This window comes from Rousettus aegyptiacus, unplaced genomic scaffold, assembly GCF_014176215.1.
Source record: "Rousettus aegyptiacus isolate mRouAeg1 unplaced genomic scaffold, mRouAeg1.p scaffold_m13_p_3, whole genome shotgun sequence".
In the NCBI taxonomy this organism is placed as follows: Eukaryota; Metazoa; Chordata; class Mammalia; order Chiroptera; family Pteropodidae; genus Rousettus; species Rousettus aegyptiacus.
The window spans coordinates 73,403,930-73,476,018 of record NW_023416306.1 but is presented as its reverse complement, the minus strand read 5'-3'; the positions used below and the strand labels follow the sequence as shown (position 1 = coordinate 73,476,018).

The window sequence follows — 72,089 nt, the reverse complement described above, 5'->3', positions numbered from 1 at the left end:
TTAAAATTAGAAACCATAAAACTCCTTGAAGAAATAGGCAGTATACTCTGTTATTAGTGATATTTTTTTGCACATGTCCCCTCAAACAAGGGAAACTTTCTGAATGTAATTAAGTTTAAATGTACGCTTAAAATGGCTAAGTAGGAATTTTCACAATTAAAAAAGTTAGCATTGTATTCTACCAAAACCCACTAAATTGTACACTTTAAATGGGTGAACAGTATGCGAACTGTATCTCAACAAAAAATCACAGTGAAAACCTACCACACACCTATTAGAACGGCTAAAATTAAGAATGCCTATTACTAAGTGCTAACAAAGACGTTGAGGAAGTGGAACTCTCACACTGCTGATAAGAAAACGGTCTGGAGCTTTCTTTAAAAGATCTGGCAAATCATATTGAATGTCAACTCTAATTGAAAAATAGAACATTTTTTTTAAAAAAAAAGTTCTAGCAAATGAGGCCCCTGCAGGCCAGAGAGTGTGGTAGAAATCCCTGTTTGTTTGTTTTTCTATTGTTTTTCCCTCTCAGAAGCCTACTGGCCTCACCAAGAAACACTACAGAGGCCAACGCAATGACACAGCCAACTCAACCCTGAGAGAAAACCTGTCTTTCCAGCCAGGGGAAGCAGGAACAAGTAACCCTGCGGTCTGAAGAATGTGGAAGAAATTCATGTTTATTTTTTCTCTGTTTTCTCTCTTTGCCTGAAGGCAGTTCCTTTTGGCAAAATCATGCGGCATGTTGGCATGTAACAGAGAGAAACCCCATCTTTTTAGCTGGAGCACCAAGAAAAGGAACCCCTGGGAGCCAGAGAGTCTAGAGGGCATCCTGGAAAAGAGACACCTGGAAAGGGGCCTTTCCAATTATGTGTATGAGCGGACACATTTCTGTGCTCAGCCCAGACCTGTATAGCACTTTGAAAATGAACTAACATTGGAACTTCAACCAACAGAGAACAGGACAGGATTTGTGGTCTGAGGCTAACCATGGTGATTGCCTCCTAAAAGAGGAAAGTCAAAATCCTCCAGAGAACTTTTTTGGACATTTTTGCACATAGTCTCCCAACATAAAACAGTGATTGCTTTGCACAGCAGTATGGAACCATAAAAAAATGGCCATGCAAGCTAAAAATGTGCTGTGCTATCTTGGTAATCAATGGGTAAAAATATGATTTTGAGTGACTATTAGAAATTGTTATCAAACATTAAAAACTCATGTTGTCTGTTGTAAATGCATATAGAAATGAACCAGATAGTAAAACTAATATTAAATTTTGTACATGGTAATTAAAAACATTAGCAACACTGAGAATTAAAATGATTTTTTCGTCTTTATAAAAACATTTATCAATAGTCGTTCGAATAGTGCTTACCTTCTTAGGTTGTATAACTTATTTGATAACATCTGTCATATTTCTTACCAAGTTTGGATCAGCTTCCAACATTCTCTCCTTCATGTTTTTAATGCTGTGAAAGACCTCCAAGTTCCTTTAATGTGAGGTTTTTTTGCTGGTGTCTCTTACTCTGGGACATCTTCATCCTTTTCATCACAAGCAATTTCCTCATGTATTTGATAACTTCACCTTTGCTAAGTCCCTATGCCTTAATGTCTGAGTGTCTGGAATGGCAGCGAAGTTGACATCCCCACAGTCCGCTATTTGATGATGCCATTTATGTTTAACTTGAATTTCACTTTCACTGTTCTCAGAGTTTATTTCTTTGTTGCACTTTTATCTTTGTTGGCCAATTCCCTTCTTTAATTATCCAGTTTTGTAAACTGTCATGTGGGTTTATCACTGGAAGAAAAGGGGCGACACAACAACATGCTTTGCTGTCTGTGTGTTTACTAAGAGATGCTTGTGGCCATTCACCAACAGACTGCAAGAAGGAACATCACTGACCACTGAGCCTGATGCCATCTGTTATTTATGTAGAGATTGGTGGATTGAGGAGCTAGCAGTAAGTTTGCACTTCATGCAATTACTCACAGTTAACTGAAATTTGAACCATGGTGTTAGGGTACTGGTGTCAACTAAACTGTGGTAACTGAAATCTCAGAATGACCAAAGTCACTACCATACTCTATTTATTGGATGTTAATCACTAATTCTGGCTTACTTCCAAAGGGACAGAAATTAGGCTCCAACTTTTGAACAGAGGATTGCCAACAGATTTGTGGACATATTTTAGAATTACCACATTCCTAAAAAATAGTTTCACATAATATAGAATCCTGGGTTGATGGTCCTTTTCTATTAATACTTTAAAAACACAGTTTTACCACATTCTGGCTGACATGATTCTTGATTAGATATCTGTGGATATCCACAATTCAAATTGTTGTTTCCTGAATCAAAAATGTTTTTCTCTGGCTGTTTTCAAGATTTTTTTTTTTAACTTTGTTTTACAACACTTTGATTTTGACATACTAGGCAACTATTTAGATTTTGCTGAGTTTCTTGATCTGATGTACTTATATCGTACATGAAATTGAGGAAGTTTTGAGCTTTTATTTCTTCAAAACTCCTTTTTCTTTTTTGAGCTATTTTTTCCCCTTGCTTTCTGGGATTTTAATGCCAAAAATATTAGGCCTTTTGATATTGTCTCACAGATCCCTGACTTTGTTCATTTTGTTTTATCCTTTTTCTTAATGTTCCTCAAAATGGTTAATTTCTATTGATCTTACTTCAATTTCCGGACTCTGTCTTCTGTTATTTCCATTCTTTTGAGAAGCCTATCCATTACATTTCTTAAAAATTTCAGAAATGATATTTTTTAGTTCTGAAGTTCCCATTTGGAATTTTTATAGCTTCTTATGTGTCTGTCAAGAACTTCGGAGGCATACCTCAGAGATATGGCGGGGTTCAGTTTCAGACCACCGTAATAAAACAAATATCACAATAAAACAAGTTGTAATCTTTTTGCTTGTAGAGGGTATTGCCTTCCATTTGTAAACACCACAACATCTGTGAAGCACAATAAAGTGAAATACAAAAAATGAGAGATGCTTGTATTTGTTTTAAGAAAGTGGTTACAATAACTGTTTTCAAGATTTTGTCTGATGGTCCAATATTTGGGTCATTTTTGGCTGGACACGTGTTGATTATCTTATCCCTCATGGATATATTCCTGGTTCCTTGTGTGTCTAGTAATTTTGTATTGTATTTTGAATATGTTGTGAAATTGCAACCTCTTAAAATGCTCTGGAGAATATCAATTTTAAGCAGGCAATAAACCCAGTTAGTTGGAGACTGCAAATTCTCTCTCTCCTTCTGTGGGTGGTGATTCCAATAGCAGCTCGAGTTTCAAAACTTTTGTTCACTTCTTTGGGTCTGCCCATGCACGTGCAGCTAGGCCTGAGCCCAGGATTTACACCATTTTTATGAGTCAGGGGTATACTTCTTAAGCCCTCTCTTCTCTAGGATTCCCCAAACACACACTGTTTGGCTCACAGGAACTTCTTGTTGCCCATTCTGCCTTTTCATCATACAAGGACTGGGGTCTCCTTCAAAAAGAGCTGAGAAAGAAAAAGAAGCAAGGTATATCTATATCTATGTCCATATCTACACCTATATCTATCATCTGTATATCTTTTTAAAGAGAGAGAGAGAGAGAGAGAGAGAGACAGAGAGACAGAGAGAGAGACAGATACAGAGACAGAGACAGAGAATAAAGAGGGATTTCCTTCTGCAATCTGTCTGGCTCCCAGAGACTCCATATTCTGGTCCTCTGGCCAGAAAGAAATGGCTTTTCTGGGAGATTTTGTTGCATGTGCCAACTAAGAAGTTCTGTGATGGGCCACTTTCATTTCAAAGCTGGAAGAGTTAAGAGAACAAAAACCCAAAAAACTCATTTCTGTACATATACTTCTTCAGTTTTTGACACCCCCACCCGACCAATGTGCCTGCCATTATTTACTTTTCAGAGTCCCCAGGGAGCTGATAGATAATTTTGTCCAGAATTTTTAATTGCAGTAAGTGGGAGAGATAGGCTGTAGTGTGCTGACTCTATCTTGGCCAACACAAGGAGTCCGAAAATCCTCAAAATCTCAAACACTGTAAGCTTGATTTTATTTTATTTTTTTTAAGGTAATCAAGTGTTTTTTTTTTTTTTTTTTTTTCCCCAAGTGGCTTCAGCATTCTTTTTTTGTCTCCTCTGTTAGCAACAGGAAATTTAGAACAGTTTGTTTGGCAGGTGCAAAATCTAATACATTATGTCTTTTTTTTTTTTTTACCAAATGAGAAACTTTCAAGTTGTACCTTTGCTTTGCTTGTTCTTTATTTTAACAGAACTTAACTTTAGCACTTCTTACAGATGTTTTTAAAAGGTTTTTCATTTCTCGAAGTATTATAGTACTGCATTTTTGAATCCCAAATTGGCTTCTCCTGTGTATTTAAATTTGATGTAAGATATATGGAGATTAATTTGTCACTACCCTGTTCAAAACACTATTTATATGAAGCAAACCTTAGTAAGAAAAAAATATTTTGGAGAAATTTTTATAATTAGCTTAAAATCATGACTATTTTCTTTGATTTACATGTAGGAAAAGGTTTAGCTTATTTCAATTATAAAGAATCTTCACAATCAAAAGGATTGCTTTAAAATCACATCAAATAAGTATGTAAATTTTAATAAGAAATGTTTGATTTTAAAACATACGCTCTCTGTCTTGCTGCGGTTTTAAGACAAACCAAATTATACAGTCTACCAGTAATACAGCATCAGAAACTGTATCTGCAGTAATTAGCTGAGTAAGAGTGTGTGGAGGTTCTGATCAGCTCTTTTGCAATAGGCCATAGAAAAGAAGAGCCAGTTAACCTGTTGCTAAGCAACAATGCCTCATAGACCAGAACTTCTGGAAACCAAAGAGAGTGTAGGGGCATGAATTGTCCAGATTCACAAAGGGAAAGACTGGGTGCTGTGTACAAATGAATAGAGATCCGGGAAACTACCTTTTGAAAACTCAGCAAAGGCTATACAAGTGAGTATTTGAGAGGCCCAGTTCTCAAGTTTTTCCATGCACACAACACACACTGAACTCTAAGGAGTTTGCATGTGTCAGGACCAAAAGATTAACCCCCAAATTGCTCAATAAAATCTAAATTAAAAATAGTAATAAGTGAAGTTTTATTAACATGCTTTCGGCACTGTGCTATAAATTCCACCTTTCATAGGTAGTAAAAGAAAATCAACACTAAAATTTTACTAAGAGATTGTTAAGTTTAAAATCCAAAGCACAAAGAATTCTGCAAAATCAAATGAAAAGTTTACTATTTTTACAGATTTAAGCATTTGACATTAAATTGCTAATATTACAGAGAGAAGATGTTTAAAGAGATGGAAATGTTCATCTCTCTTCAGAAAATCTTAAATTCGTAAATATTGGTTGTTTTCAGATAGAACTTCTGATTAGTTCTTGGCTAACAGGCTTTCTAAATCTGGAGAAAATATTAAATCAAAAAGCAGGAGAATAGTTGGAATAGGAGATACCATTATTTCAAATGTTATGGCTGCCAAAACTTTTCTCTTTTTTTTTTTTTTGTGGTTTTTGTTTAAAATTTTTCTCCCACTTATTAAGGTTAACATTACAGATAGAGTTGTAATGTATTTAAAGTGTACGGCAAGATGATTTTTAAAAATAATATGTTGTGAAAGGATTCCCACAATCTCATCCATCATCTCCAATAGTTACCTTTTTTCAGAGGCTGGGTGAGAATGCTTAAGATCAACTCTCTTAGTAAATTTTGATTATACAATATTATCACCTGTAGTCACCATGAAATACATTAGATCCTCAGAATTTATTCATCTTATAACTGAAAGTTTACACCCTTTTACCTATCTCTCTCCACTTACTTCGCATCTCCTCCCCCATACACACATACTGTGGTAACTGCTATTCTACTTTTTGCTTTTATAAATTTAACTTTTTTTTTTTTTTTTAAGATTTCACATATAAGTGATACCATACATTGTTGGTCTTTCTCTATCTGGCTTTTTCTGCTCAGCTTAATGTCTTTGAGATTTACCCATGTTGTCACAAATGGCAAGATTTCCTTCTTTTATAAGGTAAAGTAATGTAGGTGATGCTAGAGAGCTGGACAGGGTGGGAGTTAAGACCAACCTGGAGTTCCAGTGATCAGGTTCTTGTCTTATGCCACGAGAAAGAATTCAAAGACACGACAAACAGCAAGCAGGAAAGGGCGAGTTTTATTAAAGCTTAAGAACACACTTAAGATAAAAGTGAAAGGAGCTCAGCGAGAGAGTCTACCCTAAGCTATCTGAATTATGGGCTTTTGTTATCTTGGAGGTGGGGAGTGCCCCAAGGTTAACCAGCCTGATCCCGGTCTTGGCTTGTTTCTTATGCCACCTGGAAGGGAGGAGGCCCAAGGCCATCTACCTCGTTTCTTCACTTTGACTTGTTTCTCTTGCTGGAGCCTCAGGATTGAAGTCACAAATGGGAGAGGGTTGAGTAAGGGACAAGGGAGAAAGTCCAGAGCTGCAGGAAACAGGCTGAATAAGGAACTAAAAAAAATTCCAAAGCTTTATCCTGGAGCGGTTGGGGGAACTTCTGTAGGCTAACTCTTTTGCCTCATAGGAAGTAAACGGTATTCCTGAGTTCTGTGAGCTCTCTTAGTAAATTAAGTAAACCCCAGAAAGGGGTTGTAAGAACATTCGATTTATGGCCCAATAGTCAGAAGCACAGATAACAACATGATATTGTGATTGCATTTGAAGTGAGAGAGGGGCAATTGTGGGGTCTGATGTTATCTTCAGGTAGACTTGAGCTAAATTATGTGACACCAAGCTGTTGTCACAGAATTGCTTAGAATGTGGAAAATACACACATCTGTGTTCTGAAGTGAGTGATATTGTAGTGAAATACTGAGAGTAGAGGCAACAAGCTAAAGTGAGTTTTACCTCTAGATCCTATATATACAGCAGCCTTTAAATGTCTTCAGTTCGTAATAGTCTGTCCTCTGTTTCTCCTAAGGGTCTCAGCTGCTCTATTACATTCTTCAATAAGTAGTGTCTTTCCCAGATCTATACACCCTCCAGGCTTTCACAAACTAAGCCCTCTGCTTCCTGCAGACTGCCCTAACCTGGGATCCATGTGGTGTTGCTTTTGGCCTTCTGTACTCTGAGTTCAAATTCAGTCTCCAATAAGTCAGATTGTTTCAAATTCACTCTGGTCTGTTCTCTCTGAGGTGAGTTTGCCTGACTGGAAGGTGTATTTCATTACCTAATTTATTTTTTGTGTATTCTCTACTATTTACTATTAACACTTCCTAGAGGTACAGATATTTTCAGAAGCCCTTATAGGAATTCAATTATACCTTAGAAAATAAAGTAACTAACTGAAAATAGCTGTCATATAGGTCCACGTGCAGATTTAGATGAAGTCACAGATTTATTACAGTAAAATACAACAGAGTTTCTTTGTCATCATGTAGTTATTGTGTGCCTACTGTATAACAGATGTTGGAGATAAAACAATTAAAAAGTGGAAAAACAATCCCAGTTCTTAGGAAGCTTGCAGTGAGGAAGGGGAGACAATATACAAACAAGGATGTGACTTAGCATGTCAAATGATAATTAGAACTGTAAAGAGAAATAGGACGTGAAGGTAGTAGAGGAAGTGACATGTGGGGAAGTCATTACTGTTCCTACTGGGTGATTATAGGAAGGATCTGGGAAGCCCACATTGCAGGGAGACGTTTGAGCAGAGACTTAAAAAAAAAGGAGAGAGATCACTGTGTGGTGTCATGGACAGAGATTCAAGGTGAAGAAACAGACAATGTCAGGTTCTAGGGCAGGAGCATCTTGGCGCACTTGAGAACTGGCATGCAAGCCTGTGAGGCTCCAGCATGAGGAATAAGTCAAAGGGAGGAGACAAAGTAGACGGCCTTGGGCCTTCTCCTCCCCTCCAGGTGGCATAGGAAACAAGCCAAGACCAGGGGCAGACTTGTTAACCTTGCGACACTCCCCCACCCCAAGAAAACAAAAGACCATAATTCGGAACCCACAGGTAAGGTCATGTAATACTCATAGGAGATGCACACATTTTAGCTTGAACTCTGATGAATAGAATGCTATTGGGAGTTTGAGCCAAGGAGAGATCCGATTGGATTATCTGGTGCAGGGTGGAGAGCACAGTGCAGGGGTGAAGGCAGGAGAAGGGCATGGCTAGGAGAAGTCAGAGTCATCCTGTCTAGAGGTGATGACAATTCTGAACAGATACAATAAAAGGAAGCAAAGAAAGGGTCAAAGAGAGCATATTCTGAAGCTGGATATAGAAGTTTTGGTGGTAGGGAAGAGTTGAGGTGGAGAGAGGGGAGGAGTCAAGAAAGACCACAAAGCTGGAGCCTGAAGTTGCTGTCTTGGAAAAGGAGGAGACCAAGGAAAGGCAGGTTCAGGGGGAAGTTTAGTTTGTTTGGGCACGTTAGAGGTCCACATGGAGATGTTATGTTGGCAACTGGGTGTGAATCTAGAGTATAGACTGTATGATATGGTTCAGAATGGATAAATAATTGTGGAAGTCATTTAAACCACAAGACTGAGTGAGGTCAGCAAGGAGATGAGTTGCTGAAGAAGCAAAATGGTCCAAGAACTAAGTCTTAGGTCAAAGCAGATTGGAGAGAAATAGAAATCAGAAACGAAGGCAGACATGGAAATCCAGTGAGGTTAGAAAACAAACACAATATGCACATACACACATACACACACAAAAAAAATTCTGTAGAATATACTGAGCTGGAAATTAAGTGATGGAAGCATTTTAAGAAGAGAAGGATGGACTGTGCCAAATGCAGCTAATAAAGTCTGAGAGATCCTTTCAGGTTGATAGAAATGTTCTAAAATTGGATTGTGACAACAGATGCACAACTTTATATATTTACAAAGAAATCAAGAAATTAAATTTTAAGTGGGTGAGTTTTATGATGTGTAAATTATATGAACATTTAACAGCTTAGTAATCCTGTTTCAAATAAATACACTTAGCATACAGCAACCTAGCATTTCTTCTTTCAAAGAAAGTGAAAACACATTTGTGTAATAAGAGCATGTGCATGAGTGTCCATAATATCTTTATTCATAATACCCCACACAAAGGTATTGAGCAACACAAAGCTCTATGAATTTGTGACAAAGTCAAACAATTTCAAATCACTCAGACCTAAACAGAGTGGACCGCTTATCTATGCAAAAAAAACATGGGTGGAATAAAAAAAAATCTCATTTTGAGCAAAAGAAACAGATATTAAAGTGCACATTGTGATTTTTTCCAATTTTACACTGTTTAGGAACTGTCCAAGCTGATGGATATTAATAGAAACCCAATCGGAGACTTCAAGTGGTGGGCGTGGAGGTGGGTATTGATTGACAAGTTTCACGGTGGTATTTCTTGTATTAATATACAAGTTCCATGTACAGACATACCTCCTTTTACTGAAGTTTGTTTTATTGTGCTTCACAGATGTAGAGGTTTTTGTTTTGTTTTGTTTTGTTTTGTTTACCTATTGAAAGCAAGACCATTCACAGGCAAAAAGATTACAACTTGCTTTATTGCCATAGTGGCTTTATTGCTGTTATCTAGAACAGAACCCACAATACCTCTGAGGTATGCCTGCATAGAGAGGGTTGTTGGATACCACAGGGAGGAGGTACAAGGTATTAAAAATTTATCAAGTCATACACTTAAGGTTGCTATTTTAACTATATTTTTATTTATACAGTTATAAAAACATACAGAGACGAAAGAGAATGATCAATAGATATTAACAGAGGTGAGCACGTTTTATTTACAAATTTCCCTCCACTCTCATCATGTCACTGAGGACCAGTCCTGGTCGCCTGCTGCTAGTCAGTTTCTAGGTGGAATGTTGGGGTGTCCCCAGTGTTGTTGTGGCCTGGAGACTCCAAGACGATGGGGCAGTCCTTGTGTGGATGGTTCATGGAGGCGCTGGGTCCTCTGAGGAGTTGGGCTTTGGGCGGATCCTTGGGGAGCTGGGCGTGGTGGAGGTAGAAGTGCTGTCCCCTGGCCTTCATCCGCACTTCACTGTCCATGTGGGCGACCCTGGCTTGTCCACCTGCCATTAGCTTCTTGGTGGATCTCTTATTTATAGTCAAACTTGTTCGGTCTGTTTGCAATCAACTCTACAGAAGACTTGAAGCGCAGTAGCAAACACAGTGGCTGCACAGATTGAGAAGTGCAAAACTCAATGACAAGTTTAGCGCAGCAAAAGAGGAGTGTGCTGGGATTCAGCCATCCTTAGAAGTTGCAAGGCGAGAGAAAGAGTCGTTAGACATACCCAGCCTCACCAATGCTTAGAGAAAGATGAACTCGACCTATTTATTGCTGAGGCAAGAAATTACTTTCCTGGTTCCAGAACTGGAGGAAGAGAGATACAAATGCTCATGGCAAGAGGAGGAGATGGTGAAGATGCTAAAAATACTCAAGTCCCTGGAAGAAGTTGTGAAAATCATTACTTAACAAGGAGCTTTTCCAAACCCATTGAGAGGCCAAGTGCAAAGCCCTGATGATTCCCAGGAGAGTGCCTGGGTCTTAAAGTAAAGCAGTGCTCTTCCCTCCTCTCCACTGAGGCTTCCCCAGCTGTGAAGCTGCCTTAACAGTCCCTGAGACCAGTGGATGCAGGGGAGCCCCCTCTCTGGGCTGGAGCTCCTCCTCTTCCACATGCTGCATGCACACAGCGGTCAGCTTCTGCATGGATGATCCCCCTAAATGTAAAGAACGTGGAGACTTCCTGGATCACACCAAGAACTGGGGGCTTCTTTATAGTCACAGAATGTTTGGGTTGTCTTTCAGTAGCAATGAATGAATTGCCGTACTTAAGAGATGTATCTTTTCCTCAAATGGAATCTTCATCAAAGTACATTACTCAGTGTTTTATAGGCATTATTTATATATTAAACCTCTAAGTGAACATTTATTTTGTATTCCCTCCTTAAGTATTGTATCTTAATTTGAAAATATATGCAGCTTTGCAATAATGACTTTTAATAGCCAACAGCAATATTCTTTTCATGATATTGCATTCCCAATATTCACCACTCCTATATAATAGCACCTGTTTTTGTGTAAGTATTCTTTTTTAGAAAAGGGAATAGATGTCTTTTGGGATGTAGCTAAATGGAATGCTTAAAGAGGAATTTATATTATTTAATATTTATAAATTAATATAATAATCTCTAAATACTAAAGTGCTAAACATTGAATTATTGCATGATAGTTTTCTTCCCCTACAAAAATTTTTCAGTGAGAGATTTTTGACCAAGAAGAAATCCTTTTTGACATTTTGGTGAGCTCTGTATTGCTGCCCCTCGTCGCTCTCTCTCACCAGCTGATACTCCTCAGAGGAAAGCTGAGGGATCTCTCAGGAGTTTTCTCCCATAATTAATCTGAAGTCTGTACTTTTAATAGCTTTTGTCACAAATGATGTTCCCTATCAGGCTATGAGTACAAACTGGCAGCTGCCATGCTGGAAGGAAAACAAAAAGAGAAGGTTTGATAACTGGGGGTGGGGAGTCACAGGAGATGAATGACAGAGAGAATCACAAGGAGGTAAATAATTTCTCTGAAAAAAATTTTAAAGGAAACTCTGCTTTGGCTTATAGACAGAACAATGAAGACTTGAAAGAAAGCCCATGTCCTCATGGAGCTGACAGCTTACGGAAGAAAAGCAGATTTTAAAAACAGAAATTAAATAGAAGAGATAGCCTGTGACATGATAATGCAGTATCTGGAGTAGAATAAACTTGGGGGAGGGGGCAGCAAAGAATGATAAGAGTAGACTGTAGGCTCTATTAACAGACTGGTCAGGGAAAGCCTCTCTGAGGAGGGAACACCTGAGCAGTGAGGACATCTGGGCAAGGAACAGAACAGGTGACAGCCCTGAGTGGGCATGTGTGTACTGGATGTGAGAAGCAGCCAGAGGCCAGATCTAGAGCTCAGAAAAGCAGTCACAACTATGACTTAAATGTGAAGGGTCATTGGGGAGAAGGATTATGAAAGAAGAGAATACACCCAAGGACTGGGCAGATTCCGTGGGTGAATACAACAGGCCCGTTTATGGCCACAGCCCACATTAGGTTTCTCATTGTCAACAATGTCACAAAAGCCTCAACAGTGACCAACCTGAGTCTGTCCCCACATGTCGAGGTTTGAGTTGTACAAAATCCCATCTAGGCCCCTCTTCCCAACAAGAGTAAGAACACCTCAGGTAGTCACAGAGCCCTGAAGAGAGCTGAGGAATGTGGTCTGTATCATCCTACAGAGTCACGGTAGATGGCAGAAATACAGCTCTTGTTCTCAGCTCTGAGAAATGATGCCAACCAGAGTTTGACCTGGAGACTTCGTCTGTGATTGAATTTTTAACTCCAGAATCTGTCACCAGCTCCCCTGTGGTCCTCACTATCAAATGACCTTCAGATGGGAAGGTATCCATCCAAATTTTCTTGTTTCTCAAGTTATTTCAGCCCTAATATCTTATGGAGCATTGAATCAATCTCCTCCCATTTCGCAAGACTGGATTTTTTATTCCATGTGAGCAGCATGAATCCTTCAAGCCTGCCTAGAAATTTGGCAAAGGTATTGGGGTGGTGGTGCGGTACAGCTTCAGCCACATATCTATACATGCACACATCCTTTATTTATTTATTTATTTACTTACTTACTTACTTATTTATTTTGATTTTTTTTTTTTTGCGACGTTGGTCAAAGAAATCCAGTAAGTTTCAGGTGTACAATTTAACAGTAAGGCATAATCATATCTGTATTATATGTGTTTGTATATATATATATATGTGTACATGCACATACACTTAAAAAATGCTTATACATACACGTATACAGATACATATACATATACCTATAATGTACATTCATACATATGTGTATAGATTGATAGTCCTTAATAGATACAATTTCTCTAATCACATTTAAGTTATTAGTAGATGTATATCTGATGATTTTCTATGCCTATGAATTTTTTTTTTTTGGTCACTTGTTCTCATGTGTCTGTTTTTTCCTCTTTCCTGCTAGCAGATGTCCTCAGATATCGAGAGGTCTTTGGCTGCCAAATTCCATGTGTGTGGTAGAGAGGAAACAAATGTGTGGGAGCTCTGTGTGCCTGGGTGTGACCTGTGACTTTCAGTGCTTTTCTCTGGGTTAATTAAGTGAGGATGTACATGGACCTGGAGGTATTCGATGTGGGTAGCTCCATATCTCCCACATGAGTATACTGAGGTCTCCTGCCTGGTTGCAGTGAGTGACTGCCAGGATTCCGGATGTTGAACAAAGAATAAGGGAAAGGGAAGTTCAATTTACAACCTGTCATGATTTCTGTTCCTCAGTACAGCTTACTCTTCTACTTCACCTGTGCCTTCAACATAGTTTTTATAAGATTTATAAAAATTGCCTGTGTTTATAAAATTGTCTTTCCATTTTAATCTTTAGTAATTTATTGTATATTAAATCCTTATTAAAGCACTAAATTTTTTCCAATAATATTATACCATTATAGCCTCCCATTATTAATGCTTAACTGCTGTATTTGCTCCATATTATTGCCTATACTTTTTCCTCTTAGCCATTCTATGTGTTCTTATCATTGTAATTCAGCATAAATTTTCATATTTAACTAGGTTTTCACTTGTCTTTTCCTAAAGGAGAGTGTTTTTGAAAACTTTTTTCATAAGTTGTTGTTCAAGTGTCTATCAAGTTTTTTATCCATTTTTTTATTTGGCTGTGTTTCTTTTTATTACTGAGTAGTAAAACATTTCTCTCTTCTGGATAGCAGTTCTTTGTCAGTTACACGTGTGAATATTTTCTCCCAGTCTGTGACTCTCTTGTTCATGTTGACGGTGTTTTCTAAAATAGTGTTGTCTCATTTATTATTATTATTTTTATTATTAGAACTTTCTCTGGCCAGATAGCTTTGCCAACTCAAGGTCAAGAAGAGAGTCTCCATGTTTCTTTCAGGAACTTCATAAAATTTAACCTTTATAGTAAGATCCATCATCTATCTGAAATTGTACTTATATGTTGTAAGGTTTTGGCCACCTTTGGGCTATTAGGGTGGTAACTAGTTGTCAAGCACCTGGCCCTAGATGATTAAGTGCCAGTAAATCTTAACTCTCCTTTTGTGTACAGTCTAGAGAGAGGTTTATCTCTGGATTATTTAGTTTGCATATCAAAGGCATGCTCCTGGATGAGGGAGGGCCAGTTTTCCCAGGCCAGAAAGATTTTTAAGATGTCAAACATGGAAGCGATGTCAGTATCCTAGCAGTGTTAAGTCATTCCGCCTTTCTCACTCTTTTATTTAACAAATAATTAGACATCTACAGGTGAATAAAAGTTCTTCCACACTGCATGCCAAAGGACAAGGGAAAACTTGCCCACTATATGTTTGAAAATCAGCAATAAGAACTTGTTAAGAGCTGTAGGTCAAAAGAAGAAGCAAACCTGCCTCACTCACTATAGTTGGGTTATGGGGAGAATAACTCGACAGTGCCTTCCTGGGCAGATACTCATTCATGAGAGAGAATTTGTGGAAGTCCAATTGCCTGAGAGGAGATTCCAGCATGCCACTGGAGTGGGATAGAGAAATTTGGATACAGAGAAAAAGTAGGAATTCTCCTAGAGCTTCTCTCCTTTCCAGGGTGGTACTGCATCGGGTTAAGCAGTCCTGCAGTGACCGTGGTTACCTCTCTCACAGAGGAGGTGGATGGTAACCTCGTCAATGGAGGAGATAGCAAGTGGTGAGTGACTGCCAGCCTATCCCAGTTGTGTGGGTCATGGCCAGAGAAACCCATCTCTCTTTAGCAGTACCCTGATTTCTGAAGCCAGTCCTTCATGGCTGGGGGGAAAGGAGGAGAAAAAAGGAAGGAAGCAGATTAGAATATCAAAGGGCATTATGAAACATGGTTCCTGCTGTTAACTTCAGGACATCAGCAGGAAGTTCACCCTCAAGCCTCTGAGTCTACCCAACTCAAGGACTTCCCCACCTGTCTCCAGGTCTCTCAATGCCCCAAGTGCTAAACCCACACCTCCCCCCACACCGCACCTGAATTCTTATGTGCACTTTTGAGTGAGGTAGTGAAAACAGGTCAGGTGATTAAAATGCTCAGGAAAAAAAAAAAAAAGAACCAAGGTCTGCGAGCTAGGTAGAAACCTCAAGTTGGAGGTATGGTGCCATCTTCTGGAAAACAAAAGAGGGTTTTTCTGCATCCAGCTTGGTGAGTTATAAGAATAAAATACATGGTTAGGAATTCTGCCATGTAGAGCAAGAAGAGTGAAACAGTCCTGTTTATACTAAGCCTAGAAAATCCCAGAGAAGCCACAGCAAAGAATAGTGACACATCTGAAGATAACTGGTAAATACACTTTAACTGTAAAGCAGTGATACAAAAATAAGAGAAGCTTTAAAAATCAGGGACATACATTACTACTAAAGATATCAATAATTCTCCAACAACTAAACCCAAAGACACAGAGTACTGTAATGTAGCTGATAAAGAATTGAACGTGGCCGTATTAAAGTAACTCAACATGCTATAAGAAAACTCAGAAGGACGGTTCAGTTTCACTAGGAAAAAGTAAGATGACTAAATGAGTTCTTTACGAAAGAGACAGAAATCATTAAAAAAGGACCAAACAGAAATTCTGGAGCTTAAGAATTTAATAAATGGGGTGAAGAGTATAATAGAGAGCATGTGAAGTACAGTAGAGCAGATGGAGGATGGAATAAATGACTTAGAGGACAGGAATTGTGGAAAAACACAGTTACAAGAGAACAAAGAGAAAAGAATAAAAATGAGCAAAAAGCCATTTGATTAATAAGATTCAACCAAAAAGGCAGACTATGGAATAATCAAAATTCCAGAAGGGGAAAAGTGGGAGGAGGGGGCAGATATTTACCGAACAGCTAATAGCTAAAAACTTCCTCAAACTAGGGAATACTCAGACTTCCAAGTTCAATTACCTACTAGATCACTCTTTTATCTTAATGTCAAAAGATCATCTCCAAAATAAATATAATAAATGTATCAAAAATTAATAATAAATATAAAATACTAAAGGCCACTGGAAAACAAAAGAGCATAATTTACAAAGAAACTTCCATTTGTCTATAAGTGAAATTCTCAGCATAAATCCTACAGGCAGGGGTGATGTCAGAAACATGGCAGACTGAGAGATGACCCTAGATTTCTCTCCTTGAAGCAATTATAACCTGAACAGCTAAAACTCAACAAAAAACACCCAAACTACACACCGGCACATCTGAGCGTGGGATCTGCGCATAAGAGCTATCATAGGTCAGAACCCTGGATGTTGGGCAGTACGGGGAGAAACAAAGAAGCTGCCTCTGGCAGCCAGAGCTCCCTGAAGGAGGAAGGGGAGAGGTGAAGGTGCAGCTGAATAGCCCTGCATGAGAAAGCTGTGAGCTCCACACAGCCAGTAGCAATTTCCCAGGGATCAGGGCAGAAAGCAGAGAAGTGGGGATGGTAGAGAAGTGGGGATGACAGACAAACAACAGTTGATTTTTATCAGTTGCTGTTGCAAAACCGAGGCTAAACTACATCTCCTATCCCCCAACCCATATCCTTTGAGACAAAACACCGCGGAGCCCCAGGGGAATCTGAACAAATGCTACCAAAATTGTCACTAACACTGACAGTGACTGAGACTGAGGATAGCGAGTGTGATTAAACATGTATAAGAAAAAAAATAGGCATTATTAAGGCTTTATATAAAGCAGGAAACTAAGAGGTTTAGATGCCACCTACTGGACACCAAAAACAAAACAATACAAAACAAACAAACAAAAAAATGCCTTCTTTGCAACAGTTTAGAGGGACTTTTATTATAATAAATCTTTTTTCTGGAAAAAAAGCAGAATATACTTTCATTAATGCCTAGGCAGAGAAATAGTCCATTAAACACCATGAACAACTAAGGTGACAAGGCAACTTAAAAAGAAAGAGAAAAGTCTCCAGAAAATAATCTTACAGACATAGAAATATACGACTTAAATGACAGACAATTCAGAATGGCACTTCTGAAAAAATCAATGAGGTCTTAAACAAGTCATAGAAACTGAAAAAAAAAAAAAACTAGATTAGCAGAATGAATTTTTTAGGAAAGAGATTGAAACTCAAAAAAAAAAAAAACCAAATAGAACTTCTAGAGTAAACAAACACACTGCAAGAGCTGAAAAATAAAATATAAGCTTGGGAAAGCTTATATTTGGGAAGTTGACAAAATAGAGGAAAGCATAAGTAATATCGAGGACAGAAATCTAGCAATAAATCAGAAGGAAGAAGAGAGAAACCGAAGAAGAAACATAATGAAAGACAAATACAAGAATTAGCTGATACCATCAGAAGAGGAAACATAAGATAATGGGCATTCTCAAAAGAGAGGAAAAGGAGCAAGGATTAGAAAGCATTTTTGGACAAATAATTGATGAGAACTTACCAAATCTAAGGAATGAGCTGGGGTTTGGAATTTAAGAATTCAACAGAACACCCAATTATCTCAATCCCAAAAGGTCTTCACCAAGACACATTGTATTAAAATTATTAAAAATCAACGACAGGAGAAAAAAATGGTATAGATAATAGAGGTTCTGTTCATCCCTCTGGCGACCAAATCTAAGTTGTGACAATAAGAAGAAGCAGCAGCAAGGAAAGATAGCCTGGGATCTGGATGAACAAGCCATACAACTAGGGAGAAGTCCAGGAAATCATCCTGCAATGGCAAAAGTTAGGATAGGGCGAGGGCACGGGGCTGCCCAGTCTCCAGTGGTTGAGTGAGATGAGAGCTGCAGCAGTGGCAGTGGCAGAAGCCTCTTAAAGGGGTCGCATCTGTGAGCAGATTTTCGCAATGACGGACCAGCACTCTCTGAGCACCAGTGCTCATTCTGCTGCGCGAGGGGACGCCAGAGACTTATAGGAAGACATTGATAAAGTGAGATCTGGGGAGACTCTCTCTGTACAGAAGTGCCTGTGGTATCCATTGTTCACTGTTGAGCTCTCCACCTTCCCAGTGTGTAGACACAGTACCGCCATAACCGCGACGTCATCAAATTTGATAACAGAGGTTGCTCCACCCAGACGATTCTCTAAAACCCCTCCTCCACCAACTCATGGTCCACTTCCAGTTGTATCCTCAGTGAGTCAGGTGCTCCTTGCTGGGCAGTGCCTAGACTCACACTGGAGACACCTAGCCTTGTTTTCTGGTGTGGTCTTTTGAGGCAACTATAAATACAGCATCTGGGGATTGCTTGCTGAATCTTAACAGGTGGCTCCAGAGGGGTAAAGGCTTGGGCTAAGTCTGGCCTGCAGCTGAACCCCTCTCAGGATTGTCCACTGGACACCTACTTAACAAATCCACACTGATAAGACCAGGAAACTTAGGAGCTTTGCTCAGTACATATAAACAGACATGGAAAGGCAGACAAAATGGGAGGACAAAGAAACAGAAACCATATGAGAGAACAGAACAGAGATCCAGATATAATGGAGCTAAGTAATCTACCAGATGCAGAGTTCAAAATACTGATTATGAAGATGCCCAATGAATCAAGGCTCCAAATATTCATCTGATTGGCATAACTGAAGAAAATCAAGATGTTAAACAGCTGTTTGAAGAAATAATGATGGAAAACTTCCCTAACCTGGTGAAGAAAATGGACATAAAACCTGAGGAAGCTCAGAGAATTTCAAAAATCAGGGATACAAAGAGGCCCAAACCGAGACACATCATAATTAAAATGCCAAAGGTAAAAACACAAAGAAGGAATATTAAAAGCAGCAAGAGAAAAGCAGTTAGTTATCTGCAAGGAAGCAAACATAAGATTGGCAGCTGGTTTCTTAAAAGACACTATGCAGGACAGAGGGCTTGGCACAAAGTATTTGACAGGATGAAGACCCAGGATCTACAACCAAGAATACTTTATCCAGTAAAGCTATCATTTAGAATCGAAGGTCAAAAAAGAGCTTCCCAGACAAAAAAAAAAAAAAAAAAAAAAAAAAAAGCTAAAGGAACATGCACCACCAAGCCAATATTATAGGAAATGTTGGAGAAACTTCTTTGAGAAGAAAAAACATATCAAAAACAGGAATAAAGAATGGTAACAACTACATTCCTATCTATAAGTACCTTAAATGGAAAAGAATTAAGTGCTCCAACCAAAAGATAGAGTGGCTGAAAGGATAAGAAAACAAGATCCCTACATATGAAAAGAACGGGATGGAAATAGATATTGCTTTGATGGACCAAGAAGGTGTTTTAGTCAGACAGAGAAAGATAAACACTATATGATTTCACTTATATGAAGAATCTAAGGAATAAAAAGAACAAACTAATCAAAAATAGACTCACAAATATAGTGGACAATTTGGTATCGGAGAGAGGGGAGGGGGTTTAGGGGCTGGTAGAATGGGCAGAAGGGCTAAAGAAGTACAAATTAGTTGCTGATGAATGGTTACGGGAATGGGGAGCACAGCATAAGGAATACAGTTAGGGTTAATACATTGGCTAGGTGGAGGGCCTGGGGAGGGAGGGAGCAATTAGGGGGATCATTTTATGAACTATATAGCTGTCTAACCAATGTACTGTATAATTGAAACTAAAAAAAAAATAAAACCTTAGACACTTAAAAAGAAAATCAATGACAAAGACAGAATTCTCAGGGCAGCCAGGAAAAAGAAGACAGTAATCTATAAAGAAAAACCTATTAGATTATCTTTGGACTTTTCAGCACAAACTTTACAATCTAGAAAGAAGCGGAATCAAATATTCAAACTATTAAATGAAGAAATTACCAGCCAAGAATAATGTATCCATCAAAGCTCTTCTTTAGATATGAAGGAGATCAAGACCTTTCCAGACATACAAAAATTGAGGAAATTCTCTGCTGCAAGGCATGTATTACAGGAAATACTGAAAAGAGTCAGCTAACCTAAAAGAAAATGACCAAAAAAAATACATAATTAGAAGTAAGGTGACTAGCAGGCAGATAGAAGCAGAGGAGTGCAACCCTGGCTAAGAACAAGGCATTAAAAGCTTACACGATAAGAAGAGCTTTCCTATAGCAAGATAGTAATACAGTATACATAGGGACAAATTGAGACAACAATGACTGAAAAGTGGGGGATTCAAAGACCCAGATTTGCAAAGGGGAATGGAGATAAGGCACATGCAAAACAAAATGGACAACTGTATATATATGTATGTGTATGTGTATATATATATATGTTTATTTATCATGGTAACCACAAGCCAAAGATTCAGAACTGAGGTTTATTACACAAAACAAGAAGAACCGGAGGGAAAACTCACGAAAGCCAACCAAAATGAAGGAAACAGAAATACAAGGACAAGGAAGCAGTGAAAACTCTGAGCTACCAGAAAGCAAAAGATAAAATGACTATAAGAAAACCTCATATTTCAATAATTACTCTAAATCTAAATGGACTTAACTCACCAATGAAAAGTCACAGAATTACTGATCAGATCAAAAAGCAAAACCTGTCTATTGGCCAGGCTACCCTGAACAAGCCTGATCCCGTCTGATCTCGGAAGCTAAGCAGAGTTGGGCCTGGTTTGTACTTGCATGGGAGACCAGGTGCTGTAGGTATAAAAAATAACAATATAAGGGATTGTAAGCTGACAAGGTCCTTGCAATCTGTGACGTCAACCAAGGATTGCGGCCCTCAGGAGACACATCTCAGTTCCAAAGACAAATATAGACTCAAAGTGAAAGGGTGGAAAATGATATTTCAGGCAAATATCATTCAGAGAAAAGCGGGAGTAGCAGAACTAATATCAGATGAAATAGACTTGAAAATAAAAAAAGATAAGGAAAGATAGTGAGGAACAATTCATAATAATAAAGGGAATCATGCACCAAGAAGACATAAGACTTATTAATATTTATGCTTCCAATCAGGGAGCCCTGGAATATATAAAGCAATTACTAACTGAACTAAAGAGAGAAACAGACCAAAATATTATCATAGTAGGGGACATAAATACCCCTCTGTTGGACATGAACAGATCATCTAAACAGAAAATTAATAAGGAAATCATACTAACCATATTCTCTGATCATAATGCTTTGAAACTAGAGATAAACTGCAAAAAGAAAGTGGGAAGAACCACAAATATATGGAGATTGAACAACATACTACTGAAGAATAACTGGGTCAGAGGTGAAATAAAAGAGAGATCGAGTGAGACATAGAAACAAATGATAATGATAGCACAACATATCTCAACTTTTGGAACATGGCAAAAGCTGTAATTAGAGGAAAGTTCATATTATTACAGGTCTACTTTCAAAAACAAGAATGAGTTCAAATAAACAATCTAATGCTTGATTGCTTCATCTTAAAAAACTAGAAAAGGAAGAACAAATGAAGCCTAAAGTCAGCAGAAGGAAAGAAATAATCAAAATTAGAGCAGAAATAAATGAATTTGAAAGCTAGAAAAATATAAATGCAGCAAAGAGCTGGTTCTTTGAGAAGGTTAACAAAATTGACAAAACCCTGGCTAGACTCACTAAAGAAAAAAAGAAAGGACACAAAGAAACGAAATCAGGAATGAAAGAGGAGAAATTATGACAGACAATGCAAAAACATAAAGGATCATAGAAGAATACTATGAAAAAGTATACAACACCAAATTTAGTAACTTAGCAGAAATGGATCAGTACTTAGAAAAATACAACCTTTTTAGACTGAATCAAGAAGAACTGGAAAATTTAAATAGACCAATCTGCAGTATGGAAATTGAAACAATTATCAAAAACCTACCAAAAAATAAAAGTCCAGGACTAGATGGCTTCACCAGTGAATTCTACTAAACATTCAAAGATTTAATACCCATTCTCCTCAAACTCTTCCAAAAATTTGAAGAGGAGGCAATACTTTCCAAATCACTTTATGAGGCCAATATTATCCTGTTACCAAAACCTGGTAAAGGTACAAAAGAAAAGAAAACTACAGAACAATATCTCTCATGAACACAGATGCAAAAGTCCTAAATAAGATACTAGGGAATCAAATACAGCAACGTATTAAAAAAATTATATACCACAATCAAGTTGGCTTTATCCCACAGGTACAAGGATGGTTCGACATATGCAAATCAATTAATGTGATACACCACATAAACAAATTAAAAAGTAAGAATCATATGATCATATCCATAGATGCAGGAAAAAGCCTTTGACAAGATACAGCGTCCATTTGTGATAAAAACACTTAATACAATCGACATAGAAGGAAAGTACCTTAACATAATAAAGGCATGGCTGTCTACTATTGCCACTGTTATTCAATATAACATTGGAGGTCCTAGCACATGCAATCAGGCAAGAGAAAGATATAAAAGACATCCAAATAGGAGACAAGAAGTCAAATTGTCACTATTTGCGGATGACGTGATTCTCTATATAGAAAACCCTAAGGACTCCACAAGACACTACTAGAAATGATAATCAAAGACAGTAAAGTCTCTGGATGCAAAATCAGTATTCAAAAATTCATAGCATTCCTGTATTCTAATAAGGAAGCGTCAACAAAGGAATTGGGAAAAATAATTCCTTTTGCAATTGCGAAAAAAAAAAAGAAGAACATAATACCTAGGAATAAATCTAACAAAACATGTGAAGAATCTATATAATTAAAACTATATAACCCTATTAAAAGAAATCAAAGAAGATACAAAGAAATGGAAAAATATTCTGTTATTGGGTTGGAAGAATCAACATAGTTAAAATGACCATACTACCTATAGCTGATTTAATGGAATCTTCATCAAAATCCCATTGTTGTTTTTTTAAAGAAATAGAATAGAAAAGCATTAGATTTTTATGGAAGCACAAAAAACCCCAAATTGCCAAAGCCATCTGAGGAAAAAAAAAGGGTCTGGAGACATCACTCTACTGGAGTTTAAATTATACTACAAAGTGACAATAATTAAAGTAGCATGGTATTGGCAGAAAAACAGACACACAGACTGGTGGAACAGAATCAAGGGTCCAGAATAAAACTCATATTTAGATGGTTAAATAATTTTCAACAAATAAAAAACATACAGTGGAGAATGGAAAGACTCTTCAATAAATGGTGCTGGGAAAACTGGAAAGCCACCTGCAAAGAATTAAACTAGACTGTTTTCTATCACTGCACACCAAAATTAACTTGAAATGGATTAAGGACACAAATATAAGACTTGAAACAATAAAATATATAGAAGAAAACATAGGAACTAAACTCAAGAACCTTGGACTTACAGAAGATTTTATGAATTTGACCTCAAGGCAAGGGAAGTAAAAACAAAAGTAAATGAAGGGGACTACATCAAACTATAAAGCTTCTGCACAGCAAAAGAAAGCTTCAACAAGATAAAGAGACAACCATCCCAATGGGAAAATATACTTGCAAGCAGCACCTCCAATAAGGGCCTAATATCCAAAATATACAAAGAACTCATATGACTCAATAACAGCAAAAAAACAAACAATCAAAAAATGGGCAGAGGGTTTGAATAGACATTTCTTCCAAGAAGATATACAAATGGCCAGCACACATACAAAAAAATACTCAACATCGCTAGCATTTAGGGAAATGCAAATCAAAACCACAACGAGATACCATCTCATAACTGTTAGAATAGCTATTATCAACAGGCCAAGTAATAACAAGTGTTAGAGAGGATGCAGAGAAAAAGGAACCCTCATACACTGCTGGTGAGACTGCAAATTGGTAGAGCCACTACAGAAAACAGTATGGAAGTTCCTCAAAAAACTAAGAATTGATCTACCATATGACCCAGCAATCCCTCTGCTGGGCATTTACTTCAAAGACTTAAAATCTTGCATTCAAAAAGATATTTGCATACTGATGTTCATAGCACCATATTCCTGGTGGCCAGGACATGGAAGGAACCGAAGTTTCCTATGATAGACAATTGGATAAAGAAGTGGTGGTACATATATTCAATGGAATATTACTCAGCCTTAAGAAGAGATGTAATACTGACATTTGTGACAACATGGTTAGACCTTGAGATAATCATGCTAAGCAAAATAAGCCAGACAGAAAAAGTTGAAAATCACATGATATCCCAGTTATATGTGAGATATAAACCTAAAAGCAGCAAATGAACAGGACAAACAAACCGAGACTCATGGACATGAACTGGTGGTTACCAGAGGGTAGAGGGGAGGCGGGAGCAGGGAGGTGGACAGTGTAACAGGGGTCAAATATGTGGTGGCAGAAAGAAATCTAACTATGGGAGGTGAACACACAGTAAATGTATGTGCCTTACTGTTAAAATGTTCAGCTGTAACTTATTGGATTTCATTAACCAATGCCACCATAAAACAAACAAACAAACAAACAAACAAACAAATAAATAGAAATCCTACAGGCCAGCAGAATAGAATGACATATTCAAACTACTGAAAGATGAAAACTGCCAGCCATGAATACTCTATCTGTCAATATCCATCAGACTGAGGGAGAAATAAAGACTTTCCCAGACAAACAAAAGCTGAAGTTGACATCCACTAGATCTGTTTTGCAAGGAATTCTTCATTCTGAAACAAAAAGACACTAAGCAGCGAAGAGATCACTTATTAAAGTATACAATACTTTAGTTAGTATGGCTGCTTTACACATAGAAGATCCTGGATTTGTGCCCCAGTGGAGCCACGGACCGTGGTCTATAAACATGCCACCCTGAACAAGCTTGATTTCTGATCTCAGAAGCTAAGCAAGGTCTGGCCTGGTTAGTACTTGGATGGGGGACCACCTAGGAAGACCAGGTGCTGTAGTCATCAAAAAAAAAAAGTATTCACTATACTGGAAAAGATGAGAAATACATGATCATATTCAGAAAAATCCAACTCTATAATTGAACATCATATTAACCACTGAACTATAGTATAAAAGTTAAAGGAAAAGAGTATTAAAATACAGCTACTGTTTACAGCCATGCCACCCTGAACAAGCCCAATGTCTGATGTCAGAAGGTAAGGAGGGTTGGGCCCAGTTAGTACTTGGATAGACCACCTAGGAAGACTGGGTGCTGTATGTGTAAAAATAAAATAAAACAAAATACAGCTACTATGACTTCTTAATGAATGTACAGCATAAAAAGGTAAATTGTGCCATTGAAAATATAAAATGAAAAGAAGAAAAAGGTGGAGCCATTATTGGCAAGTGAAGATAATTTGTTATTAGCATGAAATGGACTATTTTATTTATGAGCTGTTTTATATAAGCCTCATGGTCCACAAGACAAATCTCTAGAAAGATTTACAACACATAAAAACAGGAAACTGAGCATAGCACCATGTGAAACTACCACATTACAAAGATTGGCAGAAACAGAGGGATAAAGAAACATTGAAAATATATATCAACTAGAAAGCAAATGACAAGGTGACAGAAGTATGTTCTTACACATCCATAATCATTCGAAATGTAAACAAATTGAATTCATGAATTTAAAAGCAGAGAGTGGATGGATGGATACAAAAGTAAAAGTCAACTAAATACTGCCTACAAGAGACTAATTTCAGTTCTAAGACACACATATGCTCAAAGTAAAGGAATTAAAGAAATTCCATGCAACTGGAAACAAAAAGAAAGTCACGATAGCCATACTGATAGCAGACAAAGTAGACTTAAAGCCAAAAATGGTGACATATTCAATGAAGGTTATTATTTAATAATAAAAGGGTCAATACATCAAGAAGACATAAGAGTCAAAAATATATAGGCACCCAACATCAGAGCACCTAAATACATTAAGCAAATATATACAGATCTAAAAAAAAAAACAAACAATAGGAGGGGACTTCAGTACCTCACTTTCAACAATGGACAGATCATGTAGATATAAAATCAAGGAAACATTGGAATTGAGTCATATGTTAGATCAAATGGGCTTTGACATATATAGACATTCCATCCCACAGCAGCAGAATATTTTTTCCCCTGAGATTTCCCCAGTGATGAGAAAATTTACTGAGAGCAATCCAAGGCCAACGTGGCCTTGCTGTAATCCTCGTGAAGGCATTGTGCAGAAGGAAAGGTAATGCCATTCAAACAAGGTTGGTCTCAAACTAGTATTGTTGATGCTGAATGAATCTGTAACTAGGGCACTATGCACTCCAGCCTAGTATCTAACTGGTGCCTTTTAAACATTTTAAATACTTGGCAAATATGCCACATTTTTGCCCTCCAGGAATTCTTCTGATTACAGTGTAGCCTCTATGTTGCTATCTTAAGAAGACAGAATGCATGGACCAGAGTGTCATATGTCTAGCTCTGTGGATCATATATGTTTCTTTGTAATAAATTAAATTTCCTTTTTTTCCTGACACTGTAAGCTGGGTGTCAGACTCCCTGGGTTTAAATTCTAGCAATGGTACTTACTAGATGTATGACATTTGGGCAATTTCTTAATCTCTCTGTGCCTTTTTTTCCTTATTTGTAACATAGGATACTATGAGTTTTTAGCTCATAGTAGTATCATGAGGGTTAAATTAGATAAATACATGTTTAGAACTGTGTGTGGCACCCAGAATGGGGCTATCAATATATTTTATTATTATTTTTACATCACTTGATATAGTGTTCTGGTAAATGTACTAACTAGTCTCGAGCTCTGTCAATGAGAAAAAAATGACAAATTGGACTTCATCAAAATTTTAAAATTTTGCCATGCAAAAAGCTTGTTTAAGTGGATAAAAATATAAACTCTCATCTAGGAAATGCATTTGCAAACTACGTTTGACAAAGGATTTGTATCTAGATTATATAAGGAAACTCTCAAAATTCAACTGTAGAAAAACAGTCTAATTAGAAAATAGACAATAAACATGAACATATATTTCACCTAGGAAAATATATAGAAGAAAAATAGATGAACACATAAGAAGTTCCTTAGCAGTAGCCAGTAGAAAAATGAGAATCAAGGGCACAACAAAATATCACTATAGACCTATCAGAACGTCTAAAATAAATAATGACAATACAAATAATGGTGATGAAGCACAGAATCTGAGTCTCTCATACATTTTTTAATGGGAGTGTAAAATGATACAGCCACTCTACAAAATTTACAGTTCCTTATATGACTAAACATACATTTATTATATGACTCAGTACTTGCATTCCCCTAGGATTTATCCTAGAGAAATGAAAATTAAATTGACAAAAACCTGTGCACAACAACTCTATTTGGATTTTTCTTTAACTGGAAAGAACCAAAATATCCTTCAATAGGGGAACGATTGAACAAACTGTTGCATATGCATATCATGGGATACTATTCAGCCATAAACAAGCAAATTTTTGATATGTGCAACAACTTGGATAGATCTTGAATGTGTAATGCTGAGTGCAACGAGCCAGTCTCAAAAGACCACACATTGTTTGAGTCCATGTATACAAAATTCTTGATATGACAAAATTATGGTGATGGAAGACAAGTTAGTGGTTTCCAGAGGTTAGGAGTGGTGGGGAAAGGGAGGGGTAGCATGAGGAAGATCATTGTGGTGATGGAATGGTTCTGTATTTAAATTGCGGTAGCAGTTACAAGAATCTGTGATAAAATAGTAGAGGATTACACAGACATATACTGAACCCAATTTGCTAGCATCGATATTATACTAAAGTTATGTAAAATATAACAATTGGTGCGAAAAGCTGGAAAGAATTTAAAGAAGGAATTTTCTTATTTTTAATGTAAATACATGTATTTCATAAATATTTTATTGTAATAGAGTACAGAAAAAGAGGAGAAACAGAGACAGAGAAGGAGAGACAGAAAGAGAGAGAGGAAGAGTGAGGAAGAGAGGGAAAGGAGAAAGATATGCTGTGTGTATTTTTTGTCTACCATCAAGAGTTTGAAAACAGGTATGCGATAATAAAGACAGGAGATAACCCTTGCCTGTTTGCTCAAGGAGTCTATCCGGAGGGCCTTGATACTCCCTAGCGCCCTCTGCTGTGCTAAGATGAGATCCAGTCTTGCCAGTGGAGGTGAGCCTGCATTGAAATTCCCCCTGGAGGACTTGTACGTTAAGAGCCATAGCTGCTGTCATGACAGACTGAATGATAGGACACAATTTCCATAAAGACTACTCTGTGAATCAAAAGCAATGGACATTTGATTATTTTCAATATTGAATGTTAGTAGATTGTAAATGTTCTCAGCACACAGACAAAAATGGTAGCCGTGGAAGGTCATGGATGTAACTAACTAACCTTATTGTAATAATTTAACTCTCTCTCTCTATATATATATAGATATATATAGATATATATAGATATATATAGATATCTATATATATCTATATATATATAGATATCTATATATATCTATATATATCTATATATATATCTATATCAAATCATCACACTGAACACTTTAGACAAACACAATATTATATGCCAATTATATCTTAACAAAGCTAGAAGAAAGAGTTAAAGTTAAAAAGGAAATTTAAATTTTAAAGATTCTCTTGCATCATTGCTCTCAGGAGGGCAATGATGATATCAAAATTTTAAGCAAGGATGTTACTTTGACCCAAAGCAGAAAATATTAGTTCTAAAATTATACCAGTCAAAACTGAATTTTTCTCCCATTCTTCACTGAACTACAATATAAAATTTAACTGCAGGCTCTTAGAGTTGTATTCTTCAAAATGAACAATATAAAAGACAAAAATATAAAGAAAGGATATATAAAAATTATAAAATGCCTTTGTGTGGAAATAAAAGTATTTGAAGGAAAGAGTGATAGTAACAAAAAATAAAATCACGATATATTCATTTAATCAAATACTAAATTAGAAGGCATTTATTTAAATACAATATGTTCACCTATATGTATTTTAATCATTCATAATTTTGTGTGTGAATTATTTTTCTAATAAATTAATTTCTTTAATTAGTTTCAAGTATACAGCACATTGGTTAGACATCTATATAGTTCATAAAATGATCCCCCAATTGCTCCCTCCCTCCCCTGACCTTCTACTTAGACAATGTATTAATACTAATGGCATTTTCTATGCCATGCTCCCCCTCACCATGACCATCCATTTACTACTAATTTGTACTTCTTTAACACTTCACCCAAATCTCCCAGCCTTGCAACCCCCATCCCCTCTGTCTACCACCAAATTTTCCGCTATATTTGTGAGTCTGTTTTTGATTAGCTTGTCCTTTTTGTTCCTTGGATTCTGCATATGAGTGAAATCATATGATATTTATCTTTCTCTGACTTAAATAGCTTCTAGGTCCCTCATGGCAATATCTTTCTCCATCTCCTGCCTTTTATTCTGTGTGTGTGTGTGTGTGTGTGTGTGTGTGTGTCTTTTAATTTAAAGTGAGTCTCTTGTAGACAGCATATGTAGGGGTGTTGTTTTCTTATCCATTCAGCCACTCTATCTTTGGGTTGGAGCATTTAATTATTTTCCCTTTGAGGTACTTGTTGATAAGAATGTAGTTATTACCATTCTTTATCCCTGGTTTTGATACAGGTTTTTCCTTCTTAAAGAAGTCCCTCCAACATTTCCTGTAACACTGGCTTGGTGTTGGTAAATTCCCTTAGCTTATTTTTGTCTGGGAAGCTCTTTTTCTGTCCTTTGACTCTAAATGATAGCTTTGCTGGATAAGGTATTCTTGGTTGTAGATCCTGGCCTTTCATCATGTTGAATATTTTGTGCCAAGCCCTTCTGTCCTGCATGGTTTCTTTTGAGGAATCAGCTGCCAGTCTTACGGTTGCTCCCTTGTAGATAACTAACTGCTTTTCTCTTGCTGCTTTTAAGATTCTCTCTTTGGATTTAACCTTGAGCGTTTTAATTATGATGTGTCTTGGTGTGGGCCTCTTTGGGTTCATCTTTCTGGGGACTCTCTGAGCTTCCTGGGGTTGAATGTCTATTTCCTTCACCAGGCGAGAGAAGTTTTCCATTATTATTTCTTCAAATAGCACTTCAATGTCTTGTTTTCCTTCAGGTACCCTGAGGATCCAGATATTTTGACCTTTAATGGTGTCCAATAGGCTCCTTAAATTATTATTATAGTCTTGTCTTCTTTTTTCTTGCCATTCTGATTGAGTGTCCTTGGCTTTCCCATCCTCTATATCAGTGGTTCGATCCTCTTCTCCATCCACTCTGTTTCTTCCATCTAATGTGCTCTTCATCTCAGAGAATGTGTTCTTCATTTCTGACTCGTTCCCTTTTATGATTTCCATTTCCATTTTATGTTTTTTATCTCTTTGTTGAAGTTCTCACTGAATTCATCTACACTTCCCCTAAGTTCATTGAGCATCTTTATAACCAGTGTTTTGGACTCTGCATCGGTTAGATTGCTTGACTCCATTATTTCTGGATCTCTGTTCTGTTTTCTCATATGGTTTCTGCTTCTTTGTCTTCCCGTTTTGGCTACTTTTCTGTGTCTGTTTATATATACTAAGCAAAGCTCTTAAGTCTCCTGGTCTTATCAGTGCAGCTTTGAGTGGTAGGTGTCCAGTGGCACAGCCCTGAGAGGGGTTCGGCTGCAGGCCACACTTAGTCCAAGCCTCTACCCCTCCGAGGCCACCTGTTAAGATTCGGCAAGCAATCCACAGATGCTGTGCTTATAGTTGCCTCAAAAAGTCACACCAGAAACCGAGGCTGCCGCCAGTGTGAGTCTAGGCACTGCTCAGCAAGGGGCACCCGACTAAGCAGGGACACACCTGAATGTGGCTTGGATGGGGCCATGAAAAGGGGAAAGCAGAGAGTTTCAAGGATTCTGCAACCTCTATTTCCCAATACGATGACGTCTCAGATACGGTGGTGCTGAGTCTGCACACTGGAGTGAGGAGGGCTCAACAGAAGAACAATGGATACTGATGGTACTTTTGTACAGAGTGAGTCTCCCTTCGGCCTTCACGCCAACAGCTCATTGTTCCCCTGTAAGTCCCTGGTGCCCCCTGTGCAGTTGAACCGGTGCTCATGCTCAGAGCTAGCATGTCTGTCACTGCAAAAGTCTGCTCGGAGACATGCCCCTTTAAGAGGCACCTGCCGCTTCCTCTGTCCCACTTCTCTTAAAGGGGTCGGATCCGCAAGTGGACTTTTGCAGTGATGGACCTGCTCACTCTGAGCACCAGTGCTAGTTCAGCTGCTCAGGGACTCATAGGGGGACACTACATTGTTGAAGTGAGGGCCATGGCAAGGCTCCCCTCACTGCTGGCAGAAGTTCTGGCAGTGCTCACTGTTCCTCTGTTGAGCTTTACCGGCTCCCAGGGCACAGACTCAGCACTGCCATAGTGGAGATATCATCACACTGGAATAAAGAGGTCTCTCTGCCCAGAGGATTTCCCTGAAACTCCATCTCCCCCAACTCATATTTCCCATCCAAGCCATAAATAGGTATATCCTCAGTGAGTCGGGTGCCCCTTGCTGAGCAGTGCCTAGACTCACACTGGCGGCAGCCTCGGTTTCTGGTGTGACTTTTTGAGGCAACTATAAGCACAGCATCTGTGGATTGCTTGCCGAATCTTAACAGGTGGCCTCGGAGGGGTAGAGGCTTGGACTAAGTGTGGCCTGCAGCCGAACCCCTCTCAGGGCTGTGCCACTGGACACCTACCACTCAAAGCTGCACTGATAAGACCAGGAGACTTAAGAGCTTTGCTTAGTATATATAAACAGACACAGAAAAGTAGCCAAAACGGGAAGACAAAGAAGCAGAAACCATATGAGAAAACAGAACAGAGATCCAAAAATAATGGAGTCAAGCAATCTAACCGATGCAGAGTCCAAAACACTGGTTATAAAGATGCTCAATGAACTTAGGGGAAGTGTAGATGAATTCAGTGAGAACTTCAACAAAGAGATAAAAAACATAAAATGGAAATGGAAATCATAAAAGGGAACGAGTCAGAAATGAAGAACACATTCTCTGAGATGAAGAGCACATTAGATGGAAGAAACAGAGTGGATGGAGAAGAGGATCGAACCACTGATATAGAGGATGGGAAAGCCAAGGACACTCAATCAGAATGGCAAGAAAAAAGAAGACAAGACTATAATAATAATTTAAGGAGCCTATTGGACACCATTAAAGGTCAAAATATCTGGATCCTCAGGGTACCTGAAGGAAAACAAGACATTGAAGTGCTATTTGAAGAAATAATAATGGAAAACTTCTCTCGCCTGGTGAAGGAAATAGACATTCAACCCCAGGAAGCTCAGAGAGTCCCCAGAAAGATGAACCCAAAGAGGCCCACACCAAGACACATCATAATTAAAACGCTCAAGGTTAAATCCAAAGAGAGAATCTTAAAAGCAGCAAGAGAAAAGCAGTTAGTTATCTACAAGGGAGCAACCGTAAGACTGGCAGCTGATTCCTCAAAAGAAACCATGCAGGACAGAAGGGCTTGGCACAAAATATTCAACATGATGAAAGGCCAGGATCTACAACCAAGAATACCTTATCCAGCAAAGCTATCATTTAGAGTCAAAGGACAGAAAAAGAGCTTCCCAGACAAAAATAAGCTAAGGGAATTTACCAACACCAAGCCAGTGTTACAGGAAATGTTGGAGGGACTTCTTTAAGAAGGAAAAACCTGTATCAAAACCAGGGATAAAGAATGGTAATAACTACATTCTTATCAACAAGTACCTCAAAGGGAAAATAATTAAATGCTCCAACCCAAAGATAGAGTGGCTGAATGGATAAGAAAACAACACCCCTACATATGCTGTCTACGAGAGACTCACTTTAAATTAAAAGACACACACACACACACACACACACACACACACACACACACACACAGAGAATAAAAGGCAGGGGATGGAGAAAGATATTGCCGTGAGGGACCTAGAGGGTATTGTGTTGAATGAAATGGGTTAAATAGAGAAGACAAATATCACATGATTTCACAAACTAAAGAATAAAATCAACAACAATAATCAACAACAGCAGAAATAAAAGTGGAAATAAACCTATAGATATAGAGAATATTTTGAAGTTTGCTAGATAGGAGGGAGGATGGGAGGGGGAGCAAAAAAAGGCAAAGGGATTAAGAGACACAAATGGATAATTGCAGAATGTATATGGAGATGTAGAGTGTAGTATGGGGAAGATGGTTAATATTGTAATAAATATGTAAGGAGCAAGAGAGATACTAGATTTAGTGAAGTGGTCACTGCAAATTATGTGAATGTCTGATCACTATGCTATACAACTGAAATTGGTATATTATTGTATACTAACTATAATTGAAAAAAACTCATTGAATTGTACAATGTAAATACAAGCAACTAATTGTCTATTATATTTCAATGAAGACAGAAATAAAATCTCATAATTCTGTGAAAGTATATATATATTACTACGATATCTCATGTGCATCTCTTCCATGCTAAGGTAATATTTTAACCATCATGAAGAAAATAACTCTCCTTTTATGAAGTGGCTTCTGTGTTATAAAAGTGGGAAAAAATTATGTTATTTCAGTGTTTTTTATTTATTCACACTGTCATTTATCCCAAAATTCTTACTCATACACTCTTGTCATAACAAGATGTTACACAACTTAACATCTTGTAACTGTAATTTTTCAAATCTTCATATAAGAAATTTCAGTTTCTTATAAATTATAACCATAACCACAGTCAATTAGCATTAATTCACAAAATGCCCTATCGAACCCAAAACAGTAGACCATACAACTATGACTTTTTACTTCATACTTTATGGATTTCCTTCTATTTTAATTCTGTTTTACTAATTTTCTTGTGCCTGTTTACTTAGTAATTAATTTATTCAATTCCTTCAAAGATTTTATTATTCAATTTCAGTTATCCTCTTATTCATTAATTCATTCCATACATATTAATGTTATTCTTACAGGGTTCTCAGTTATGTCAATAATCAGACACTTTATTTTCACACACAATCCTTGTAATATAATAAGGTAGATAGATACTGACTCAAAACATAGCACATTATTATGTGATCACAGATTGCTATTAGTAACACAAGTTTTAAATGTGTTCTTTTAGACGGATAATTAAACTGGCTAGAAATATATGTAAAAACAAGCCAAAATTCTCCAGATGAAGTGAAGGGAGGCATACCTATAACACATTACATTTCAGATGGTTCGATGGTGACAGATCCTATCATTGCACAGATAGTTGACGATTAAATTATTCTCCATCTCATTTTGTAAACATGAGATTGTCAAATATGTATAGCACCAGTGTATTCATGGTTTGTGGTTATTTCCATTATGAAACAGTGGCTTACAGGAAAACAACATAATTTTGAAAATTAGAATCTCTCAGGAAACACGTATATGACCTACTCTTCCATGATTGTTAAACATGATGCCCTTTATCTGTAAAGTTTCTTCTTCTCCCACTATAGACATAGCTCTGGCTTACCCTTCTATAGATTTCAGGGGAAAATAAGCCCTAAATCTTGTATGCCCAGCAATGGGAAATCCCTATCGATTTCTCGAAAATGAAAAAAATACAAATGCTTCAAGCAGGATTATTTCCTTGCTCATTTGTAAGCTACATAGCATGTCTTAAGCTATTTCTCAGATGACGTGTATTTGCCACTGATCAGGGTGAATATTTTTGCTGAAAAGAAAAATGGAATTTCAGTAAAGGTTAGGATAATAGCTATGCCTGGATACTGGCTTGAAAATCGAAGAACCAAGATTAAACTGGCTGAAATAATAGACTGTCAGACTTTAAATACCAACCAGACCAGTTCCTTCACTGACCAAACATGGAAAATGAGGCCCAGATAATTTAAATAACTTTCCCACATTCACTGAGACAGGCTAGAACTTCAACCCTTGTCTCTGTTGCACTCAGATGTCTTCCTTCAAGCGATATTTAATTTTGTCAGTAAAAATATTGTGTTCACATTGAGGGAATTATTTTATTTATTGTCCTATGTGGTAAGATGAAATGCAAAGATAAATATGTTTATTTATACATTAATAATATTTAATGATGGGAACTATGCTAAATCCCTTGGATATATTATCTAAAGAGGATACAATTAATTTGCAACAGGATTACATCTTTGTTTAATAATAAATTACCAAATTTATGAAGAATACATGCAAAAATATTTTAATATGACATATTAAGTGAAGAGTGTGTGGCGATTTTGGATATTTTATTATAATTCTAATGGTAATAGAAATATATGGGAAGGAGAACTCATGAAATAATTGTAATATAATTGCAAAATAGACAGCATTTATATTCTGCTGAGAAATGAGAGTATTCGATGAGAGTTTAAGGCAGTTGCTTGAGTTAAAAAGATTTGAGCAAAGAAAAATAAACATAGAAACAGACCTTACACAGTCACAAAAAAAAAACAAAACTCAAAATAGACCACAAGAAACTTAGAAATAAAATGGAAAAGTATAAAATTTCTAGAAGATGACATAGAAGAAGACCTAGGTAGCCTTGAGCTTGACAATGTTTTACATAATATCAAAAGTGTAATCCATGAATGAATAAACTGATCAGTTTCACTTTACCAGAATTAAAAACTTCTGCTCTGTGGAAGAATGTCAAGAAAATAAAGATAATCACAGACCGAGAGAAAATATTTGCAGCAGACATATCTGGTAAAAGAATTTTATACAAAACATACAGATAACTCTTAACATTCAACATAAGGAAATGAGGAATTCGATAAAAATTGGGTAAAAGAGTTGAACAGATACTTTGCAAAAGCAGATATACTTATGGCAAATAGGCCTATGAAAAGAAGTCCAACATCGGAGAATTGCAAATTAGGAGATACCAATCTGCACCTATTAGAATGGCCAAAGTCCAAAACACTTGGCAACACTTAATGCTGGCAAGGCTATAGAGCAGGAGACCTCTCTTTCATTACTGGTGAGAATGCAAAATGATACATTCACTTTTGGAAGAAAGTGTGGCACTTTCTTATAAAGCTAAACTTAGTCTCTGCTACACAATCTAGCAATTGCACTCCTTGGTAATTATTCAATTGTTCTGAAACTTACGCAAAAATATCGATAGTTTTATTCACAATTGGAAACACTTGGCAGCAATCAAGATGTCCTTCAATAGATGAGCAAATAAACAGACTGTGTACATCCATACAATGATATATGTTCCATAGAATAAAAAAAGAACCACAAAAAGACATGAAGAAAACTTAAATGCATTTTCTAAGTGAAAGAAGCCACTCTTAAAAGGCTACTTAGTATATGATTTTAAGTACATGACATTCTCCAAAAGGTAAAATTGTTGAAGCAGTAAAAATGTGAGTGGCTACCAGGAGTTCAGGATGGGAAAGCAAGAGGGGAGAGAGAGGTTGAAGAAAGAGCACAGGAGATTTGTAGGCAGTGAAACTATTCCGTGTGATAATGTAACACTGGATATTATACCAGATGACATTATGCATTTGATAAAACTCATAAAACTGTACAACAGAGTGATTGCTAATGTAAACTATGGGCTTTAGCTAGCAATAGTATATCATCTATTACTTTTTCCAAATATACCACACTAATGTAAACGTTAACGGGAGAAACTGTGTGGGTGATGAGACAGGGGTAGAGAGAACTCTGTGCTTTCTGCTCAATTATTCCATAAGCTTAAAACTTCTCAAAAAGTCTGCTAGAAAGCATAATTATGTTATTGTCTATATGTCTCTAATTTGATGTGTGCACACATTGTTTCAAGGAACGTTTACCTATGGAAATGCAAAATTGATTCAATAATATTTTTCTTATTTGCTATTATACATATTTTCATCTATGACTTGTATAATTTGAACCAAAGTAGATTATTGCCTCCCCCACCCTGCTGGTCACAGATGTTCCTCTTTTACTGTTAAAGCTGGCTCCGCATTGTGGTATGTGTTCTATTTCATAGCTATGAAAGAGACACTTGTGTGCACCTTTAAACTTCTTTTGGCAACTTGATTTTAAAAGGTACACTTCTGGAGCGGCATTAAACTCCCTAACCTCCTTACGCCCTTCCCCATCCAGCCAGGTCTTTTATTATGGATTAAAAATAAATTCAAACACTCTGAATAGCAGACATAGTAAATGAGCATCATACACACATAATACACAGATTTAATGATTAAGCCCTATTTGCTTTCTCTTATTCTCTTGGTTAATTTTTAAAAATAAATTACAAATACATGATTTCATAATTTTAACTATCTCATTGGATATCATAAAAAAATAATGTCCTATACCTCCAAATATTATCTCACTAACCAAAATGATGGTAATTTTCTTTAATATTCCTAATAACTAGTTTATCATCATATTTCCCAATTGTCTCTTGCAGCTGTTGTTTTTCTAACCAGGATCCGATCCATAACCACGTTTTGAAACGTGTTTTTAGGCTCTAATGTTGAGTTTTAAACCCAAATCTTTGGTATTCAAGAGTTACCAGGAGTCAGGCCCAATTTTCACGTCTCCCAACTGGCTAACGAAGCAAAAACGCTTCAAAAATTACGTCCCACACTCCCAAAGCTTCATGGGAAATGTAGTCTCGAAGGTGTGGGGCTACCGCGGATCCCTCTGGGAACAGATTTTTCGGCTCTCACTCTGCGCATGTGCACACCAGTGCTGGGTTCTTCGGTCCGATCCGAACAGATTGGCTTGAGAGGGGCGCGGTCACAGCATCGCTGAGTGTGTGCGGTAGCCGAGACTTGGCGCCCCTGCCCAGGATGAGAACACTGAGCCCATGAAGGTCATATAGGCGTCCTGGGTCTTGGGTGCAGGAGCAGGAAATCCGGTGGACGGTCAGGTAGGCCTTCCCTTCCCCTAGTCCTGGGCTTCCGGGCCCACCCCTCCAGATCCCGTGGCGCCGGTGGGGTTGAGTCCTGGTCAGGAGAGGGTGCTCTTTGAGGCTTGATGCCGGAAGTGCAGGTGGCGGGAGGAGAATGCATCTTTATGACGTTCACGGTGAACGTGAGGCTACTTACTAATGGTGATTCGTGCAGTTCTTCTGAGAATTAAGGTATCATCTGCAAAACATTTTGTCAAATGCTTGTAATCACTGTGTAAGCGGCTATCAGAAGACACTTTGTTCCCTTCATTTATGTCATTTAACCCTCACAAAAGCCTGCTTGTCCGCATAAACGTGCCGTTCCTCAGGTGAAAGGACCTTCATGGGGCGGAATGTTATATCCCAGGACACAAGCTGGTGGGTTGCCGAGGTAGGACACAAATATAGATTTTACTATCTCTTGCTCTTCCTAACATCCTCCCTGACTCAAATCTAGAATTGCAATCTTTGGAGCAGTTAACCGAATAGTCTGCCCTCAAATTCTCAGAGATATGATTGCGACACGAATGCGGACAGAATCTGATCACGTGGTAAGTATATCCTGGGATTTGTGGGTTTTCTCCTTAGCTTCTGGGTCATACTGAGCTTCTTGCACCTTCCTGCGCTGTCCAGGCTATCTCCATCCTCAAAGGCCCGGTCTGATATTCTTACGCAGTTTTGGGCCAACAGAAAGATAATGCAAATATAATACAAAAAATATAATTAAAAACTTTTCAGTAGCAACAGTAAAAATAAAAGGAGGTAAAGTTAATTTTACTGATGTATTAAATTCAGTACATTCAAAATATTATTTTGACTATAGTGTGGCACTGGCTACACTTCAGGTTTAATAGTTGCATGCGGCTAATGGCTATAGTACTGGATAGTACATTTCTGGTGAATTCCGAAAAGGTCAGGTTTAGAGTTCGGATGACAGTTTCAAATAAAGTGAATTTGTTTTCTCAGGCTCAGATCCCACCCTCTGTGGTGCATGCAGAGTAACTCTTTTAAGTCAGAAATAGAAGCCCTAGGAACTGCCACTTGGAAGAACAACCCTTCATCCCTGCTGGAAAGGAGCAGGTCCTGGTTTGCAATACCATAAGCAGGTTTTGATCCCTGAGTAGCATGAGTAAAACCTGGTGATGCCTCCATGTCCAGAAGCCACCACAGACTGTGTGACAGTGGAATCTGTGGACCAGCTTGGGATTGAGAGGGATGAGTGATTGTCAGGCTGCAGAGAAAAGCATTTCACTGGATGGCTAGTGAGGATGATGTCCAGGGAAGGACATCAACCAGCAGAGCTGATGAAATCCTAAATACCACCATGTTTTCTTTCTGTCCCCACTCTTCCAGATTCTGAGCTGCTCTCGTACCATGTCCATCACCACATGTAGCATTTAGAGTTATGCTGATGCTCCCTCTTTCCTGAACATGGAGATGACAGCGTGATAGTAGAAGAAAAGTATCCTATATTGGACACCTTTGGGAGCTCAAAAATATTGGGCTAAAAATGAATGATTTTGGGGTAGAACCAAACAGCAACGCAATGCTGTTTACTCACATAGGTAAGTACTATAAACATTGAGAGATTTTTTTAATGAACTGCAACCAGCTTGGAACAAAAAGTTAAAAAATATATTTCTTGCATAAAGCATCCCATCTTAATTTCAGAGTTTTCTGTGAAAATGCTTAAGGTATAAAGACGATAAGAACTTGATGAACAATCCAGCCTGAGAAGTTTTTTGACATTAGTTTTAATGAAGTTAGAGGGTTTCACCTCTGTGGTACCTGAATTTTTTTTTAACCCTTTATTTTAGTTACATATTAAAAATTTTTTGTTTGTTTTAATTGGTCATAAGAGGGCATATATTGTTATATCATTGACAAAAAGCAGTTTACCTTACTCTGAAAATGTAAGGTTAAGCCCACATCATCATATCAGACATGCACATGTTCAGATGGTGCTGCCTCTGTGTGGTTCTTCCTGTTCCTTCTCAAGGGGACATTATAACGCAGGGAAGCCTTTTCTCCTGCTAGTATTGATATTCAAGGCCATGAATATAGGAGTTGTAAGGCAGACCAGGTTTCTCATGACCCCATTTCTTTTTCTTCCTCCCTAGTGGAACCTTTATAGTTTTTAACCTTCTTCCAGGAGGAGCAGAAAATGAACATAGCTCAGGTGAGTTCAGTTTAATAACTCGTTTATTTTACAATGGATTTTATAAAGATTTAAATGTCTCTTTGTTAGCATGGAAAAGTAGAAATAGAAATGGATCAGATGCATTCAGCGAAAATGTAGAAATATGGACGCATAGCAGGGCAAGGGTGGTGGTATGTGAATCTTTGCAGATTCCTTGGTATTATAGGAAAGAATTCAGTGAGGAATTACCAAATTGGAGCTCCAGATTTATCTCTGTAGTTTATAATATCCACGTCAGTGTCAGACCATATTTCTTTAAAGGCTGACGTTAGTGAGAAGATAAAGCAAAGTGTCTTCATAGAATATAAAGAGATTAATGACAAAAAATATTTGTTGTTTTCAAGTAGGTGTTCTAGTTAACTTTCTAGTAATAATCCAAAAATAATATAGAATGTTGCCTCTACTTGTTCTGCAATAAAAGCAGAAGACTTAATGCTAAATGTGAACTTGGTCAATACTATTTTTCAGAAACTCAGACATGGGTTGGAATTAAGACATTTTCTGAAGAGTAAATTGAATATCCTTAAAATTACATAAATATTTTGAATACCTATGATATTCAGCTCGCTCAGCAATTTAAAGTGCTATTCTCTTTCAAATATTTCAACACTTTACATTCACACTTCAAACTTCTGCATGAAGCCCAATTGCCTATGTCCTCGTGACCACAAACTTGATTATAATGAAATTCACTGGGTCTCTTCTCATCCTTTCTTTACTTGACTTTATTGTGTCTCTTGCCTCTACTTCTCACTCTGTCCTTCTGGAAAGTTTCTATTTTAGTGTCTGTGGCACTTCCACTGGCTCTGTCTTTCCCTTGCTGCCATCTTCATAGAGTCCTTCTTTCCTTTATCCGCATTTTCATCCTTGGCCCTTAAATCTTTTCTAATGTTTCGTAATGATTTCACCCTCTTTCATTTTTTATTTTAAAACAGCTTTATTGCAATTGAAATCATATGTCATGCTAGTCACCCATTTAAAGTGTAAAATACAATGATTTTTTAAGGTGTATTTGCAAATATGGACAAATATCACTATAGTCAAAATAGGTCCTTTTCATTACCTTAAAAAAAAGTATGTAGGTTTTATCCTGTCCCATTATCTCATTCCTTCCCCCCGCCCCAACCCCCCAAGCCTCAAGCAACTACTAATCTGCTTTTAGTCTGCAAAGATTTGCTGAACCACCCCCTGTATTATTTCTGGCAGGGCAGTTTTGCTTTTGGCACATTCTGTTTTTGTTTATCTCAAAGTTTTAATTTTTGCATTTTTGTTGGGTATTGAATTCTTGGTTGACAACCTTTTTCTTTCAGCACTTTTAATATGACATTCCACTGCCTCCTCCATGGTTTCTGATTAGTAACCAGCTGTTACTGCTATTGTATGTGATGAGTCACTTCTTCTTTCTATTTTCAAGAACATCTTTGTCTTTTTGACAATTTGATTATCATGTGTCCAGGTAGGATAAACTCCATGTTTCATTCTTTCTTTCACTTACTCAGATCTGTTGTTGAACTCCTCTAGTGAAGTTTTATTTCAGTTGTACTTCTCAACTCTTGAATTTCTGTTTAGTTTCTTTTATTGATACATTTTGATACATTTTACTTAGTGAAATATTGTTCTAACACTTTCCTTTAGTCTTTAGATGTTCTTTCCTTGAATTCTTGACTATTTTAAAATAGCTGATTTAAAGTGGTTACGTAGTGAGTCCAACATCTGCTTTCTCAGAGCAATTTCTGTTGAGTACACTTTTTCCTGCTTATGGATCTTGCTTTCTTGTTTTTTGTTTTGTTTTGTTTGTTCATTAGTTTTCTTCACAGAGTTTTTTGTTGTTGCTGATAAGTGGACATTTTAAATGAAATAGTGTGGCAACTCTAGGAATCAGAATGTCTCCCCTCCACAGGGGTCATTCTTGAAATTTATTTGTTTAATGACTTTTACAAACTATTCTATAGAACCTGTATTTCTTGTATGTAGCAGCAGAAATTTTTTCAGAAATTTCCTTAAATTAGTAAGTCTTCCAATCTTTCCTTAAGGGCTCTGTGCAAGAGAAGGCATTCCTTCAGTGTTCAGTTAGGCAGTTTACAAGGTTGCAGTAGCCTTTATTCCTTTTTAGGTCAAACCTCATAGTCACCTAGAGGTGACAACATAGAGCTTTCTTTTCTGAGCATGCTGTCAGCCCTGGGCCTGTACACAGCTCTATGCATGTGTGTAGCATTCTAGATTCTCAGGAGTATATCAGAGATATTCAAAAACTTTTTTGTCATCTCATTATTCAGCATTTCCTGTTTTAAGCTTCTTGATCAGGCCATTGTTTGCTCCTGCTGTTACCCACCACTTCAGGTAGCCACTAAGTTAAACAAATGCCTTTAAATGTTCGGCCACATGCTTCTGAAGATGAGACTTTTCACATACTATATGAGCTCCAAGTTACCGCACATAAAGATATCCTTGTAGTGGGGTCATTCATTGAACTACCAAACAGGCCAAATGATGACAGTTTTCTGGGAATGATACTTTGATGGAACTCCACCCCAGTTCTGCCCGTCATGTAGTTGCCAGGCTGCAGGTGGGAGCCTGTGGATTCTCAAACTATGGCAGAGTTTGAGAGGGATGGGAACAGGGTATATTAAAATAACACAACATCACTTTACTTAGAGTGATTCAGCCAATTTTCTTATAAACTTTCAGAGATTGTCTTTGTTAACTTCTATAATCTTTGCCAGTTTTTTCATTGTTTTTTGTGGAAGAGAATTTTCTGGGATTCCTACTTCACCATTTGTACTTCTGATATTGTTAGCTTATTATTATTTTTTTATCCAGCTGTTTATTAAGTCACGTATTAAAGAGATTGGCAGAAATGAATAAAAAACAACAGTTTTCTCACTGATTTTTTAGTTTTGGAAAATATAGATAAATTTTATTTTATTTTTTACATTAAAATAAACTTAATGAGGGGAGTTTCTGTTCTTTTATTCATTTGTTCTAGTTCCCAGCTACTGGCACTGAACTTCACACAGAGAAGGTATTCACTCAGTCAAACTGAAGATATGAGTGAGGATATAAGTGGATACATAATACTGGAAAAAAATGTGTTTCTGTCCTCTTGTCTCTTAATCTGCTTCCCTTTCTTTCTACTGTTTACTCGTGATAAGAACACTTAACATGGGAATTGCCCTCCTAACAAATTTTTACATGTACAGTGCTGTATCATTCACTAGTAGCATCACGTTGTGCAGCTGATCTCTAGAACTTAGCATTTGCACAAGTGAAACTTTATATTCATTGAACAGCAACTCCCACATCTCTCTCTTCCCACTTGCTTTGAAGTCTTTGTTGTGGAAACTTTCTCTTTTTTAGTTTTCAATACTCTACCCTCTCATGATTCCACTATTACTTTCAGAAAAGTTCTTCTCTGGTTTTGTGGCCTATACTTTTTCTGTTCAATTCCTATGTGCTCAAGTTGCTGTCTGACTGCTTCTGTTAATTTCAGTTACCACCTAAATTGCTAGTATCTCCGTAATGCTTGTCTTTGTCCTAGACCACCCTTCTATGTTCTAAAACCATGCATAGTTTAAGGGGCAGTTCCAGCTTTTTGTTCTGTAGACCCGTCAGTAGCAACATGAACAGATACGTCTCATGAAAACTTCTAAGATATTTTTTTTTGGTATGTCTGAAATATCGGTATTTGGCACCAGCATTCAAGAAGCTGCTCATACTGCTAGATTGGGCAGCTAATTGGTTGCTGCTTCTGCTGATTAGATCTTTATATTTATATCTGTTGCTGTTACCTCAGTGTAGGCGGTGTTCTCATACTAGTCTGTTCGATTCCATCTCCTGAGTAAGTCATCCTTTGTTCTCCATGAGCTCTAGATTTATATATCTTTATACATTTATTTACACATAAGTTCATGTACTGTTTCCTTGGCTTCCATTACTTATGGTATTGATGTCCTTGGAGGGTTTGAACATCTTAGGATTCTCTAGAATTCTCTAGACTACCCAGGGTAATACCTCGGGACATAGAAGAGTTGTAGGAACTCTTTACACTGAAATTTTCATAAAAATATATGAATGAATTACAGTACATTAAAAACCCTTTTAAATAATTGAGTAACTCCAAAGTTAAAAACAAATTAGGGCCAGAATAACAGTCTTTATATCTATTTGTTGTAGAGCCTTAAATGTGAACAGGAAAATAGTAGTTCTCAAAGGTATTTTCTCCGTCACCTAATTCTGAACTTTGAACAAAATGTATTATTGCAGGGATCAGTGTCATTCAAAGACGTGACTGTGGAGTTCACCCCAGATGAGTGGCAGTACATGTGCCCTGCTCATAGGACCCTGTATAGAGACGTGATGCTGGAGAACTACAGCCATTTTGTCTCCATGGGTGAGCAGACCTTACTATGTGACTCCCCTTGGAATTCAAATCCTTTTTGTTCTAATCAAAACATGGACCCTCTGTAGAGATTAATGTTGTTCAGGCTTTTAAGAGGCCTGGGTAATTGAAAGCTTTTGAGAACAGAAACGTTTGTGTCATTGCTTTCCCATTGAAATTTGCAAAAGGGTACTTTCATTTTGCTCTTGCTGCTATATCTTTCTCCACCTTCAGAATCTGAAAAGCACGTGGATCTGGTCTATATATACCCTCAATTGTTACGTTCACAGGGTATTGCATTATCAAACCCCAGGTGATCTTCAAGTTGGAGCAAGGTGAAGAGCCCTGGTCCTTAGAGGAAGAATTCCCAAACCAGAGGTTCCCAGGTGAGTGAGCACGGACAGAGGGAAACTCCTGGGGTAGTTAGACTTTTGAAAGTTGTTTTTCATTTAAACAGCTTTATTGAGATGTAATTCACATATCATACAATTTACCCATCTAAAGGATACAATTTAGTGGCTTTTAGTATATTCATAGGTATATGTAAACATCACCACAGTCAATTTTCTTCACCTCAGAGGGAGAGACCCCATGCCCTTTAGCTATTATCTCCTTATTCCCTGCCGCTTTAGCTCTGGCAACCACTAATCTACTTTCTATCTGTATAGATTTGGGTATTCTGCACATGTCAGTGGAATAACACATTATGTGTTCTTTGTGATTGGTTTCTTTCACCTTGCATTACAAGGTTCATATGGTAGTATGTATTAGTACTTCATCCTTTAATGGCCAAATAATATTCCTTTGTCTGGATATACCACATTTGTTTGTCCATTCATCAGTCTGTGGACATTTGGGATTCCACCTTTTGGCTGTTACTGAGTAATGCTGATGTAATCATTCATTTACAAGTTTTTTACATGGACATATGCTTTTATTTCTCTTGACCATATAGGTAGGAGTAGAATTTATGGCTTATATGATAACTCTGTAGAACTGCCAAACTGTTTTCCAAAGGGGCTGTATCATTTCATAATCCTAATGATGGCATATGAGGGTTCTGAGTTTTCCACATCTTCACCAGTACTTAATTATCCCACTTTTTGATTGTAGTCATCTGATTGGATGTGAGGTGCTATGTCACTGAGGTTTCGATCTGCATTTCTGTATTAGTCAGCTGGGCTGACATTACAAAATGCCATAGTGTGGGTGGCTTAAGAAACAGAAATTTATTTCTCAGAGTTCTGGAGGCTGAAAGTCCAAGAAGAGGGTGTCAGCAGGGTCGATTTGTAGTAAGGCCTGTCCTCTTGCCTTGCAGATGAGCACCTTCTCACTGTGTCCTCACAGGGCCTTTCCTCTGTGCACTCACAGAGAGAGAAAAGTGTCTGATGTCGCTTCCTGTTTTTATAAGGATACTAGTTCTACAGAAGTAGGGCCTCACCTTTATCACCTTGACCTCCATTACCTCTCCAAAGGTCTTATCTCTAAGTATAGTCACATTGGGGGTTAGGGCTTCAAAATATGAATTTGACTGAGACATAATTTAGTCCATAAGTATTTTCCTGATCACTAATGATGCCAAGCAGTTTTTTCATATGCTTATTTGCCTTTGTCTAATCCTATTGATTGGCTAAAAAAGATATCCCTAAATAAGTATCTTAGAAAGGTTATAAAATAAAAGAATGGTAAAGTTGTTAAGTCAATAAAAATAAATAATTTAGAGCTTAATTTTCTGTTATCATTCAGGTTTGTTTGTATTTAGGCAATAAATTCATTATCTTTAAAGAAGGCCTGATAGCGCAAGAGTATTTGAATGGCTACACTAAGCAATATATCAATAACCAAAAACCAAAATATGGATTTCTAAGACTTTAAAATTCACTTGGATTAGGAGGTCATAGTTCTTCACTTAATGTTGTCAGTAGGTTCCTGGAAATTGACTTAAGCTAAATGACCTGTAGTAAAACCACCTTTATTATAGTCTTAACTGATATAAACAAGAACTAAGTTGTTAGGGCAGAAACATCACCAAACTTCAAAATAAAGATCCAGAACACTTCTAATATTACCATTGATGTAAATCTGAGCTAGACATACATTTAAGAAAGATTAATTATTATTATCTAACCCATTTATTCCAGTTCAGTTTTGCAGGTGGCCAGATTCTCCCTGGCAGCTCAGCTCAATGCGGGAACCCACCCTGGACAGGATACCATTCCATGTTAGGGTGCATTCACACACCACACACACTCAGACTTGGGGGCAGTGTAAACACACCAGTTCACCTAACATGCACATTTGGGATATGAGAGGAAACTCGAGGACCCAGAGGAAATCCACACAGACGTGGGGAGAGCATGCCAACTCCACACAGACAGTGGTCCTTGTGGGGAATTGATTTTTTTTTTCTCATCAACGTTGTAACAAAATGACATTTAATGAAAGGAAGTTATTTGAGGACCTGGTGTACCTCATCTGATGAAATAATAAATCCTGTGGAATATTCAATAAATATGGTTATAGAGGATATAAATGATATTTGTATTAAAGTGGACCATATACTTGTGTATGTGTATGCTGAAATCAAAGGACAAGCCTTTTGAGTTCCCTTGGACTTATCATGAGACAGTAAAAATATAGTTTTATTCTACAAAGAAAACATCAATGAATTCAACTAATTAGAATCACCATAAATAATATTCTCTCAACACAGTTCGATAAATGTAGAAAGTAATGATAACATGAGTAGACAAAAAATCTTGATATGGAGCTTTGGAAAATTATCTCCATTAAACAGTGTATTGAAAAGGAAATCAATTTCAAAATTGCATGACATTTAGAAAGTAATAAAAATAAATGCATATTAAAAACTTAGTTATAGCCGAATTAGTGAACAGAGGTAATTTGTAGTCTCATTTATATTAAGAAACTAATCAAGAGCAATAACAAAAATATAGTAATGAATTTAAAAGCGAAATTTAAAAATAATAAACTGAAAAACAAATTATGGACTATATCTTAGAATAAAACGGTGAAATGATTGCAACTTTAGTTAATCCTAAAAAAAAATAAAAAGCACTTTTACATAAAAATTCATGTGGAGATATCCTTATAAAGATGTAATATCAAATTAAATCTCTTTAGAAGAGCAATGTGGGAAGACATGCTGTATCAGATATGAAGGATTTATGTAAAACTGAGTAGTTAAGTAGTTTGCAGCTGGACGTGGGATAGTGAAATAAAAGAAAGTTCAAAGAAACATACGATCCATGGACAGTTGGTTTTGACAGGTGGCTCTGTCCTATTGGAACAGTGGGTAAAGAATCCTGAGGTAACTTTATGGGTCAAAACAAAGAATCAGATTCAGGTGGCTTAGAGCAGAACTAGATATATTCTATGTGATGTTAAGGAAAACATGTTCATAACTGTGCTTAGGAAAAGAATAAGATAAAAAGCATTAAATGGGAATGATGGCATAAACATTCTTTCCTATTCACTAACTACAGTTAAATACTTAAAATTATACATAAAAAATCGATAAGATTCTGAAAGATGGAAAGAAGAATGACGATGAGGTAGTGTTGCTGGCACTTAATGGAATACAAGGTGGTTAGTACACGCAGAAGACTAGTGAGGGCCTGATCTCTCAACCCTGCCCAGTGTTAACCTCTATCTCCCAGGGGGTTCAGTAGCAGCACTCTCCTTCTATTGGCATGGTTTCAGTCAAGTCTGGCTGAAACTGAACATCAACATTAATAAAGTTCAATTTTTAATTTTCCATAAGGACTGTGCGTTTGTTGTTCTGTCTAGAAATGTCAGAACTGTTAACACAGATTTATTCCTGTGATTTTTTTTTCTAGAAATTTTTAAATTTCACATTTTACACTTTGTGTCACATTTGGTATTAATTTTTATAGAAAGTATGAGTTATGTGTCAAGTTAAAATTTTTGAAAAGGGAGTCCAGTTATTCTAGCACCATATGTTTAAAAGATTATCATTTCTCCTTTGAGTAACATTTGCATGATCTTAGAAAACATGAGTGTATATTTGCATTGCATTTCAGTATATGTGTGTCTAAGATTGCATTCTGTATGTCTGAGATTGCATATTTCTGTGGCATCTCATATTTATCTACATATCTTTCCTTATGCCAATACCATATTAACTTTCTTATACTAGCTTTTTAATTTTTGACATCAGGTAGTACGGAGTCCACCTGAATTTTATGTTCAGATGACTTTATGAATTTTAAAACAAGCTTCTGATATTTATAAAAATATTGGAATTTCAGCTTGAATTGCATTGACTATAAATCAAGCAGAATCAGCATAAAAAATATAGTTTTCTAATTCTTAAGTAACATGTACCTCTCAATTTATTTAGTATTTCTTTGATTTCTTTCATCAGTAGTTTTTAGCATACAAATACCAAGTGGTGTGTATTGGTGCTATGATAAAATATGTTGTATATTTGATTTCAAATTCCAGTTCATTATTATTTGTATATTATTGGCTTTCATATATTGGCTTTGTATTTCGCCTTTGCCGAAAACACTTATTAGTTCAAGGGGCTTTTTTAAAGATCTTTTTTGTGATTTTTCTGTGTAGACTTACTCTGTATCTTTTGTTTCATTCTAGCCTTTTTGCATTAGTTGGAACTTACATTGCTGTCTTGAGTAGAAGTGCTGAGAGTAAACCCATTTGTCTTTTCCTGAGTCTTAGGGTTAAAGCATTCAGGCTCTCACTAGATGTGATGTTACTTATAGGTTTTTCGTGGATTCCTTTTATTAGGTTAATGAATGGATTTTGAATTTAGTGAATTTTTTTTTTTTTACTGTAATTAATGTGATTGTGGGGTTTTAATCTTTAGACAATATGGTGAATCACATTGATTGATTTTTTTGAATGTTGCAACAGTTTGCATTCTTGGGATGAATCTCACTTGGTCCTGATTTATTATTTATTTTAATATAGCACTGTGTCCTACTTAACTGTTTTTCAGTATTTTTACATTTATGTTATGAGGAATATTCCATAGGGTTTCTTTCTTGAATTGTCTTTGGTTTTGTTATGAGGATAATACAGGCCTCATAAAATGACTTAGGAAATATTCCCACATCTTGCATTTTCTTGAACAGACTGTATAAAATTGGTATTATTTCGTCTTTAAATGTTTGGTAAAATTCACTGGTTAACACCATCTAGTCCTAGAGCTGCTTTTTCAATTACATATTTCTTGACCACACATTCAATTTCTTAAATAGAGCTATTTGGCTTATTTCTTCTTCATGAGAGAGTTTAGTAGTTTTTTGTTTTCAAGGAATGTGTACATTTTATGTAAATTATCAACTTTATGAGCATAGAGTTTCTCTTAATATTCTTTATTATCTTTTTAATGCCTGTTATGTTGGTAATTATATTACCATTTGCATTCATTTCTGATACTGAGAATGTGTCTTCTCGATTTTCCTCCACTGGCTTTTTATCATTTAAAAATCTTTTCAAAGAAGTAAGCTTTGGTTTGATTGTTTTCAATTTTATTGTATCCTCTAATCTTTATTATTTTCTTCCTTCTGCTTTCTTTATATTTAACTTCTCTTTGTATAGTTTCTCAACTGGTTAAAAGTCTCTTTTTTTCTCCCCTAATGTTTATAATTTTAAGCTATAAGTTTATCTCTGAGTACTACTTTAGCTGTATTTAATAAATTTCTATAGTTTGAACAGTTTTAGTCTTCATTTACTTCAAAATATCTTAATTTTTTTCTGAGATGTCCTTATTGACCCATGGTTTAATTGAAAGTATATTAATTTACAAATATTTTTTATTTTTCCAGATAATTTTATGTACCCGATTTCTGGCATAATTTCTCAATGTCTTGAGATCACACTGTATATGATTTCTCTTTTATAAATATTTATCTTACAGCCCAGAATATGATGTCTTTATGAATACTCACATGCATTTGACAATAATGTGAATTCAGCTGCTTTTTAATATATTGTATCTTTGGGTTTTCACAAGTACTGTTTCATCTCTTCTAGTTGTAATATTGGGCCTACTGTATATTCCTGCCTCCCCCCCTTTTCTATACTTATTTTTTTTTCTTTTTTTCCCTCCTATCTGCTTTGAGTTAGCCATGAGTACCCTAAAGCAACAGATTTGTTCCTCTTGCCTATGTAGATTTCATAGAGTAGATAGGAATACGTTTTCAGGTGAAATTTTGGTAGTGCCCGATGTTAACCATCTCCAAGAATTTCTTTTGAACGGGAATTTCTCAGAATTCTTTATGACCATTTCTTTGAGCTCTAGCTGTGGCTCATGGAGGAAAATTTTGCAAGCGTGTTCAAATCCTTTATATTTGTGGCAGAACCAGAGAGAAGAATCTTTTCTTCTTTTTTCTTTTCTTTTTGGAGGTGGAGAAGGTTGAGTGTAGTGGATATTGTCAGTACAGTTTTTCATTAGACCATCATTTTCTCAGATCGTTGGCTAGAAGGAACAGGCTTTTCTTGGAACTTTTTTAGTCTCTGCCTGTTGTTGACTTTGGTTTGCAGGCTTCTCCAGCAGGCCAGCAAGCAGAAAGAAAATCTTGGAATTCTCTGTAGTGTCATTTCTTACGTCCCAAGGTCCACCTTTCCATTTTGTACCATCTTCATTTGTTCGTTAATTTTTTTTTTTCCGTCTTGATCAGTACTGGAAATAATAGCTGTTTTTTGTTTAAACGATATGGATGAGGAGTGTGTGTGTATCTGTTTCTGTGCATGAATTACTAATCTTTTGAAAATTACCAGAAACAATATAATATATAACAAAACATGTGGCCATAAGGTCCTTTCAATAAGAAATATAAAGTTCATAAGTTATGTCCATTTTTTCTCATTTTAGGATATTATAAGGTTGATGTCCACATTGAGGGGAATCAGGAAAAACAAGAGAAACCGTTGTGGCAAGTAATATTCATTGATAACAAAACACTGAATAAAGGTCAGAAAGTTTTAGGAAAACGAATTAACTTGGATTTGACTCCAGACTTTTCAGGAAAAATGCCTTGTAAATGTGACTCATGTAGAACGAATTTACCATTTGTTTCTGAATTACTTATTAGTGATAGAAATTGTTCCAGAAAGAAGGCCAATTACATGAATGTATGTGAAAAGTTACAGTTTGTTATTAATCATGAGAAAACTCATACTGGAGAGAGGTCTTACAAATATAATAAAAATATGAAAGCTTTCAGTCTTAGGCAGAATCATCAGAAAATTCAAACTCTGGAGCAATTTTCTGAATGTAGTGAGTTTGGAAAAGTTTTACATGATGAGACTGTTGTCTGTGTTACAGCTCAGAGTTATCTAACAGGAGAGGAATCTTCTCAGGATTGTGAATTTAGGGAAAACTGTGACAAAACAACTCTCTTGAACCACATGAGAACCGACACAAGGGAGAAATGCTTTGATCTTAATGAATGTAGTAGATCCTGTGACAAAACCACCATTGTGAAATATAATAAAATTCACATGGTTATGATGCACTATGAATGTAATGAAAATGAAAATAACTTCAGTAAGAATTCACCCCTTACTCAACCTCAGAGAACTGTTCCAGGACAGGCTTTTGAAAGGAGTAAATGTGAAGAAAACTTGAGCCAGAGCTCAGCCCATCTAGTACATCAGAAGACACAAATTGGAGATACGTTCTGTGTTTTTAATGGATGCACAAATGCTTTCTTCCAGGAATTAGACCTTAGAGCACATCAGAAAACTCAAACAGAAGAGAAATTCTACAAATCTAATAAATATAGAGAATTCTTGCATCAAAATTCACCCCTCAGTGTACATCAGGAAAGTACCACAGGAGAAGAGTCATTAGGAAGTAGTGAATGCAGGAGATTATTCTACAAGAATGCATGCCTCATTCAGCATCAGAGGACCTGCTCAGGGGAAAAAACTCAAGGCAATGAATGCGGGAAATCCTTTTCAAATTCACACCCTATTCATTATTCCGGAACTCATATGGAAGTTAATCTCCATGCATGTAATGAATGTGGAAAAACTTTTTGTCAGACCTCAAACCTCAGTGAACATCTGAAAGTTTACATGAAGGAGAAACCTTATGATAACAATGGATGTGGGAAATCTTACAAGAACTCTGCTGTCTTAGTGTACCAGAGAACACATACAGGGATAAAACCCTATCAAACAAATGACTATGGGAAATCATTCTCCAAAATTGCACAGCTCAAAGAACATCAGAGAATTCACAGTGGGGAGAAAACCTATGAATGTATTGAATGTGGGAAAACTTTCTCTAACAAGACCCACCTAAGTGTACATCAGAGAATTCATACAGGGGAGAAACCTTATGAGTGTAATGAATGTGGGAAAACTTTTGCTGATAATTCAACCTTCAAAGCACATCACAGAACTCACACAGGGGAGAAACCCTATGAGTGTAATGAATGTGGGAGGTCTTTTGCCTATATATCTGTTCTCAGAACACATCAGAGAATTCACACAGGGGAGAAACCCTACAAATGTACTGATTGTGGGAGATCTTTTGCCCATTATTCAGCCCTCAGAGCACATCACAGAATCCACACAGGTGAGAAACCCTATAAATGTAATGGCTGTGAGAAAACTTTCACCCGTGATTCAGTCCTCAGAATACATCAGAGAATTCACACTGGGGAGAAACCTTATAAATGCAATGAATGTGGGAAAGCTTTTGCCAGTAGTTCATCCCTTAAAATACATCAGAGAATTCACACAGACGAGAAACCCTATGAATGTAATGACTGTGGGCGATCTTTTGTTGATAATTCAGCCCTCAGAGCACATCAGAGAATTCACACAGGTGAAAAACCCTATAAATGTAATGGCTGTGAGAAAACTTTCACTCGCAATTTAGCCCTCAAAGCACATCAGAGAATTCATACCAGGGAGAAACCGTATGAATGTAGTGAATGTGGGAAAACTTTCTCCAAGAAATCATACCTCAGTGGACATGAGAGAATTCACAAAGGGGAAAAACCTTATGAATGTAATGAGTGTGGGAAAATATTTTTTTATAAAGATGTTCTCATAGTCCATCAAAGAATTCACACAGGAGAAAAACCCTATGAATGTAATGAGTGTGGGAAAACCTTCTCCCAGAAATCAAACCTCAATAGACATCAGAGAGTTCACAAAGGGAAAAAACCTTATGAATGTCATGAATGTGGAAAAAATTTTTCTCAGAAGGCAACCCTCAGGACACATCAGGGTATTCACACAGGGGAGAAACCCTATAAATGTAATGAATGTCAGAAAACCTTCTCTAGTGCTTCAAACCTTCGAGTACATCTGAGGTCTTGCCAAGGGAAGAAACCCTATGAATGTAATGAATGTGGAAAAAGTTTCTCTCGGAAATCATATGTTAGTGCACATCAGAGAATTCATACAGGGGAGAAACCCTATGAATGTAAGGTATGTGGGAAAGCTTTTGCTCGAAATTCAACTCTTAGTGTACACCAGAGAATTCACACAGGAGAGAAACCCTATGAATGTAATGAATGTGGGAAAACTTTTTCCTACCAGACAAACCTCCGTACACATCAGGGAATTCACACAGGGGAGAAATCCTATGAATGTATTGAATGTGGAAAAACCTTCTCCAGGAAATCACACCTCAGTAGACATGAGAGAATTCACTAAGGGGAAAAACCTTATGCAGGTAATGAATGTGGGAAAGCTTTCTCCTGAAGGAGACCCTTCTGCACATCAGAGAATTCACACACGGGGAAACCTCATGAATATAAAGAATGTGGGAAAGTTTTGTCCAAGAAATCATGTTAGTGCACATCAGAGAATTTTTACAGGGAAGAAGCCCTATGAATGTAATATATGTGAGAATCCTTTTGCCCATAATTAAACCCTCAGAGTACATTAGAGAATTCACCCAGGTGTAAAATTCTATGAATGTAATGAATGTAGGCAAACTTTCTCCCAAATATCACATAGAGAGTGCACTACAGAGAGCTCATACAGGGGAGGAAACCTGTGAGTGTAATGAACATGGGAAAGCTTTTGCCCAAAATTCAACTTGCAATGTATGCCAGAGAACTTACATAGGGCAGAAACCCTACGGATGTAATGGATGCGGGAAAACTATAACACAGCTCTTAGAGTACATCACAACAGAATATGCACCAGAGAGAAAACTCTTGCATATAATGAATTTGGGCAGTCCTAAGGTAATTCTGTGTCATTAGACTGGCACATAGACTGGCACATTATTTCCTTTTGTATGAGGCATATAATTTGACTTCCTCAAACTTGTTCAGGGCGGCTGGTCATGAAATATGATGCTATTACATTTAAGCTAAGTCTGGCCTTTAAAAGTCACATTCTTCCTGCCCTGTATTATACTTGACTGAAGAATTTCCATGGCAGTCTTGAGTCCTTTGTATTAACATACACCACATGGTGCAAAAAGCTAGAGTCTGAACAACTCCATGAACAATTGCCCACTAACAGATCTTTACCAGTTAGCTTTTTGTTTGTTTTGTTCTTTTAAACAAGAATTAAATTTGTACTCTGTTGGGCTCTTACAGAGTTTGGTCTTTTGGTTAAATGCATATAGTTTCGCAAACTGTTAGAGTAGGGTGAAGTCCTATAAATGAATGTCAGAAGACCTTCAGAATTCAACATGTACATCAAAGGCTTTACAGAGGAAGAAAACTTCTGTCAATGACCTGATTGAGCTGAAGACCATTAAAATCATAGAAACCTCAGGGAAAAACAAAAGCCTTTACTATGAAGTTAACTTCAGTAAACGTCAAATAAGATTAGACTAAAATCTTGTATTTTTGGTAACTTACAGTTTTGAATACATACTGAGTTGGTGTCATAATTTTTTTCTGTGGAAATAATCAGTCTCAGAATTGAAGATAAAATCTACTTAGAACTAATATACCAAAACTACATTTTATATGTAATATTGCTTTATAGAAAATATATAAGAAAACACTTGTGCACAAATTCACTGAGGAATGTGAAGTTTTAAAGATGGAATAGTTACACCACCAGTAAATGTTTGTGGCCAGTTTTTGAGCTATGTGGTATATTTATGTAAATCTGTGTAATGGAGAACTCATTGTTGCTTCTAGTAGAAAGCAGTAGCCAAACTTGCTCTGGATCTGTTCACTTTTCGTTTTTGAGTGACAAGCTCTATCCTTCCTCTGTTGGTGTCCTTCAACTTGATGCTGTTAGATTTTTGCCTTCCTGCTATGTCCGAATGTTGGTCTAGCCCTGTTTTTCTAGGACCTTGTAGATCCATGAGATTTCTCAAGGCTGTGTGTAGGCAGAGGGTAGGTGGGGGTGGTGGGAGGTGGATGTTGATTTTTTAATTGAAAGTTTTCAAGTACAATTTTTATTCAGTATTTTATATTTAAGTGTACAGCATAGTGGTTTGACATTTATATATTATTTATGAACTGATCCCCAGGTGATGATTCTTAACATGTTCTTTTGGCTTTAATTTTTGCCATGCTAATGGTTCATTTTTTACCGAGTAATTAAAAAGTGAGTCGTCTTATCAGTCTTGTATGCATGTAACCTGAGCATCCAATCTGGGACCCTTTTCTTAACTCCATGATGCTTGCTCACACTGCAGCATTGCAAACCAGTTAATTTTACCTTGCTTGGATAGCAGGTTTTAGAATTGGAATAAAATCAGTGCTACTTTCATGTCCAGTACCACATTAGTATTGAAAAGTACTCATTTTGGGGGGAAACAATATAGTATAGTCTTAGCCAAGAAAATATTTGGTCAGTTGCTTGTCATTTCAGGATGTGGTTTAGTCAGCACAGAGAAGGATGTAAATGGGATTCTCATTTCTAAACCTGGACCACTAGAAATTTCTCTCAATCCTGGCATATTGCTTTCTGCAAGTAGATCTGGTAGATTGAATATGTGGACAATATGTCAGTTGATTCCCATGAGTAAGTCTTCTGTTCCCCATCTTCTTTCAGTGTGGCATGAGGGAGGATGGTATATCTTTAGCATTAATTGGAGGACAGGTATTTCTTCAACAGTGGCTCATTATCACTTACCTTAGTGGCATCACTGCCAAAGAAAAGAGTCAGGAGTAAGAACCCACCATTGGATGAAGGCTGTATCATAGTACCACTAGGACTAGTGCACCAGAGATGAATCAGCACTCCTGACCGGAGAATTCCAGTAGCTATGAGAATGTTTACTCCTCCTCAGTCTGACAACTTGATGCAATATGAGCTGTACTGTATCAAAAGGGAAATAAAAGTAAAAAAAACCCCATCTTTTTCTACATGCTTGATTTCTTCAGGAAATTTGATTTATAGAAAACCAAAGAAAATTATCTAACTTGGAGTACTTTAAAATTAAAAAAAGAAATTGATGTCAGTTTAGAATTGTTGTAGATTTAAAGAAAAGTTACAACGGTAATTCCTATATACTCCTCACACAGTTTCCCCTTATTAACATCTTTTATACCTCTGATGCATTTACCATAAGTATCATTGATACATTATTAACTAAACACATTATTTTTCTGATTTCACTAGTTTTTCTCTAGTGTTTTTGTATTCCAAGATTTCATCCAGGATACCACATTACATTTAATTGTCATGGCTCCTTAGCTTCCAATGATCCGTGACAATTTCTCATACCTTCAATGGTTTTGATTACCTGACAGTTTTGAGGAGTCCTTGTCAAGTATTTTGTAGACTATCTCTCAGTATGGGTTTCTATTTTCTTTTTTATGATTGCACTGATGTTACAAGGTTTTTGTAGGAAGACCTCAGAATGAAGCCATTCTCATCATATCAGTAGTATATGATGTCAATGTGAATGATCACTGATTATGCTAAACTTGATCACTTGGTTGGAATAGTGTCCCTCCACTTAAAAGCATGTAAAGCACCATGCTTGCTACTTGGTAAAGATTTCTTTTATAAATTCTTTATCAAATTATACATAAGATAAGATTTTTTTACATGTTTCTAATTTCAATGTTGGAAAAAATATATATAGAAAACAACAACACCTAGAATTTAAAAATAGCCTCAAGCTGATCCAGTTCAGAGTCCAAATTTTTGGTTTTTAGTATTTATTAGAATATGAATGAATCGTTGCCCTTTTCTTTGTTCCCCAGTATTTAACTTCAGGATTTTATTTATCTTCACATCTCATTAGGAGAGAGATACCCAACTCATAATACCTCTTAATCTTGGAGTTTAGAGCTTGAGTAAGGAAAGGACTGACAAATTTGTTTGCATTTTATAAGCCAGTCAACCTAGAGTTTATTATATTAATGCAGAAAATGGAGGCAATACAAAAATCACCAGCTACGATAACTAAGAAATCTATGATGATGGGAGAAATAAGTCAGTCTTAAGAGCTAAATGGGATGTCAGAAGCCAAATGCCTGCATAGAGTTTTAAAAAAGCATTGATAAATTTATGGCACTAATAATATTTTAAAAGAATGGGTATGTTATCATTAGTTTGGGACATATGGGCCACTGGCAGATGACATAATGAGATGGATACATATAAGATTATGAGCTGATGGTCACTCCTAGATATTAGCATAACAGTTAAACTATGGAAGGGTTATAAAGCAGCAAGAATTCCTAGTGAAGCAAGAATACATGAGCATATATTATTCCACACATAGAATGCATATCATCAGACTTAAGTGTGGATGAAAACCTAATAGGAACTCATAAAATAATACCTCTGGGAGAGAACGAAGTTGATTGGAGGAAATGTAGCAAGCAGTTCTGTTGATAAACAACATGTTTTCAAACAGGCATGCATTTGTGATAGAGGATAATAACCTGGGCTTCTGATCAAGATGGTGGAGTAGGTAAATGCTATGCTTTCCTCTTCTCAAAACCACACCAAAATGACAACTAAACTGCAGAACAGCCATCATTGAGAGTTGCCTGAAGTCTAGCTGAGCAGAAGTCTTTCAATTGGGGACATACAGAAAAGGCTACCTTGCGACTGGTAGTAGGGGTGGAGATATAGACTGGACTGGTCCCACATTTGTGTGTGGCAATTGAGAATTGGGAGGGATATCTCAGCTATGGAGGTCCCCTGAGAGGAGCAAGAGGTCCTGGCCCCATACTGGGCTTCCCAGCCTAGGGATACAGTGCCAAGAAGAGCAGTCCTCATGATTTCTGACTGTGGAAACCAGTGGAGATTGTGGCTGAATGAAATAGAAGGTGAATGGAGTCATAGACATTCCTTTTAAGAGACCTTGCTTGCAGACTTATTTGCTAATGGACTCACTGCCTCAGCTCCAAGGCTGGGGCAATAGATAGAAAGGCTCTAGGGACATAAGGGGAGGAACCGAAGTGTCTAGCTTCAGGGAGGGGGCCAGAGGGACAGCTTTCTCAAGGCAGAAGTGCTGGTGGAGGCAACTATTTCTTCAATGAGTCTTACCCATACCTAGCATGCACTTGCAGGTAGCCATTATAACTGAATTTCCATCAGCTTGGCTAACATTGGTCAGTTCGCCCTGGTGATACCCTGATACCCTGCCTCACTGAACATGCAGGCCCACTAAGCCACTTCCAGTAGCTTTTCCACACAAACGGCCTGCCTTGGTTCATGCTTCAGACTTTCCTAAAACTTTTCAAGGGATCTCAAAACCCAAACAAACAGTATCTGGCCTCAGTGTGCCTTGTACTTCTTGATGAACAGCCCTAAGTCTGGCATTAGCAGAAGCCTGCCTGGGTTCATGGCTTGGCCACTTGATGTGCCTCTAAGCCTCATGTGGGTGGTAGCCACCTACAGATTGGTGACTCTTGGCAGGTGGCCCTGGGTAGGGCATCGGCTACAGCTGAATGTGACCTGCAGCTAGGCCTCTTGCAGGAGGCTGCAGGGCTGGGACACCCAAGAGTTGGCTGTGGACTGAGTCTGAGCAGCACTTCGGGCTGTATCTGAACACACCACACATAATGGGCGAACTGGGCAGGCACTGGAACCCTGGTAAAACAAATCCTTCTGTGTGGGGTTAGCCCCACACCAGCCAGTCCTCACAATATATCAGCCCAAGGATCAATCCCTCTCAGTGATGTTCAAACAACCAAGGCTCAAGTTCAACAGGAGACACACACAGTCCATAGAAGGCACACAGCTGGAACATCTGGCTCAGGTGACCAGGGAAGACTGCCACTGGGCCCCACATGATACTTACTATATAAGACCACTCTACTAAGACTAGGAGAAATAATAGCCCTACCCAGTACATAGAAGGAAACACAGGGAAACAGCTGAAATGGAAAGACAAGTGTCCCAAATGAAAGAACAGAACAAAGCTCCAGAAAAAAAAAATCGTGACAGACAATCTAACAGATGCAGAATTCAAAACACTGGTTTTAATGATGCTCATTGAACTTAGAGAAGAGTAGATGGATTCTGTGAAAACTTTAACAGAGAGATAGAATATAAAAATGGAGATAGAAAACATAAAACCCAGTCAGAAATGAAGACTATAATAACTGAAATGAAGAATACTTTAGGAGGAATCAACAATAGACTGGATGAGGCAGAGGAGAGAATCAGCTATTTAGAAGATAAGGGAACAGAAAACAAATTAGAACAGCAACAAGAAGAGAATCCAAAATGATATTTTAAGGGCCCTCTGGGGCAACACCAAGTGTACCAAATTTTGCATCATAGAGGTACCAGAAGGAGAAGAGAAGGAGAGCAAGGTTTGAAAACCTATTTGAAGAAATATTGATGGAAAACTTTCCTAACCCAGTGAAAGAAATAGCTATAAAAGCCCAGGAAGCACAGAGAGTACCAAACAAGATGAACCCAAAGAGACCCACACCAAGACACATCATCATTAAAATACCAAAGGCTAAAAATGAAGACAGAATTTTCAGAACAGCAAGAGAAGGCAATTAGTTCCCTACAAGGGAGCTCCCATAAGACTGTTAGCTGACTTCTCAACAGAAACTCTGCAGGCCAGAAGGCATTGGTACAAAATACTCAAATTGATGAAAAGCAAGGACCTACAGCCAAGACTACCCAGCCAAGCTATCATTTAAAATCAAACGACAGATAAAGAGCTTACCAGACAAGAAAAAGCTAAAGGGGTTCATCACCACCAAGCCAGTATTATAGAAAATGTTAGAGGGACTTCTTTAAGAAGAAGAAAAAATATTAAAAATATAAATAATAAAATAGCAATAACTACATTATCAGCAGTTACTTTCAATGTAAATGGATTAAATGCTCTAATCCAGAAATAGGGTGGTCGAATAAGAAAACAAGACCCTTACATATGCTGCTTATAAGACACTTCAAATTGAAAGACAGACACATACTGAAAGTAAAAGGATGGAAAAAATATTTCATGAAAATGGTAACAAACAAAAGCTAGAGTAGCAATACTGGCACTAGACAGAGTAGACTTTAAAACAAAGGCTATATAACAAGAGACAAAGAAGGACCTAGTAATCCTTCTTCTGGGTATTTATCCAAACACACCCAAAAAACTACTTTGAAGGGACACATAAATCCATATGTTCATTGAAGCATTATTTACAATAGCCAAGATAGGGAGGTAACCTGAGTAGATGAATGGATCAAGAAGAGGTGGTACATATATACAATGGAATATTAATCAGCCTAAAGAATGAAATCTTGCCACCTGAAACAACATAGATGTACCTAGAAGGTATTTCGCTGAGTGGAGTGAGTCAGATAGAGTAGAGCAACAAATGCCATATGATTTCACTGACCTGTGGAAGCTAAAGAACAAAACATTTTGATGGTTGCCAGATGGGAGGGAGTTTGGGGGTGGGGTTGAAAAGGGGGAAAGGATTAAGAAGTACAAATTGTTAGTTATAAAATAGTCATGGGGATCTAAAGTGAAGCCTAAGGAATATAGTCAATAATATTGTAATAACTGTGTATGGTGTCAGATGGATACTAGATTTTTGGAGTGATCACTTCATAAGTTATAGTAAGTGTCTAATCACCATGTTATACACCTGAAACTAATATAATGTAAGCCAACTATAGTTGAAAAAATTATTTTAAAAAAAGATAACAGCATAGGTAGAATGTAATCATGTCTCTATCATGATAACCAGGAATAAGACTTTATTGTTAGACTGCTCAGGAAAACAAATAACATTATTGGTGGCTAGAGTGCACAGCAAATCCAAGAGAAATAGAAAGCAACAAGCACACTGAGAAAATTGGTACAGAAAATAAGGGAAGGAACGAAAGAGACCACTGAATGGACAGCATAAAAAAAAAAACTAGATTATGCATGTCTTATGGATACATAATTCATTAGAAAGAAAAAGGTTTCACATAAGTGCTCAAGGTCTGAAGCTACAGAACTGCCACATTCCAAACAATGTGTTGCACTAACAGTGACAGTTAAATAAGGTTAAATTGGTAAAGACTCAAAGTATCCCAAATGGTAATAATTACAAATCTTCAGATTTTTAAGGAATAAAGGTACATTGCATCACAGTTAAAGGTTGCTTCACAGCAAGGGGTTTGGATGAGGACCAGGCATGAGCTGCCATTTTTCTCTATTGTACAGAGATGTGCACAGAATACCCCAAAAGCCAAAAATTGATTCACTGCTGAGGTTTCTTGTACTGTGCTGGATACACAGACATATTCTTGCCATGTAACTAGCCCCATCAGTAGAAGTGTCTGAAGGTCATGAGAACTGGTGTAAATGATCAATTGCACTGTTATCAAACACTGTTGAGAAGCTGTTAAAACTTGCCCCCAAACAGCTTGGTTTCATGGTTACAAAGCAACACTATTAGTCAATGTATTTCATTTCTTGAGTAACAAATAGTGATATACAGATACATTAGCTCAGGCCCATTCCAGGTCCAATGGACTTAACCTTCACAGCAAACATTACCCTCATGATTTTTGGTCAAAGCCTTTTATAAAAAACCCCATTACTTTAGTATGACAGCAGTCATTTGCCTTTCAGTAGATATCAAAATGCACATACAGATTTTGAAGGGTTATAATAAACAGTGAAGGATTGTATAATTTAAAACTATCCTTTACACTTTTCTTCTTTTTTTTGGCTTCCCTGACCTATAGTTGTCTACACTTTATAGTCTACATCTGTTGAATAATTAAGAATCCTAATCAATCTGTGAACATTTAAGTCTAAATCTTTAGATCTAGTTCTGTTCCATATACATAATGTTTTGTGAAATGAGAACCATACAAGACAACCACAAAGATATCATTTCATAGTCATTGTCTCAGCTCTTATCTGCTCATTGATTGGGGGGACATGGATCAATCCTAGAAGTATGCGTGTTAGACTGCCCATTGCATAGCTCTTTCATTTCTTTAAAAGTGGAGGAAGTTTTGGCAGTCTTTTGCCCAAATGCCATCTGAGTCTAAGTTAACAGAGCATTTTTCACTTGTTCTAAGCCTCTCTTAAGGCATCAATGTTATTTTAGATTATTTGCTTTTATAACAACAATTTATTGGTTCCTCTCCACCCAGCAACAATTTCACATTGCCCTCAATTACCATTAATTTTAAAATCAGTCTTTCCCCTTGAAGTCAGTGATAGTGATGGTAGCAAGATGAAATGATCAGAGTTTCCTCTTTACGCCATTTCCAGTCACATAAAGTCGCATTGGATAAGTATAGAGAAACATGGCAATCCCACCCAAAGGCAACAAAACATTTGAAAAGTCAGGCCTAACTTGATGAAATACAGGGAGATTATCCGTCCCATCAATCCTTTTGAAATCCTTGCCATTAGTCAGAGTAATACACAAAGTTTTGGAATGTTCTAGGCCCTTAGATCTTAATTTTAATCCCATCATAAGGACTTCCAAATCCAATATTGAAATAGAAAATTGTTGTGAAGTAGGGATGAGTTTTATGTGATATCCTTTTTCATCTCCTGTGCTATAAAAATGTGTTTCTGCTCAAAATCCATATTTTGAAGCCCTATTCCCCAATGTGATGGTATTTGAGGTGTGGGACCTTTGAATATTTATAATAATGAGCATTTATTAAAGACATATAAAACAAACTTTATACAAGGTACTGGGAATGTATTCTGCCCATGTGGACTTTATAACCTTCCTGGAAAAACAGTATCTGTGTATGTTCTGGGTGTTGGTGTGAAAGATATAGTACTCTCAAATTTAATAGGATTTGTTATATTTTAGCACAACAATAATGGAATTAAATTAGAAGCTGTTAACAGAAAGATCGCTAGAATTTTCTCACGTAGTTGAAGATCAAGTAAAAACATGTATAAACAACTCATGGGTTAGAATAGAGCCAAACAAAATATATTTTGACCTGAATGAAAATGAAAAAGTATTTCAGGAGTAGTGGGATCTGCCTCATTGAGTATGTAGAGAGAAATCTATAGCACTAACTGATAATATTAGAAAATAAGATTTCATTTCTTAAATTATTTTTATCCTTATTTTAAAAAAATTTTATTATTATGATGTTGGTTAACAAAACCCAGTAAGTTTCAGCTGTACGTTTTAACAGTAAGGCATATATATATTTACATTGTGTGCTCACCACCCATAGTTCTACTTCTTTCCATCACCACATATTTGACCCCTTTTACCCTTTTTACCTTTCCCCCTCCCGCCTCCCTTCTGGTAACCACTAGTCTATTGTCCATGTCCCTTGTCTGTTTGTCCTGTTCCTTGTTGCTTTGAGGTTTATATCCCACATATAAATAATATCATATGATTTTAAACTTTTTCTGTCTGGCTTATTTCTCTTAGCTTGATTATCTTGAGGTATAAATAGCAGTATTTCATCTCTTCTTATGGCTGGGTAATATCCCATTGAATATATGTACCACCACTTCTTTATCCAATTGTCTATCATAGGAAACTTCGGTTTCTTCCATGTCCTGGCCACCAGGAATAATGGTGCTATTAACATCAGTGTCCAAATATCTTTTCGGATGCAAGATTTTAAGTCATTGAGGTAAATGCCCAGCAGAGGGATTGCTGGGTCATGTGGTAGGTCAATTCTTAGTTTTTTGAGGAACCTCCATACTGTTTTCTATAGTGGCTCTACCAATTTGCTGTCCCACCAGCAGTGTATGAGGGTTCCTTTTTCTTTGCATCCTCTCTAACACTTGTTATTACTTGGCCTGTTGATAACAGCTATTCTAACAGATGTGAGATGGTATCTCATTGTGGTTTTGATTTGCATTTCCCTGATTGCTAGCGATGCTGAGTATTTTTTTGTATGTGTGTTGGCCATTTGTATATCTTCTTGGGAGAAATGTCTATTCAAGCCCTCTGCCCATTTTTTTGATTGGACCGTTTTTGTTGTTGTAATTGAGTTGTATGAATTCTTCGCATATTTAGGATATTAGGCCCTTATTAGATGGATTGCTTACAAATATGTTTTCCCATTTAGATGGTTGTCTCTTTATCTTGTTGATGGTTTCATTTGCTGTGCAGAAGCTTTATAATTTAATATAGTCTCATTCATTTATTTTTGCTTTTACTTCCCTTGCCTTTGAGGTCAAATTCATGAAATCTTCTCTAAGTCCATGGTCCATGAGTTTACATCCCATATCATCTTCCATGCATTTTAATGTTTCAGGTCTTATATTCATGTCTTTAATCCATTTTGATTTAATTTTGGTGTATGGTGGTAGACAACAGTCTAGTTTCATTCTTATGCAGATGGCTTTCCAGTTTTCCCAGCACCATTTATTGAAGAGGGTTTCCTTTCTCTACTGTATGTTTTTGGCTTTTTTTGTCCAAAATTATTTGCCCATATAAATATGGGTTTACTCTGGACTCTTGATTCTATTCCACTGGTCTGTGTGTCCGTTTTTCTGCCAATATCATATAGTTTTGATTATTGTTGCTTTGTAGCATAATTTGAAGTCAGACAGAGTGATACCTCCAGCCTTGTTCATTTTTCTCAGGATCACTGTGGCGATTCTGGGTCTTTTATGTTTCCATACAAATCTAATGATTTTTTGTTCTATTTCTTTAAAAAATGCCAATGGGATTTTGATGGAGATTGCATCAAAAATGTCTAATACTTTATGTAATAAGGTCATTTTAACTATGTCGATTCTTCCAATCCCAGAACATGAAATATCTTTCCATTTTTTTGGATCTTCTTTGATTTCTTTAATAGAGACTACAGTGTTCATTATATAGGTCCTTCACATATTTCGTTAGATTTATTCCTAGGTATTTTATTCTTTTTGTTGCATTTGCAAAAGGAATCATTTTTTCCACTTCTTTTTCTAACACTTCATTATTAGATTATAGGAATGCTATGGATTTTTTAACATTGATTTTGTATCCAGAAACTTTACTGTATTTGCTTATTGTTTCTAGTAGTGTTCTTGTGGGATCTTTAGTGACAATTTGACCTCTTTGTTTCCTATTTTGACATCTTTTATATCTCTCACTTGCCTGATTGTACTCACTGGGACCACCAGTGTCATACTGAATAACAGTGGCTATAGTGGACATCCTTGCCTTGTTCCTTATCTTGGACCGTTTTTAGTTTTTCACCATTAAGTATAATGTTGGCTGAGGTTTTGTCATATATAGCTTTTATTATGTTAGGTACTTTCCTTCTACACCAATTTTGTTAAATGCTTTGATCATAAATGGATGCCGTATCTTGTCAAAAGCTTTTTCTTCATCTATTGATATGATCAGATGATTCTTCTTTTTTAATTTGTTAATATGGTATATCACATGAATTGATTTGCATATATTGAATCATACCTATGCCCTGGGATGAAGTCCACATGATCATGGTGTATAATCTTTTTAATATGTTGCCGTGTTCAGTTCACTAGTATCTTATTTTGGATTTTTGCAGCTGTGTTCATGAGAGACATCAGTCTGTAGTTTGTGTGTGTGTGTGTTATCTTTACCAGATTTTGGTATCAGGGTAATATTGGCTTCATAAAACGAGTTAGAAAGTATTGCCTCCTCTTTGCTTTTTTGGAAGAGTTTGAGGAGAATAGGTATTAAATCCTCTTTGAATGTTTGGTAGAATTCACTGGTGAAGCCATCTGGTCCTGGACTTTTACTTTTTGGTAGGTTTTTGAATATTGTTTCAGTTTCCATACTGCTGATAGGCATATTTAGATTTTCCAGTTATTCTTGATTCAGTCTAGAAATGGTGTATCTTTTTAAGTATTTGTCCATTTCTTCCATGTTATTAAATTTGGTGTTACATGCTTTTTCATAGTGTTGTCATATGATTCTTTTTATTTCTGCGGTATCTGTTGTAATTTCTCCTGTTTCACCTTGATTTTCTTTCTTTGTGTCCTTTCTCTTTTTTCTTTAGTGGGTCTAGCCAGGGGTTTGTCAATTTTATTAACCTTCTCAAAGAACTAGCTCTTCGTTGCATTTATTTTTTCTATTTTTTTTTTTGTTTTCAATTTCTTTCAATTCTGCTCTGATTTTGATTATTTCTTTCCTTCTGCTGACTTCAGGCTTCATTTATTCTTCCTTTAGTTTTTTAAGAGGAAGTGTTAGGTTGTTTATTTGGCCTCATTCTTGCTTTTTAGGTAGACCTGTAATTATATGAACTTTCCTTTTTTGACTGCTCTTGCCATTTCCCAAAAGTTTTGATATGTTGTACTATCATTATCATTTGTTTCTATGTATCTCCTGATCTCTCTTTTTATTTCTTCTCTGATCCAGTTATTCTTTAGTAGTATGATGTCCACTATAAGGCCACATATATTTGTGGTTCTTCCCATTTTCTTTTTACAGTTAATCTCCAGCTTTAAAGTATTATGATCAGAGAATAAGGTTGGTATGATTCAAATTTTCTTATATTTGTTGAGGCTATCTCTATGTCTCAGTATGTGGTCAGTCCTTGAAAATGTTCCATGTGCACTAGAGAAGAATGTATAAGCAGCTGTTTTGGGATGAAAGGCTCTGTAAATGTCATTATGTCTAATTGGTCTAATGTGTCATTTAAGGATCTAATTTCTTTATTGGTTTTCTGTTTGGATTATCTGTCCATGTCCAGCAGTGGGGTATTTATGTTTCCTACAATGATAGTGTTTTGGTCTGTTTCTTTCTTTAGTTTTGTTAATAACTGCTTTACACATTTCAGGGGTCCTTGATTAGAAGCATAGATATTAATAAGTGTTATGTCTTCTTGGTGTGTGATTCCTTTTACCATTATGAAGTATCCTTCAGTATCTTTCTTTACCTTTTTTATTTTGAAGTCTATTTCATTCAATATTAGTACCGCTACTTCTGCTTTTCTCTGAATGCCATTTGCTTGAAATATCATTTTCCACTCTTTCACTTTGAGTCTACATTTGTCTTTGTAACTGAGATGTGTCTCCTGGTGGCAGCATTTGGTTGTGTTTTATTTTTTGATCCAATCTGCAACTCTATACCTTTTTATTGGCGAATTCAGTCCATTTACATTTAAGTTGATTATTTAAATATGAGGCTTTTTTATAGACATTTTATCTCTTGTTTTCTAGTTACTTGGTGTTTCCATTGCTTCCTTGTCCTGTGTGTCTTTTTTTTTTTAATTTCGATTGGATTTTCTGGATTTTTGCTCTTTTCCTTCTTGTTTTATGTTATATACTTCGGTTCTGAATCCTTGGCATGTGGTTATTATTATGAGTATGTAGAGGATAGTTATATATATATATAGTATATACTATATACTATATATATATACTATATATACTGTATAGTATATACTGTATAGTATATATATATACTATATATATATATAGTATATATATATATATAACTATCCTCTACATACTCATATACTATACAGTATATATAGTATCATTACTATCTTGCATAGCAAATCTCTTCTTACTGTATAGTATATACTATAGTATATAGTATATACTATACCATATATATAGTATATATAGTATATACTGTACAGTATATATAGTATATATAGTATATACTATATAGTATATATACTGTATATACTGTATAGTATATATATATAGTATATAGTATATACTATATATACTGTATAGTATATACTATATATATAGTATATAGTATATACTATATATATAGTATATAGTATATATATACTATATATACTGTATATATATAGTATATATAGTATATAGTATATACTATATATACTATATATATACAGTATATATAGTATAGTTGTCCATTTTCTTCTGCGTGTGCCTTATCTTCTTTCCCCTCTGTGAAAGCAGAAGTAGCAGTACTAATTTGGATCTTTGAATCTTTTCTTTTTCTGTTGTTGTTGTCTCAGATTGTCCCTATGTATGCTACATGTTCATTACTATCTTGCATAGCAAATCTCTTCTTACTGTTTAAGCTTTCAATGCCCTGTTCTTAGTAAGGGTTGCACTCCTCTGCTTCTATCTCCCTCCTAGTCCCTTTACTCACAGTTATGTATTCTTTTATCATTTTGTTTTAGCTGCACTTACCCCTTTCGGTATTTCCTGTAATGCAGGTCTTGTCGTGGAGAATTCTCTCAATTTTTATATGTCTGGAAAGGTCTTTATTTCTTCTTCATACCTAAAGGAGAGTGTTGCTGGATACATTATTCTCGGCTGGTAGTTCCTTTCATTTAATAGTTTGAATATGTGATTTTACTCCTTTCTACATTGTAAGATTTGTGCTGAGAAGTCCGATGATAATCTAATGGGTTTTCCTTTATAGGTTACTGTCTTCCCTGGCTGCCCTGAGAATTCTTTGTCATTGATTTTTTGATAAATTTAATATAATGTGTCTTAGAGAAGACCTTTTTGGGTTGAGATAATTGAGTGTTCTGTTGACTTCTGGTATTCCAAACTCCAGCTCATACCTTAGATTTGAAAATTCTCAACTGTTTGTCTGAAAATGATTTCTAATTCCTGCTCCTTTTCCACACCTTCAATAATGCCCATTAATCTTATATTTCCTCTCCTGATGATATCAGCTAGTTCTTGTATTTCTCTTTCATTATTCTTCATTCTTTCATTTCTCTGGTCTTTTTTCTGATTTATTTCTAGATTTCTGTCTTCAATATCACTGATCCTTGCCTTCATTTTGTCGACTCTATTTCCCAAGCTTGCTATTTGCTTTTTCATCTTTCAGTGCGTTCTTCATCTCCAGAAGTTCTCTCCTGTTTTTTGTTTGTTTGTTTGTTTTTGAGGTTTTCAATCTCCTTGCTAAAAAACTCATTCTGCTGATCTAGTTTTTTTTCAATTCTTGGAATTTTGATATGACTTGCTTTGGATCCCATTGAATTTTTTCAGAAATACCATCCTGAATTCTGTGTCATTTAAGTAGCATATTTCTAAGTTTTTAAGCTTATTTTCTGGAGATTTTTCTCTTTCTTTCTGAGCTGCCTTGTTACCTCGGTTGTTCATGTTTTTTAATGTATTATTTCTCCACCTGGGCATTAATGGAAGTGTATTCTGCCTTTTCCAGAAAGAAGGTTAATTATATAAAGGGCTGTCTTTATCCTGTTGCAAAGAAGGCATTTTTCATTTTGCTTCCAATAGGTGGAGTCTGAGCCTGTTGGATCTCTGCTTTATATAAAGTCTTAAAATGCCTTTTTTTTTCAAATTATTATTACAACTATTTGATCATGCTCACTATACTCAGACTCAGTCCTTGTTAGTGTTAGGGACAGTTTGGTAGCATTTGCTCAGATTCCCCTGTGGCTCCGTGGTGTTTGGCCTTGGAGGATATGTGTGGAGGGGCTCTCTGGGTTGATGGATGTGGGTTGTGTCTCGGCCTCGCGTTTTGCAACTGTGGCTGGTAATAATCAACTGTTGCTTCTTTGCCGTATCCATTTCTCTGCCATCCCCACTTCACTGCTTTCTGCCCTTATCCCTGGGTACCGCCGCTGCATGGAACTCACTGCTCTTCCAGGCAGGGCTATTCAGGGAATCCACTGTACCATCTCTACTCCCCTGTCTCCTTCAGGGAGCTCCGGCTGTGAGAGGCAGCTTCTTTGTTTCTCCCAATATACCTCCCACTTTCGTGATTCTGTCCTGTGGTAGCTTTTATTCACAGGTCCCACACTCAGACATGCTGGTATGCAAGTTGGGTGTTTTTTGTTAAGTTTTAGAATATCAGCTCATTGTTTTTAGGGGAGAGATCTGGGGACATCTCTTACTCTGCCATGTTTCTGATGTCACTCAGAAAAATAAGCTTTCAAATCAGTGACCTTAGCTTCCACCTTAAAAACCAGAAAAAAGAGCAAATAAAGCCAAAAGTATGAAGAATACAAGAAATTTCAAAGCGTGGAAATCAAAAAATAGAAACAAGCAAAAAATTATAAAAAAATGAAAATAAGTCTGTTCTTTGAGAAATGCATATTATTTATAAACATCTATTCTGGCTGATCAGAAAAGAAGACATAACAATTAGCATATGGGAATAAGAGAAATAACATAATAGATTCCACAGTTATTAAAAAGATAATGCAATTATGAAGACATTATACTAACAGATTTGATAACTATGATGAAATGGATAAATTCCTCAAAAGACAAAGCTACCAGATTTCACTCGATAAGAAATAGCCACAATAGTCCTGTATATATTAAAGAAATTGAATCTGTAGTTTAAAACCTTCTCACAAAGAAAACTTTGGGTCCAAATTGCTTGACTGGTTAATTCTACCAAACATTTGGAAAAAAATAATGCCAGTTCTACATAACTAAAGAGAAAATTGGAAGAGATGGGAATACTTCTTAACTTATGTTACGAGGCCAACAGTATCCAGATTCTAAAACCAAAGACATTGAAAAAAAAAGAAAATTTCAGGCCAATATCCCTTATGAACATAAACAAATATTTTTAACAAAATTATAGCAAATGGAATCCAACAATCGTTAAAAATGCTAGTACTTACACAAGTGGTGTTAATCCTAGAAATGCCAGGTTGCTTTAATCTTTAGAAAGCAATGTAATTAGATTTCAGAATAGATTAAAAAGAAAAAAAGGCATTCTGAATAAATACACAAGACTCATCTGCTAAAACCCTATTTCTATTTCTAATGAAAACCTTGAGCAAATTAGGAGATAGTGAGAACAATGTCAGTATTCTTAGGGCTGATATTCAGTTGGCACACAGAAGTGAGGCTGTTCCAGTTGTAAAGTTGTAACAATATTCCTACACTTCTGTACTGGTTGGTGAAGAGGTTCTTCCCTGAGCCTTGACTGCCCCCTGATTGCTCTGTTCACTGTCCTCTCAACTGGGACCAGCTATATAGCCTTTGCACCCTCTAGGCAGCTAAATTTCTTGAGAACCCCAGCCCAGCCCTACATCACTGTCCTTTCTTATTGGTTACTGCTTATCCATAGTAGAGGTTAAATATGTTAAATATCATCTCTATTTATATCTGTATCAACCTGGACATTTAGTTGTGAAATCGCTTAGAACTAATCACTAGTTAATCATACAGTTTTAGCTTAATAAAACCTTGTCTAAAACTGCTGAGGACACAGAAAGCGTCATGTTATAACTCCATACTCTGAGGGCTTATGAGCCAAAGGAGCCAGCGGAGAAGGATAGCACCCATCCTCTTTCTGCTTAGACCTGGCCTCTTATAAAAGGTTAA

The 72,089-nt window shown here is 36.7% G+C and overlaps 1 protein-coding gene across 10 annotated transcripts; it reads left to right on the top strand.

The window, feature by feature from the left end:
- The first annotated feature begins 37,662 nt into the window (after positions 1 to 37,662).
- On the top strand, positions 37,663 to 56,784 carry LOC107500300 (zinc finger protein 658). 10 transcript variants are annotated; one of them, XM_036239348.1, is made up of 8 exons: positions 37,663 to 37,877; positions 38,228 to 38,289; positions 38,409 to 38,449; positions 39,252 to 39,463; positions 40,019 to 40,077; positions 44,362 to 44,488; positions 44,767 to 44,862; positions 51,360 to 56,784. In XM_036239348.1, the coding sequence occupies exons 5-8, from the start codon at positions 40,063 to 40,065 to the stop codon at positions 54,161 to 54,163; spliced, it is 3,042 nt and encodes a 1,013-aa protein (XP_036095241.1). In that variant the 5' UTR covers positions 37,663 to 37,877; positions 38,228 to 38,289; positions 38,409 to 38,449; positions 39,252 to 39,463; positions 40,019 to 40,062; the 3' UTR covers positions 54,164 to 56,784. The 10 variants fall into 10 exon arrangements, with proteins under 10 accessions (XP_036095241.1, XP_036095242.1, XP_036095240.1 ...); XM_036239349.1 differs by lacking the exon at positions 38,409 to 38,449; XM_036239347.1 differs by having other exon boundaries at positions 38,409 to 39,463.
- Positions 56,785 to 72,089: the final 15,305 nt, after the last annotated feature.

Excerpts from the sequence above, each read along its gene's own strand:
- LOC107500300 (XM_036239352.1), top strand. Across the intron at positions 44,489-44,766 it reads CAGCCATTTTGTCTCCATGG|GGTATTGCATTATCAAACCC; the intron begins GTGAGCAGACCT and ends TTACGTTCACAG. Across the intron at positions 44,863-51,359 it reads CCCAAACCAGAGGTTCCCAG|GATATTATAAGGTTGATGTC; the intron begins GTGAGTGAGCAC and ends TTCTCATTTTAG.